The 71,932-nt window shown below is 43.2% G+C and overlaps 1 protein-coding gene across 2 annotated transcripts; it reads left to right on the top strand.

Annotated features, from left to right (window-relative positions):
* The first annotated feature begins 37,416 nt into the window (after positions 1–37,416).
* Positions 37,417–70,747, top strand: Ctr9 (CTR9 homolog, Paf1/RNA polymerase II complex component). 2 transcript variants are annotated; one of them, XM_042691405.1, is made up of 25 exons: positions 37,417–37,633; positions 39,315–39,413; positions 44,094–44,333; positions 45,308–45,425; positions 46,074–46,163; positions 46,943–47,091; positions 49,750–49,857; positions 51,696–51,803; positions 51,898–52,134; positions 52,335–52,424; positions 52,532–52,660; positions 52,771–52,954; positions 54,692–54,780; positions 56,814–56,999; positions 57,081–57,168; positions 57,350–57,498; positions 61,155–61,271; positions 61,419–61,564; positions 62,842–62,913; positions 63,413–63,548; positions 63,667–63,813; positions 64,745–64,902; positions 67,591–67,687; positions 67,922–68,034; positions 69,703–70,747. In XM_042691405.1, exons 1-25 carry the CDS (start codon positions 37,589–37,591, stop codon positions 70,133–70,135), a joined length of 3,528 nt encoding a protein of 1,175 aa, XP_042547339.1. In that variant the 5' UTR covers positions 37,417–37,588; the 3' UTR covers positions 70,136–70,747. The 2 variants fall into 2 exon arrangements, with proteins under 2 accessions (XP_042547339.1, XP_042547340.1); XM_042691406.1 differs by having other exon boundaries at positions 67,922–68,041; positions 69,709–69,780.
* The last annotated feature ends 1,185 nt before the right edge of the window (positions 70,748–71,932 follow it).

The following is a 71,932-nucleotide window of genomic DNA, read 5'->3' as shown; positions in this document are numbered from 1 at the left end:
ACTTTGGAAGCATCCAGTCCAATTATTTACCCAAAAAGAATTGATCCTGCTGGACACTGAAGGCTTACACCTTTATCCTAGCAACTCAGGATGCTGAGATCTGAGAATCAAGATTCACAGTCAACCTCAGACACACAAATCCAAGAGCCTCCAATTGGAGTGGCTTAAGAGGTAGACAGCACTAGCCTTAAGTGAAAAAAGCTAAGCAACAACACAAGGCCCTAACCCCAGTAACACCACCTACCCCCAGAAAAAGAATTGATCCAGAGCACTTACTAGACACCCAGCATCATTCTGCATTCCTACCCAAAGTGGGAACTCTGTCTTGCAGTGCTCCGTTCCCCCTTTTCCCATGGAAGGTATGAGTACATCCATCCACACCATCACAAAAGGCTTTGAGGAGGAGATGGGGGCTGTTTGGACCTCTAAGAACCTGTGCCATACAGCATAGCCCATCCTCTAAGGAATCCATTTTCCTCTTTTAGACTCACAGAGCTTCTTACCCCCAAAACTATGAGCCCCCTGGGCCCCTAGGGAACCCAAGATACTATTTAAATCCATTGCTTCATCCCTCAATGGTGAGGTATGCTTGGACAAGTCATTGAACAGCCAATGTCATCACCTATAGAACTGAGGTACAGCTACATCCTTGCAAGCCCTGCTCTAGGGACACAGGACGCCACAGGTGACAGGCAGCTCCACATGTAGTATGTTGGGAGAGTCTGTGTTTCTCCCACCCTCCTCTCAGAGATGGGACCAAGCAGAAGTGAGCAAACATGGAGTCTCCAGAGAGAGGCCCTGAGATCAATGCTGCTGTGTGTTCTCTCTGTGCTATACGACAAGGATGGTAATAAGAACCCATGACCCAGGCTGGGAAGGTGGCTCAGTGGTAGAGCGCTTGCCTTGCATGCTCAAGGCCCTGGGTTCCATTCCTCAGCACCACATAAGCAAAAAGAAAAAGTCGGAAGTGGCGCTGTGGCTCAAGTGGTAGAGCACTAGCCTTGAGCTGAAGAGCTGAGGGATAGTGCCCAGGCCCAGAGTTCAGGCCCCACGACCAGACCAAAAAAAAAAAAAGAACCCATGACCCAGGAGTCATGAAATATGGCACAAGAAGAGCTTACAACAGTGGTTAGCACATCATAAGAACTATGTATTTTCTCTCTCCACCACTCTAGACAATACGCTTATGGGCATAATGGATCGAGTTATCTTTCCCAGGCAATCTTAGCAGCATGTGAGAAGGTTTCATATACCATCAGGCATACGAAAAGGGATATCTATTGTGAATATAAACAGCCACCCCTGACACACATGGATATACAACCCTCACAAACAAACACAAACACAACTGTTTGCTCTGACAGATTAAAAATCACAAGTCACCATGGGAGGCACTCCCAGCAGTTTGAAAAGGCAGGAGCCAGGGTCATGGTCATTCAGACCTAGAACAAGCCCTAGCTCTATCCTTGGTGGTATGACCTTAGGCAGGTCCCTTCACCTGACTTTCCTCCCATCATGTAAGTATTGGGGTTACAGGTAAGTGAAGCCACCTGCCTCACAGGCATGTATCACCTTCTGTTGGGGGTGGCTGCCTCTCTCCTGCCCCCTGTCTGACAGTCCTGGGTAGCTTCTCCCTGCAGAAGACACAGCCCAGAGCAGCCCCTGCTGCTGGATTTTCATGAACCCAGAAAGCTGCCTGAAGTGTGTTAGGAGATCAGCAGCTGCTGCCGCTGGGAGGGAGGTGGGAGCACCAGGGGTCCCAGCCCTATTGCTGTTTATACAAACTGCAGAGCCTCTCCAGCTTTTACAACTGTTTACTGTGCAGGATGGAGCCCGGCAGCTGGGCCTCTCTTCAGCCTTGGGTTCCCACTGCTTCTCTTTGGAGAAAGCCAGTCTGAATAGCTCAGCCATTGAGAATCACCTCAACATGAGCCCCTGGACAGGAGCAGGGCTGGAGCACCCAAGGCGGCACATGTATCCCCCTTTGAAGACTATCAAAAGTGCAAAGAAGTGAGGAAGCTTGGACAAAAAGAAAAGTTGGAGCAGAGATTGAAAATAGGGGTTATGACAGCGCCCAGGACACAGACAGGGGCAGGGGCAAGGATGAAGACAGGCAATTACCAGTATAGCGTTCACAAGCAGACGGGTACAGAGCAGGCAGAGGGGAGAAACAAGAAACATAGAGAGGAGAAATTCACTCCTGGTTAGGTTGCATAGCCTCAGGACCCCTCTTCTGCCACAGAAGCCCCCCCACACCCACCAAAAGCTAGAGGTTGAGATCTCCAGTGAGAAACCCCAATGAATGCACATTTTCAAACAAGGAGCAAGAAAGGAGAATTTCCTGAAGTTAGGACTGGAAAGTTTCGCTTCTGATTTGTAACTTAAGATAGCAAGAATAAAAAAATATTCAGCTGAAATGCCACCCCATCAAGCCAACTCCCCTGAACGTTAAGAGTTCAGCGCCCCCATCCCAGCACCCTGTACCTTTAAGAAGGCTTCCTTCCCTCTGCTTCCCTCCAGGCTGAAGAAGCAGGTTATTCTAGGCTATTGCAGAGGACTTACCTAAAACTGAGTTATTCCCCTTTCCTCCTCTGGCCAGCCTCTCTTCACTCTGGGGAGCTTTTACCATTTAAGGTCAATGTTACATCTGGCTCTGGAGCTCTGAGCTGAGAAGCCTCTGGCTGCAGAGCCCTGGCCACCCTCCTCCCCTGAGAGGGGCTGGGTCTTGGAGCCAGAATGCCTCCAGGGCCCCCTGCAACTGGGCTCTGGGGGTGTAAAAGGCAGAAGAAGCCCAGCAGTGGGCCTCAGAGCTCAGGGCAGGCTGAGTGGGCCTGAAAGACAACTTATCCATGGCCCCTCCCACAACTTCCCCAAAGTATATGGCAGTGCCCATGGGCCATTTATGCCACTGAATACTATCCTAGCCAGAGGGATGAAGGGGACTCTGCAGATCTGCTCCCAACCTAAAATCTTCAGCAAGCATGGGAGTGTACATGAGAGCCTGGCTACATGCCAGGAGAGACTGGGAATATTTCCTGTCCCAGGGATTGGAGAATGAGCATTGCTCCCACCTTAAACTCTTGGGATTGCCAGAGAGAAGGGCCTGAGAGGTCTGGCTAATCCCAGACGGGCACTAGCCCCAAGGCCCAATCCCTTTTTCTCCACTAATGGTCATGTGGCCATACTATCACAAAGCCTCAGTCTCCTTTTCTCTAAAATGGGAATAGTAGTTTTAATACCTAGCTCACATAGTCACCAGGGGCACAAAATGAGACAATATTCAAGTATTTTGCATAGAGCCAGCATCCTCTGAATGCTAGGTCAACATGAATGGGCTCGCATCCCTACCCAGCCGGGTGGGAAGGGCTGTCTCTCTCCTGGAAGTCCACACTCTGTCCACACTGGCTTTTTACCCTCTTTGAGTGCCTTGCCTAGCCAGAGTCAAGATCGTAGCGTGCCAAGCCTAGACAACCACCTGGGGGTTCCAGGCTTTCTGGGATTTGAGGCAACACAGAGAAACTCTGGGTAGGATTGCCAGAGACCTTCAGGATTCTCCTTCACTTTGACTTTCAGATAAACAACATTATTTCAGTATAAGGATGTTCTGACATTGCATGAGACACAAAGTGTTCGAAGAGATTATGTGTTTTTCATCTGATGTTTATATCTGGTTGAGCATCATATATTTTTATTTACTAAATCTGGAAACCCTAAGCCCAGGCCATCACTTGTTATCCTGAGAACATTGACCAGCCATGGAAAAGAACTGTAGGGATGGCAGCTCCAAAGCCTCATGATCTCCTGTGACAGCTGCAGGAACCTGTACAGTCCCCACCACAGGCTCTCCACTGAGCCTGGCTTACCAGGCCTCCAGCCCCAGGATGTAGTCCTGAACTGTCTGTCATCCCAGGATCATTGTGACAGAGATCTCTGCTAGGTGGGTTTGTATGTGCGTGTGTGTGGTGTGTGTGTGTGTGTGTGTGTGTGTGTTCAATCCCATTAAAACTAGCATAAGAATGAATACAATTAGCAATTGTATTTTGTCGATAAGACCAAGAAAGGCTGCCTTGTGTACTAACATGTTTTCTCTTGGTGTTCACAACTGTCCATCTCTGGGTACAGGTTCCTACTGCCGAGACATGAAATAGGAACCACTATGATTACAGGTAGACCTTTACTGAATTCTTTAACACTGTTTCACCAAAGTTCAATGTAATTAGAATCCCCTAGTGGGAAGCTATTAGACTCCTCTTCCAGAAGTTCTAATGCTATAAATCTAGACCCTTGGAGGGATTCTCCTCATTTCCTACTTTGGGGAATGTTGCTCCAGGGGTTGATTTTATGAAGCCAGCAGCTGGTATTACAGAGACCCCTGGAAACCAGAAGTTGAAGTAAAACAATGCACAGTGTGCCTGCACAGTTGAAGTAAAACCCATACCTAGTGTGCATGTGAGTGTGTACACATGCCTATAGTGTATAAAATATGTATTAAATTCCTAATGTATTCCCAGGGCTACACTACATGCTTTACATAAAAACATGTATGTATCTCTTAAGTGGCTTATGATATAGAATCATTATATTTCTCTGTGTGTCTGTCTCTTTCTTTTTGCTAGTACTGTAGTTTGAACTCAAGGCCTCATGCTTGCTCTCTACCATTTGAACCATGCCTCCAGCCTGGCTTTTAGCTGGTTATTTTGGAAATAAGAGTTTGGGGGACTTTTCTGTGCAGGCTGCCTTTGAACTTTGATCCTCCAGAACTCAGCTTCCTGAGTAGCTAGGATTGCACTTGGGAGTCACCAGTGCCTGACAGATTTATTATATCTTTCCTTCAAAAATGAAACCTGAAGGCTTGGAATGTTGCTTAGTGGTAGAGTGCTTGCCTAGCATGTATGAAGCCCTAGGTCTAATTCCTCAGTACCACATAAACAGAAAAAGCCAGAAGTGGCTCTGTGGCTCAAGTGGTAGAGTGCTAGCCTTGAACAAAAGAAGCTCAGGGACAATGTCCAGGCCCTGAATTCAAGCCCCAGGAATGGAAAAAAAAATAAAAGGAAGGAAGGAAGGAAGGAAGGAAGGAAGGAAGGAGGGAAGGAAGGAAGGGAAAAGAAGAAAGAAAGGAAGGAAGGAAAAGAAAAGAAAAGAAAGCTCAAAGAAATAGAATGACTTGCCTGATGATCCACAGCCAGCAATATTAAAGCTGAGACATGACTCCAGATAGTTTGGTCCTAAACCCTTTCCTCTATCCCAAACAACAGCCTCTTCCATCACTGTTTCTTAGCCTAGGGCTCCTGAATAGCCTTGTGTGTCTCTGAGCCAGCTGTACTTATATGTGTGACTGTTTTCTGGAATAGAGGTTACAGCCTTCACCACACTCACAATAGGGCCACCAAATAATTTTTTTGAAAAATCATTGTATTTCTACAAGCATTTTATAGAACACACACTGGTGGGGGTATAACATGAAATATGCTCTATAGAGGATGATTTAGCCCTATCAAGATTACAAGGCTTGAACCTCTGACCTAATTCTACTTCTAGGAATTCATTTTGCAAACACACTCCTACACTTGGGAAATGACTGATGAACAGGATTATCCATTGCAGCATTATTTATAAAAGCAAAAGGATTAGATATGGCATAAATGTCCACTAATTAAGGATCATAAAAGAAGATGGGGTGCAGCCATAACAAAGGATGAAGAAGCTCTTGGTATACTGATAGAAACGTCTCAAAGATATATCATTACAGGGGAACAATAAAATGAAAGAATAATGTCTACCAAATGCTACAATAGGGGTGAAAGTATACATATATTGACCTATTTGCATATATTGTATTATATGCATATATATACATATGTCACTCTCATAAGTGCATATATGTAGTTATATGACCTTTCTGCAATAACACAAAAATGAGTAACACTGATGTTGGGTGCCATGGAAAAGGAAAATAAGTAGCCTGGTTAAGAGTTAACCACTGCGTACTTTAGGAATTTAAAGTCTTGGATCATAGGAACAAATGAAGTGTTTACACTCAATAATAATGATTACAAAACAAAAGCTTTGCTTTGGACAAGAATTTAATCAAGTCATCTTCTACCCTCCCTCGTCCAAAAGTGTAAAAAGATCCTGATTAAAGGTTACTGGTATACTTAAAAAAAAAAAAAAGAAACCTTTTTATTTTGGAATAATTATAGACACACAGGAAGTTGCAAAAATAGTGCTGAGTCCCATGTACCCGTCACCCGGCTTCCTTCAATGTGACATCTTACATTGCTCTTATACAATATATTTCAAAACCAGGAAATTGGCACTAGAATGTTACTGTCAACGAGACTATAAATCTCCTTCTAAAGGTTATTTTTAAAATACAATCTTCTCAAAGATCATTCATTCATTCAAAAGTGTTGGTGGAGGCCTTGTAGTGAGCTGAAGGTGCAGGCAAAGTGCTGGCTGGTGGGATATGAGGGACACCCCTACCCATCCTTGCCCTCACAGCAGGTTGATGAGTGAGGGTGACCCCATTAGTCAAATGAGAGCAGCTTCACCAAGGCCAAGGGCCAAGCAATGCACAAGGAGTACTGACCACAGCTCTAAAAAAAGAAACTGAGTCCCTGGCTGTCCTGTCATGGAGCTTCACAGCTTGCCTGAAAGCTGACTTTTAATCCTTAAAAGAACATGAGCAATTACTCCAGCTATATTTATCCCATTCCTGGAGCCATACCGGGATTTGGCCTCACTCTCCCCAGATCTCTAGCTCTCCCCTCATCCCATCAGGGACAATCGCGTCCTCAGCATGAAAGCAGTGGCCGGCGAAGCACACTGGCACACAGCTCTGGGAACCTGTCACCACGCCATCTGACCTGGGCCCAGGGAAGAAGTTTAAAAGCCCTAGGAAAACAAAAGCACATCCTGGGACCTGGGAGAGGAAGCTTCTTGCCAAGAATACAGCCAGCACTGGAAATTTGACTTTCCCTGTCCCTTTTATATTTCAGGACGCTGTGACACAGCAGCACTTAGTGGGCCTTGAGTGAGTAACTGGACAAATGAGTGGCCAAATCAGTAGGAACGGCATCCAGGGAACAATGGCAGGTGTCATTTACAGAACACAGTGCCAGGCATCATGTCAACCACTGTCCATATATAGACTAAAGCCATGCTAGCCAAATCCATGTGAGGCAGATGTCCTACCCCCATGTCCAAGATGAGGAAACAGACACAGAGAGCTCAAGGAGCTTGGCATTGCTTCACAGTTTGCAATTATAGGTCTTTCTGACTCCAGAGTCCCTAGAATCAAACTCCATGAGAGCAGGCTGGAAACATAGGCTCTCAGACTTCCTCTCTGTCCAATGGGAAATAGTCTCACTCTCCCCCACCCTTCTACCGCCCCATTCAACTGAGAGTAAAAGACTCCTTAAAAAGGAATGCATGGGGGGGCTAGGAAGGTGGCTCAGTGGTAGAGTGCTTGCCTTGCATGCATGAGCCCCTGGGTTTGATTCCCAGTACCACATAAGCAGAAAAAGCTGGAAGTGGCGCTGTGGCTCAAGTGGTAGAGCGCTAGCCTTGAGCCAAAGAGCTGAAGGTTAGCGCCCAGGCCCAGAGTTCAGGCCCCACAACAGGGGAAGAGGGGAGGGTGGGGAGAAGAATACATTTAAGCCTAGCATGGCAGTACATGCCTGTTATCTCAGTGCTTGGGAGGCTGAAGGAGGAGGATCTTATTTGAAACCAGTCTAGGGTATACAGTAAGACCTTATACTAAAATAAATAAATAAATAACTCCAAAAGGAAGATCTCCTAGTCACAAAGACAACGGGGAGGAGGGTCATGAGCAGACATTGCCAGAAGCTGGAAGAGGATGAAGGAGGGCTGCTTTAGGAAGCAAAGAGGAGAAGGTTGAGCCTTCACAGACAAGGTCTAGAACCGAGAAGGGAGTTCAACAGCACTGAGCCCTCTCAGAGTAGTAGACTCCAAAACCTATATGTGATAAGGACTCCAGGTGTGGACAACTGTTTAGTATATTTCTTTTTTATTGATATATGGGTACACACTTCTGAAATAAGGTCCACACATTCTAGAATGGAGCAAATTAGCAAACAGATTGTGAATAATAAGCCAGGCACCAGTGGCTCACTCCTATGATTCTACATCTCAGGAGACTGAAATCTGAGGATTACAGTTTGAAGCTAGCCCAGGCAGAAAAGTCCATGAGACTCCTATCTCCAGTTAAGCTGAAAAAAAATCAAAAATAGCCAGGCGCCGGTGGCTCACACCTATAATCCTAGCTACTTAGGAGGCTGAGATCTGAGGATTGTGGTTCAAAGCCAGCCCGGGCAGGAAAGTCCGTGAAATGCTTATCTCCAATAAACCACCAGAAAACAGGAAGTGGCGCTGTAGCTCAAGTGGTATAATGCTCTCCTTGAGCTAAAGAGCTGAGGGACAGCGCTCAGGCCCAGAGTTCAAGCCCTATGACCGACAAAAAAAAAATCAAAAATAGATCTGTGACTCAAGTGGTAGAGCTCCAGCTTTAAGCAAAAAAGCTAAGGGACAGGGCCCAGGCCCTGAATGCAAGCCCTGGTACCAACACACACACACACACACACACACACACACACACACTTTGTGAAAGCAGAAGGCAGATTTGGGTAGGGACTTGGTGAAAAAAACAGGACTTTTTGTTTTAAGGCCTTTTCTCTTACCTTGTTCTTTTAAAAAGCCATCTTGTGATTGAACTAATAAATAAATACATAAATACATTCCTGGTATTCTTGTCACTAGAAGTAGGGCCTGGGGTGAGGGACATAAAAAGAAGAGGCCCGAGTCTTGGCATCCTTAACAGAGAAAACATGCCAGAAAATCACCACCTACCTTGTCCATGCTGCCTGAAGCGCATGATTTACTCACTTGTCCCACAGCATGCACTGTATATATACCTTGCACCTGGGCCCCTGCTGGGCAGAGAGGTTCCAGAGTAAGCAAGATTGACTCCTGCCTCCAGGACTTGATGGCTACAGACAAGTCACTAACAGCTAGAACAAGATGTGTGAAAGATGTGTGCACACTCATTGTCAGTGCTTACATCAGATGTTTAAAAATGTTAAATATTTTGCCAACGTAAGAAGTAACTGACTAGAATTTAAACTGAAGCCTGTTCAAGTACAAGGTCAACATTCCACTGGACCCTCCGCCTGGGATTTGGGGATATCAGAGCTAGAGAGAACCATCAGACCAAGCAGAGGTCAAGCAGCCTGACAGCTTAGAGGCACTGCCTATGGAAGATACAGACCTCTGGGAATCTAGTAAAATCTATGCATCCAGTTCCCAGAAAAATACACATATGCCCTATGACTTGGCATGTGCTTTCCTGAAACTTCACTGGTCCATCCAGAAAGTCTATAAGCATTTCTGACTGCCAATTACTTGCCCCTGCTTGATTCCTCCAGGGAAAGACAACTCAACTCAAAGTTGTATGTCACTTTCCCTCCTCTAGTTCTCCCTATGGAGAAGTTCAGAGCCAACCTCCTTCTTGTCCTGGCAACTCGTCTGATATCTGCAGTGATTATGGCATACCCTTGGCTCTAGCCAAAGCTCAATATTGTTTGTCCTATGTTGCACTCTCTCCATTGAACACCAAGATTTGCCAGAACTCTTCTCACAGTGCAATACTCAAAACAACAGCAGAACAGCTGCCATTGTCCAATCATTCAGGGGACTCTGATTTCCTCTAGGTGGGACACTAGATCACTTTGGTTTCTTTGGAGTTTGTAATAGCCATGTTGTTATGGGGCTCACTGAAAAGCTGAGGTCTATTGAGAACCTCAGATCTTTATTGCAGGGGTTGAGTTCTCCTTATTTTGTCTCCTCTCCAAACTCTTCTTGGTAAGTCTCAGTCTGTTCTTCCAACACAGGCTTTCTATACTGGTGCCCTGACACAACAGATTGTTTATCTCAGCAAAGAAAGAGTAAAACCTTTCTCAGATTCTCCCTTCTGGCTCCACATGGTTTTTTCTGTTGGATGAAAAAGAGGAAGAGATGTGAAGCAGAAGAGGATTTTTGAGGTTTGCGAGCTGACATTCCATCCTTAGATGAATGCTAACAAAAGCTTCATTTCACTAATCCCGAAAGGATGCGTGGCCTTGCTGGGTCACTGCCTGCACCACGGGGGCCTTGTCCCCCAGCCCAGAGCTGCTTTTGCTTTTTAAAAGCCTTTGAAGTTGCAAAGAGCACATATCACTGTGAAAGAGCCAATCCTGGAGAAATTTAGGAAGCAGTTGCTCAAGTGAAAGCTAACTGAATTAAAACAGAATCATTTTTTCATAACGATAAAAGAAGAAAAGGAGGAACAGAGGGAGGATGCATTTATCTCTTCTCATCTTCCTGATGTGTAGACACTGCACTGCTCCAGGGCTTAAGCATCAGCGCTGGATGCTTTTCTATCTATACTCACTGCCAAGAGTCGAATCCAAGCTCATGATCTGAAATACCATCTACGCTCTGAAAACTCTTATATGCTGATATCCAGCCTGGGTCTGTCTCTCTTCCATGTCACACATCTAAGTGTCACCTGATACCTCTTCTTGGATGTCTCTTGACATCTGCAATTTTTCACATTCCAACCCCAATACCTGCTCTTCCTTGTCTTCTCTGTACCCATAATTAGCATCAGTTGTTAACTTCCTTCCTTCCTTGGGGAAGCCATGAAAAGTCTTGTTGGTCCTATGTCCAACCTTTGTCCAGAATCTGACCATTTGCTCCTATCTACATCACCACACCCAGTCAAAGACCCACAATTCCCTGTAATGGAATGAACACCTTCCCCTTCCTATGTCCCTGTCCCCACAGTGCTGAAGAATAATTCTTTTCTGTTATGTTAGATCATGTCCCTACTCACAACCCTCCAACACCTTCTATGTACCCAGTACAAAAAACCATCAGAAGCCAGGTGCTGGTGGCTCATGCCTCGAGTCCTAACTATTCAGAAGGCTGAGATCTGAGGATTGTGGTTTGAAGCCAGTCTGACAGGACCACTTTAAAAAAACAGAAGTGAAGGGGGCTGGGAAGGTAGCTCAGTGGTAGAGCACTTGCTTTGCATACCTGAGGCCCTGGGTTCCATTCCTCAGCACCACATAAACAAAAAGAAAAAAGCCAGAAGTGGCGCTGTGGCTCAAGTGGTAGAGCGCTAGCCTTGAGCTGAAGAGCTGAGGGACAGCACCCAGGCCCAGAGTTCAGGCCCCACGACAGGACCCAAAACAAAAAACAAAAAAACAGAAGTGGAGCTGTGGCTTGAATGGTAGAACACTAGCATTTAGCAAAAATGCTTAGGGACAGCACTCAGGCCTTGAGTTCAAGCCCCAGGACCAACAAAAACAAACAAAACAAAAAGCCATTCGCCTCGGCCTGGTGGCACAGGCGGCTCATGCCTATAAGCTACTCAGGAGCTGAGATCTGAAGATTGTGATTCAAATCCAGCCTCCAATTAACTACCAAAAAAGTGGAGCTGTGGACCAAATGGTAAAGTGCTAGCCTTGACTAAAAAAGCCAAGTGAAAGTTGGAGGTCCTGAGTTCAATCAAGCTCCAGTACCAGGACACACACACTCATACACACATATACACATACACACACACCACCACCATCACCACCACCAACAACAACAATAACAACAACAACAACAACCCAAACATGTTGAACATTTTAAAAATTGGAGAAGTCAAATAGCCCCTCAGGTATGGAAGATTCATCAGGTACCTTGCAGTACTTACTCTCCAAAAGGATTTGTGCTGCATTTTCTAGTGAAGAGAATAAAGCTCCTCATCCAAGCTCATGCCAGTGCTATGTGAGAGAACTGGGCCTGAACACTCCAATCCCCATGCTGTTTCTTTAAAAAAAAGCAGGAAGATCTGCTTCAGTTGTGAAACAGAATTGCACACACACACACACACACACACACACACACAAACCAGGCCAGAAATCTATTCCTAAAAGCTTCCAGTAAAGCCAAGTTCATGAAGAGATTTTATCAAACTAAGGAAGGTAAGGATAATGAAAGCCAGGTAGGTCCCTTTGGTAGATTCATCTTGACAGCAGTTTTCCTGGCAAATTTATCTCAGTGAATCCATCCAGTTTGGGGCTTCAGAAAACAATTGTTCTAAATGGAATCTGGCCCTTCTAGAGCCATATTTTCTCTTCTTGGCTCCTTGGGATCCTAGATCCTAAAGCAGCACATATGAGTACAATGTACAATCTCAGTACATTGTACTCTTTCCTTTCCTTTCAGCAATGACAAAACTTGTACAAACAAATCATCATCAGAGTACATCCTCCAAACATGGAGAGATGTCTGTGCTTCGGAATTCACAAATATCCATCCAAATCATTGTTTTTGTAACCTTGGACTTTCACATTTAAAATAAACCATGTACTAGACAAAAGAATCCAATTTGGATCTGAGCCTTTTGTGATATTCCCTCCTTCTGGATGGAAAACAAAAGTCATCTTCCTTAAGCATCTAATCCATTTTGGATTCTCCATAAGCTATACTCTCCTGCCTTTCCTGGGTAGAAGTGATCCCTAGTATGTTTCCCAAAGTGAACATCATCCTGGAACTGAAAACCTTTAAGTGCCCAGCACTTGGACAATGTGTTCCCCAGGAGGTGCAAAACCTGAGCTGGAGTCAGTTGACCTCTTGCAGATACCTGGCTTTTCACAGCCATCTTGGTTCTGCAAGTGAGCTGCCATCCCATGGTCCTGAGATCATCTACTCATACTTTGAATGTGGGATGCTAGGGTGGCTACAAGTGGTGGGAATCAGTCAGGATACAAGACAATTTGCTATTATGCAAAAGACAACTCAGACCCTAAGATATGCAGAAGTGGAGTTCACCAAAGTGCAGAATTTGATGGAACAGCAACTTGTGACTGAACTCCAAACACAGATTAGAATAGCAGAGTCTAAAGGGCTAAAGCCAAAGCGATATCCCAGGAAGGCAAGTGTGGGGTTCAAGGTGAGTGGAGGAGACAGAAGGGAAAGGTTTTACTGCTCTGGGAGTCTGAAGCCCCACACATATACAGAGCATGGACTAAGCTGCAGAGAATGACCATCAGCCAGAGCAGAAACAAAAATCCATAACTTAATACTCATAGCCCAATATTCATTCATTCATTCGTTCATTCATTCAATAAACATGTGCTTTCCTCTACATCCTTCTGTTCTTCCAGTCCAAACTCCCCATGGCAGCCACAGAGGTACCTCTAAAATTCCACTGTGCTTATTTACCACTGACAGAGGAGAAAGGACTGAGAATGGACTCAGCCCCTTCCCATTTCCCTTTTCCCAGCTCTGTTTTCTTCTTAGACACTTCCTCTGCTTCTGCTTTGCCAGGAGCCTTCTGCAAAGGGACCAAGGGCCACACTTTCCATCTCTACCTCTGAAAGTCAAAAGTACCATCTTCAATGTCAAGGCCGCTCTGTACGCCCTCCACTCCATGCCTTTACCCCACCTGCCAATGGCACCTTCCCTGCTAAGTCCATCTCTGGCAATACCCTCTCCCCACACCAGACAGTCAGCTAGAAAACGATGGACATACCCCCAGAAGCCGACTTGACCTCCTTGTTCACAAGGCAAAGCTCAACATCTAAAAGAAGCGAAGAACAACTCAGGGACTCAAAAATCAGTGAGAAAACTCCAAGTACCCAAGTTTTTCCTTTGTAGGCCTGGGATGGTCAAGGTGCTCCACCACCCAGCACTTGACATTTGGAAAGTAAGTCATTTCCTCTGGGGAAAAAATATACTAGCCTAAAAAGTTCACTTAGGAAGATGGATTGGGAGGAGATTTCTTTTCTGAGTTATAGATATATTTAAAGAACAAATTTCCCAATGATCTAAATTTCATATTGAACTTAGTTTCACATTCAGCACAGCCCTTGTATAGACAAAAAAATAAAACTCTACCCTGACCCCCATGTTATCTGTCAAGATAGGATTTGATCCAGATACACACACACACACACACACACACACACACACACACACACACACACACACACACACACACACTTATATTGTACAATAGTGAGGTTATTTCCTCACATGGTTACCTATGATGCATCCTGGATGGACATTCTGGGGTTAGGCATGGTAGTGCACACATGTAGTCTCAGCTACTCAGAAGACAGAGATTGGAAGGTAAGATAGTTTCAGGTCAAATTTGAAACTTTTTGGGCAACAGGTTATTGAACAGGTTATTGAGACCCCATCTCAATCAACAAGCAGGTATGGTGAACTACATATAAAATCTCAGCTACATAGGAAGCAAAAGTAGAAGTAACAAGGTCCCAGGTTAGGCCTGGAGGTAAAAATGTGAGACCCTATCTGAAATATAATGAAAGCAAAACAGTCCTGGGGAGTGATTTAAGTGGTAAAGTGCTCATCTGGCAAGTGTGCGGCCTTGAGGTCAAACCTCAGTACTGCCCCCTCAAAAAAAAAAAAAAGTACATTCTGACTCCACTTCAGCTCGAAGTTAGAAACAAGCTTTCTAAAACATTCCCAGTGAAATTTGAGATTCACTGTCTTAAATAGCAAAAACAAAAAGAAATAAAGACAAATTAGCGCATGTGAAATATAAGTTTTAGACTTCTCCCAAATGCCTATAACTTCCCTTTAAAAATACTCCATGATGATATGTGTAAAAGACTGTTAGTGTGATTTAAACATGGGATCAATGACAAGAACACTAATTCCCCACAACCTAAGATTAATGTGTTCTAGGGAAAAGATAGTGCCCAGCCTGCCTGTGGTAAGCAGAGTGCAGAAGAGCAAAGGTGATCAGGGATGGCAGGCCCCTCCCACTGGTCCCTTTAAAGACACACTGGGGCTGCAACCAGCCGTCTATGTGCCTGGGTAGAAGGCAGAGTAGGAGGGATGCTGAGGGCACCCCAGTTTGGAGGGGATGTCTATACTCCTCTACACATGTGTATGCTTCAGACAATGCTCACCATGCCTCCTCAACTTACTTTAAGGCATTCACAAGTGCCAGTCCTTTTCAGGTCATGGGTTCAATGCTCTCAAACCCCTTTAAGGGCTACACTAGAGGACATAGACAGCTGACCATAGCTGATCTAAAAAAGAGGTTGCAGTGTGGCACAGAATGAAGACAACAGCAGGTCAAAAGCACAGAATGAGGCAGAGTTCCCAACAGAATGCTGGGCTCCAGGCTCCCTATCTGGAATGCTAGTGTTTGCCCATTTGGGCTCCAGGCTCATGCTCACCAATTAGGGAGAGTCCACCCTTACTATATCCATGATGCTGTGGGACATGAGACATCCTGGCCCCACCTGATCCCTATTTATCCCAGCCTGAACTCTCTAGGTGATCTGCCACTCTGTCCCATCGTCTAGTACTTGCCAGGCAAGGAGGGTTTCATCTTGGTCACCAGACACCCTGCTTCTCCTGCTGGGTAACTGTTTATCTACTCTGAGTCCCAACCTGCGAGCTATCTGCAGCTTATCACAAATCATACCTCATCGCTCTCCTTGACTGTGGTAGCAGATTCCATTTTGGCTTTCCTGCTTCCAGCCTCCATTACACTTACCGGAGAATGCTACCTGAACAATCTTCTTAAGGCATAACTTTGATCAGATTGTCAACATAGTCTAAACTTCTTTACGGTCACCTTTATTGTTTACAGAGAAAACTTGAGATCCCTCAAAAAAGACATACAAGTTCTTACATGATCCAGGCACACCTTTCAAGTTTCACCACCCACCGAAACCCTTCATGAATCCTGCGGCCATCCAGTGTTCAAGCCACACCAAATGCCTGCTTATCTCCAGAGCCTGGCACACACCAACTTCCTGCCTGTATTCAAACTGTTCTTCCCATGCCTCCGTCCACCTCTGTACTCATTGAAATCCCATCATTCCTTGCAATCCAAGATAAATACCACCTCCTCCATGAAGCCTTTGAGACACCTCAGTGGGAAGTAACAGCTCTTTTCTCTCTACCTCTTGTACTTGCTTTCCTCAAAATAGCTCTGCACTTCAGTAAGGTTTGTCCCATTTTAAACCCTCTCTTGAATGTAAACTCCTTGAAATCAAGACCATGCATTATTATTCAGCTGCAACTGCCAACCTGATGTGCGTAGTTATTAAATCTTTGCTGGATCTGAGCTGAACTAGAAAATAAAATTAGGAAGTAAAGTTCAGGGTCATTTTTTTAGAAGAGCAGGCCTAGGCATATGTCTTCTGCAAAACCTGCTCAACCTCAAAAATGAGCTGAGGGTGAAGAATTTGGAGTCTCTAGACCTGGCTGCACCCCAAGGGCTCACTTTTAATCCCCAGCTGTCTCCAGCCTTGCACTGGGGTATCTGGGGTATTAAGTTGCAATGAAACAACAGTCAGACAGAATCTTGACACACGACAAAGTGTCCAAACTACAGGTCACCTTGGTGCTAAGTTGCCTACACACTGATGCCACCAGTGCATGATCCAGACACTTGGGTGTCTGTCATTCCCCACCTTCAGAGCAGACCCTTCCTAAATGAGGCTCCCCTTAAGAGCAGGGGACAGGGAGAATCTGCCATGGCCATAGGCTTCAACTAACAGTGTCAAGTCTAAGAAGTCATCAAAGTTTGGCTCTGTCCAACATACCCCAAAATCCTTTGGGCATTTTCCTTTTCCCCTTCATTTGGTGTGGTATAAAAAAGGCTCACTGTCAGCTGATGGCCCCTGCTCCTATTCCTGTTCCCTTGAAAACTAGTTTCTCTCCAAACAGGGAGGTGGTGGAAGCCTCTTTGTGTCTTTGGGAAACAGTTACTGGTGGTGTTGGAATCTGCTGTGAGGCTCAGTTTCTTCAGAGGGACTTGTGTTGGAGGTAGGTGAGGAGGTAGGCAGGGTCAAGATGTGGCCCAGCCTTAGGCCTTAGCTACTCAAGATACCTGGCTCAGGACTGGGCTTCAAGACACTTGGGACCCACTCTATGTGACCACTACTGTCTTCACTGTTTAGGGCAAAAGGAAAAAAAATATTTTCAGGACTTGGCTTCTACACATGGCCTAGGAGGCTTATAGAGTGCCCACACACTCTTGTGTAGCTAAGTTACTGGGTAATCAAATAGAATGCAGTTCACTAAGAAGGTCATGTGGCTGCCACTTAATTCCACTAAAATCCCACCAACAACCAGGGCTTCATGGAAACCTCTGACAAATAGTGATCATATACTATTATGGGTTGAATTGTGTCACCCCAAAACTCATGTGTAGAATTCCTAACCCCCAATTCTTGAGAATGTGGCCTTATTTGGAAATAGGGTTGCTGCAGATTTGCAGATGTAATTAGTTAGATGAAGTCATTAGGGTGGGCCCTAATCCAGTATAAGTATTAGTTAAAAAAGGAAATTTGAACACAGAGATGTACATGCAGCGAGAGTACAATGTGAAGAGACTCAGGCAGAAGACACCATCTACATATGAAGCAGAGGGCCTGAACATAACCTTCCCTTAAAATGAACCAAACTTGAGTCAGGTGCAATGGCACATCTCTGTAGACGCAAACATGCAGGAGGCAGAGATAGGAAGACCAAGGTTCAAGGACAGTCTAAAGCAAAAAGTTAAAGCCCTATCTCAAAAAAAACAGTCCAGGGGTGACACTGTCCAAAAAGAAATGCACTCACTGCCTGACTTATGAAACTGTAACCCTTCTGTACGTAACCTTTATAATAACAATTAAACATATATGTTAACAACAACAACAACAGAAGCCAGGCCCTGGTGACTCATACCTATAATCCTAGTTACTCAGGAGGCTAAGATCTAAGGATCCTGGTTCAAAGCCAACCTTGGCAAAAAAAGTCCATGAGACTTATCTCCAATAAACTACTCAGAAAAAGCCAGAAGTAGCACTATGGCTCACGTAGTAGCCATAGTGCCTTTAGCACAAAGAGGCTCACGGACAATGCCTGGATCCTAAGTTCAAGCCTCAGGACCAGAAAAAATAAAAATAAAATTTAAATTTAAAAGAAAATAGTCCAGGTAGCCTAGAGATATGGCTCAAGTGGAAATGGACCTAGAAAATGGGAGGCCTTGAACTCACCCCAGTAGCACAAAACAAAGACAAACAACAACAAAAACAAACAAACAAACAGAACCTGGAATATCTTGGCTTCAAACTTCTAGCCCTCAGAAGGGGAAGACAACAAATTCCTGTGGTTATATCAGCTCTAATATAGTCCTAATACATGTTAAAAATCCTCAGTACAAATCATGCTTTAACTATCCTTATAGAAATACTTTTATTTGTCCTCAGTTTCCAAACAAGGAATCTAAAGTTCTGAAAGGTGAAGAAACTTGCCCAGGTATTAAGTGGTTGTTCTAGTTTGAATATGAAATGTCTCCCATGAGCTCATGTTATTTGAAGGCTTGATCCCCAGCTGGTGGTGCTATTTTGGGAGGTTCTGGAAACTTTAGGAGGTGGAACTTAGCTGGAGGTAGATCACTAGGGGTGTTCCCTTGAGGGCTGTGTCTTGTCTCAGGCCTTTCTCTACTTTTTCTCTATCTGCTTCCTGTCCACCATGAGTGATCAGCTTGCCCCTCTCCCTCCCCCACCCCACATCCTGACACCATATTCTGCCTCATGACAGGCCCAAAATCAACAGAGCTGCGACTATAACCGAAATCTCTGAAACCATGAAGCAAAATACATCTTTCCTCATTTTAAGTTGTTCTATAAGGTATTTTATAACAGAGACAAAAAAAAAGTCTGACTAATACAGTTCCCAAGCCATTATTTGAATTCTCCTCCTCCATGTCGGCACCTCTGTTCTGGTCCCTTCTCTACACCACCTATTCTGCCTCAAACTTTTGTGCCCTAAACTTGAGTGTGCTATACTTTCCTAATACTTTCTTTGTGTGGACACGCTCAGTATACTTGTCAACACAAACGGGCTTCCTGCTCATGCTACACAGGACAGTGTGACGGTTCCTAGAGAGCCGCACAGGAGCTAGAATGGCCAGCAGGCCAGTAAAGGGTGTCAGTAAGAAAGAATATGGTAAAGTCAGTATACATAGATTGTGCAAGTCAACAGGTAGAATGCAGCCCTGAGGAGGAAGGGAATCTAGGAGAATCTAGGGCAAGCCAGAAACAGATGGGCAATTCTGTTGAATGGAGCCTGGGGTCGAATCGTTAAACAGAAGAGGCAAAAATGTAGAATCAGGGGCCCTGATTCTGAAGCTTCAGTTCAAAGTCAAAATTATAGCAGCACTAGCTAGTAGGTTGGGGGAGGGGTAGAGATGCTGGCCCCAAATCAGAAGGAACTGTGTCAGAAGCTAGTTCCTAGGCAATGACCTTGGTGGGACAAGATAGGGAGGAAAAGAAGTGAAGAGGATCAGTCAAGACTTTTAGCTGCTTTTAGGCAAAATGTGCCCCCCTTCATTTCTCTTCTATTCTGGGCCCCTGAGTTCCTGCCAGATAACACACCAACAGGCCCTTCAAAAGTCCCCAGCCACTTTCCAAGAGTTCCAGTCATTATCAGCTAGCTGCCATTGATTCCTCATGAGTGTGGGGATCTCAGATACCAGCTTACAGGATCACCAGATGAGGCTGAGGCCAGCCTTCAGGAAGCCGCAGACAAAGGACTTCCTTCTTCTCTCAGCTCTGCTCACCCAGCCTTCCAACATACCATGTTTTTCTCAAGTATGTATGCCTACCTTTAGTGAGGCATGATTCTGAGGAAGCTTCTGGATTCAGCCAGAAATACTCCTTAGCCAGTCAGGAACACTGGCAGTGAGGACATGGAGAGTAGGTCACAGATTCCACAGTCATACTGTGGCTTCCCTCATGTCACAGCCACTCTCTAGCCACAAGTCCTGACCTCCAAGCTTGGCAGTCCCATTGACCTGTGAGCTAAGCTGGAGACTAGAGCCAGTTCCGCCTCCTTGGCATCGGAACAAAGCACACAAACTAGCACATCACAGGCTTCCCTGTTTGGGTGCTGATCTATAGACTTCAGGCAAATCATCTCAATTCTCAGGTTCTAGAAATGTGTGTGTGTGTGCGTGCACGCGCATGTGTGCGCACGCATGCACTGTTCCTGAGACTTGAACTCCAGGCTTTCTCCCTTCTCTTTTTGACTCAAGACTGGCATACTACCACTGGAGCTATGGCTCCACTTCTGGCTTTTTGCTGGTTATTTGGAGCTAAGAATCTTTCCAACTTTACTGCCTGGGCTAGCTTCAAACCTCCATCTTCAAATCTTGGCCTCTTGAGTAGCTGGGATTATGGGCTGGAGCCACTAATGCCTGGTTTAAATGTACATCTTAAACTGGAGTTTTCCCCACACAGGGAAACTGAAGTAGAGGCATACTTCAAACAGCTCTTTGGGATAACAACTTAACAATGTCTCAACAGCCACAGAGAAATTCCCACACTTCAACCAGCCATCACATCTTGTTGATTTCATTCTAAGGAAACTTTCCATTGTCACGATAAACTTACTGAGGACATGCAGCTTTGGGGAGGGGTCACATAAAAGAACACTCATATTCCATCTTGTCAGAAACCTCTTCAAAAAAAAAAAAAAAGAAACCTCTTACTTCCCCTGTTCTCCCTCCACTCCAGCTATGCCTGGCTTAAGGCATATTTTATTTTTATTTATTTTTATTTTTATTTTTTTTGGGGGGTGGAGGTCCGGTCATGGGGCCTGAACTCTGGGCCTGGGTGCTGTCCCTCAGCTCTTCAGCTCAAGGCTAGCGCTCTACCACTTGAGCCACAGCGCCACTTCTGGCTTTTTTCTTTTTGCTTATGTGGTGCTGAGGAATTGAACCCAGGGCCTCAGGCATGCAAGGCAAGCGCTCTACCACTGAGCCACCTTCCCAGCCCCCCGGCTTTTTTCTTATGTGGTGCTAAGGAATCGAACCCAGGGCCTCGAGCATGCAAGGCAAGCACTCTACCACTGAGCCACCTTCCCAGCCCTTAATGCATATTTTAAATGCTACCCAGCCCTCACAGCTCCCTCCTTAGCTCTTCACCCCAGCTTTCCATGGGCTCAGCTGCACAGAGCCTCCATTCCATGGAAGGCAAGACAGGTTATTTCACACATTTCTTTCTTCCCTGAGAGACAGGGGAAACAGACAGGGAAGCAACTAGGTCTGTATGGCCTGATATGGAAAAAGATGTCTGAATTTTATTTTTTATTTTTTTGTCAAATGCAGGCAAAAAACCCACCAAGTTGAAGGTCAGTATGTAAACAGAATTCTTGCATATTCACAAGGTCTGGCTAGTCACAGCTGTTACCTATAATGGAGAAAAGAGATTGAGGAGAGCATTTGCTCTTTTCTGTTGTTATTGTTGGTTGTGGGGCTTGAACTCAGGGCCTGGGTGCTGTCTCTGAGCTTTTTCACTTAAGGCTAGACTCTACCACTTTGAGCCACAGCTCCACTTCCAGCATTATGGTGGTTAATTAGAGGTAAGAGTCTCATGGACATTTCTGGCCAGGCTGGCTTTGAACTGCTATCCTCAGATCTCAGCCACCTGAATATCTAGGATTACAGGCATGAGCCACCAGCACCTGGCTGCCTTAAAAAAAAAAAAAAAAAGCAGCTTTAAATAGTTTTACAATGGGATTTCAATTCAACATGTCAGTTTATGAAAACAATTTTAATCAATGTCACCTCTTCCATTATTCTTTCCCATCTCTCCCAACCCTATCTAAAGTTAACAGATTCATTTTTTACATACGAACCTTGAATTTTATATTTTTATTCCACATAACAGTGTTATTTGACAACTAAACTCCCTTGTACTATTGATGCGTGCTAACAGAACAATGATAACAACAACAAAACAACAACCGTAGTTTTAAATAAGATTTTTCTGTTTTCTTGAAACAGAATCTCACGAAGTAGTCCAGGCAGAACTTTTCTTGTAGCCTGGGCTGGAAATAGTTTTTGCAATGCAAATATATTAATTATACAATTTTTTAAAAGATCAAGGATTTCAGTTTGGGAAAGCTAGCCAAGAAATGTCAAGGGCCCACCTTCTCAAAGAAGGAAGCTTAACCTTCAGCTGACCTGCTGGGTGAGGCTAGGTGTTTATTCACCCTCCCTCAACTGGGAGGCATTGTTGGAAGAGTTGCTTGATGCACTTCCACTCAATGTTCCTACATTACTGCTGGTCAGTGACCTGTTATAATGTTTGGTGTGGCCTTTCCAAGCCTCCTTCCTACAGCCAGTACCGTGGTGGTCCAAGCCTGAAGACTGATCCTCGATGGCTCCCTTCTAAGTCAAAGACTCTGGATTCACTGATCACAGGGTCCCCTCTGAACAGGAGAGTGAGAGGACTATGAACTGCTGATGTCCTTCCTTGCCTAACCACAACCAGTGACCTTGTATGAGAACAGGAAGGCCTAGTCCCAGTTCTGTGAGTCAGGTTGTTTTTTTTGGGGGGGGGTGGAAAGGGGGGGTTCCGGTCATGGGGCCTGAACTCTGGGCCTGGGCGCTGTCCCTAAGCTCTTCAACTCAAGGCTAGTGTTCTACCACTTGAGCCACAGCACCACTTCCGGCTTTTTTCTTTTTGCTTATGTGGTGCTGAGGAATCAAACCCAGGGCCTCAGGCATGCAAGGAAAGTGCTCTACCCCTGAGCCACCTTCCCAGCCCTTGGCCTAGTCCCAGTTCTACCTGTCCTAACTTCTTTCCTCCACCAAGCCTCAGGATGGGTACTGGTTACTGGCAAGAGGCTTCAGCTCTGGCCACTTGGGCCTCTCCAGTGTCACTTCTATCTCATGCCATTCACTAGAAGCAAATCAATATTCCAGTCCAAACCAGAAGCGAGAGGAACTGGCTCTACTTTGTGTGTGTGTGTGGGGGGGGGGTCAGTTGTGAGGCTTGAATTTAGGGCCTGGGTGCTGTCCCTGAGCGCTTTTGCTCAAGCCTAGTTCTCTACCCCTTTGAACTACAGCACCACTTCCAGTTTTCTAGTGGTTACTTGGAGATAAGAGTCTCATAGAGGGGCTGGGAAGGTGGCTCAGTGGTAGAGTGCTTGCCTTGCATGTGTGAGGCCCTGGATTCGATTCCTCAGCACCACATAAACAAAAAGAAAAAAGCCAGAAGTGGCGTTGTGGCTCAAGTGGTAGAGTGCTAGCCTTGAGCTGAAGAGCTGAGGGACAGCGCACAGGCCCAGAGTTCAGGCCTCATGACTGGATCCAAAAAAAAATAGAGTCTCATAGACTTTGCTGCCTAGGCTGGCTTTGAGCCTGTATCCTCAGATCTCCTGAGTAGCTAGAATTACAGGCATGAGCCATGAGCACCCAGCTGGTCTCTACTTTTTGAAAAGATAAGTACCAAAGGATCTGTGGGCATATTTTAAAACCCCCTCAGTTATTACCTATCAAGTCTTGTACTAGGTGCTAATGACATAGAAACAAGTCATACACAAATTCCTGCCCTTAAGAAACTCTCAGCTTAAAAAGAAGACATGTTTTCCTGGACTACAATAAACCGGGGATCTCAGAGGAGAGTATTATCTACAGGAGGAGGAGGGGATAGAGAGGGGAGGATCAGAGAGGAGAGGCATTTCCTATGGGTCTTGGAATAGGAGTAGGAGTGTGTTAGGTAAGCTGGAAGGTGCTCAAGACCCATTCCAACCTCCTCTAGTGTACTTTCTGTGCTGTAGAAACTGATAAGATAAAACTACATTTTCCAGATTCCCAGCAGGCAACCTCCTGCACAAGATCTTGGTTCTACCAGTAATCTGGGTTAAAACAAGACCAGGTGAGGGCCAAGCTCCTATCTCTCACACTGTTCCTGCTCACAAGGAGACATCTGCTTTTTCTGCAGCACAGGCGGCAGTGGCCCCAGCATTCAAGCATTTGTTTTGTGCAGAGGAAGTGTGGGTGTACTGGTGTGAGGAGACTGTGGAGGTGTGGCTCCATGATGGCAGTTATACACACTGACACCTGAGAGTATAAAGTTCTCAGCCCTCCCAGAACCCAATTGAGAGAATAAGGGGGAGACTCAGGGCCCACAGACAGTGAATTCCTTCCTCCCATGTCTCCTTTGAAGCTCTTTCTTAGCCTTCAGTGGGAAGGAGCTGACCCTCCACAACCATCTGTAGGTGATCTTGGAAGTGGTGAAATTTTGGAGCATCAGAACCACAATTGAGAGTTCAAACCATTCTGCTTGCCCAATCAATGACTCCAAGTTAAGAAAAAAAAACATAAAATGCCAACAAAAATTCATCTGGCCCTCCGCAATCTCTTATTGTCTCCTCCACTGACCTCATCCACACACCCCTCGGCAAAGCTGTCAGCCACATGGAAGTGTTGCTGGATTCGTTGAAGAAATAAATAGGGGAACATGAGAAAGTTCACAAACTCAGCAGTTGTCAGAGACTCAGCTTTTCTTGACTGGTATTTGTCTGTGATTTCTGGGCCAAGATATATGAGTTAGAATGGGCAGAGAGATGTGGTCTCATGATAGGGTTTTATGGCTCGTGTCCTCCATCTCTGAGGCATCAACATCACATGCTGGCTACATGAGGCACTCCTTCTTATACACGTGCACACTGGACACTCTCAGGAGCCTGCAGCCCCTATTTTCATTTGATAGATATTTGCATTGTAAGAGACAGCAAGCTGGATCAACTTAGCCAGTTAACCAGAGCAGGGCAGGGTGTCCTGGGGAAGGAACTATAAACATGCACTCTTTGGATGGCCCTTGATGAATGCATCTTAAAGCCAGACACCAATTCTAGGTTTCATCCATGGCCTATAAGCTGGAGATCACCATGTAAGCCTCCATGTAAGTCTGGCATGAGGAAGAAATGGATTTCACTTTAGAAAGATGATTTTTTTTTGGTATGTAAGAAAAGCAACAAGGTCTCTTTGTACAGATTCTTTTTTTATTTGAAAATGCTAAAGAGGGATTACAGTTACATAAGTCAGACAAAGAGTACATTTCCTTTTGGATACTGTCACCCCTTCTCTTGCTCTCCCTTTGTGCAGATTCTAAATATGTTCTAGGTCCTAAACTCCTCCAAGGATAGGGCTATAGTTCTGGGTAGTCTCCTTAGCCAAAAAAAAAAAATCCTGCATGGTGGCACCTACAACACATAGCACTTGCAAGTAGTAACTTGAGAGACTGAAAGGTGAATCAACCCAGGCCTCTGTCTCCCAAGGGCCAACTGTCTTGTGAGAAGGTAGACAAGGACAGCAAGTAAAAGTGAGAAGGGAGCTGTGTGCTTGCGGTTCACACCTGTAATCCTAGCTAGTCAGGAGACAGATCTGAGAATCATGGCTTGAAGCCAACCCAGAAAACAAAGTCTGTGAGACTCTTATCTCCAATTAACCGCCAAAAAGCCAGACATAGAGGTGTAGCTCAAATGGCAAAGTACTGACCTTCAGCACAAAAGCTCAGGGACAATGCCCAGACCCTGAGTTCAAGCCCCAGGACTGGCACATACGTGCGTGTGCGCGCGCACACACACACACACACACACAAAGGTGAAAAGGGACCATTGCTTCAAGCTCTAAAGCACTTGAATAGTCTGAACATTAGGGAGACAGAAATGAGGTTGTAAAGGTCAAGAGTTCCACTGAGAATGAAGGAACTGGTCCTATATGCCATTTGTGTTTTACTCTGAACCCTACTAAGGGACCCTGTGCTTGACTTCCAATGAGATGAACTTCTGAATCCAAGGGACTGAAGAACTCAACATCCTCACCAGGATTTCTCCTGGCTCTCTGGGAGACCCTGTGGTCTCCAGGCCCTTCTACCTCCTTCAACTACAGCTTCCTCTCACACTTCCATCCCTGTACCTCCTTCACTTCAGCATGAAATTCAGCCACTCCTATGGATTCAATGACTAAACAAAGAAGTCAGCCATGCCATGTATTTATCCAGTGGAAAACATGGGCCAGGGGTGTTTGGCCCTCGGCCATCCCTTCTGCCTTCTCTATATTTTTGTCTGTGCTCCTCTCTTTTCTCAGGAGCAACTGTAAAAAGTTCCCCCAAGGATTTGTGTGAGCTGCTGTTTAGGCCTGGGGGTAAGGGCATGGCCAGGCCCGTAACAAATTATGACCAGGCATCCTTCCAAGTTATCTGTGAGGATTCCAGCAATACAAAATAAATAAATAATAAAATTTAAAAATCTCTCTGCCCCATTTGGATTGGTTAGCTGAAAACATATCTATCCTAGCTGTAGTCACTAAGCATGGATTTATGACAAGGTATTAAGTGTCTTAGAGAACTATGAGAAGGGATTTAGGTTGAGCTTTCAAGCAAGGCTCCCCAAAGGAGACCTGGCCCACCAAGACAGTCCCAGGGTTGCCTCTGGCCAGGATGCAGCCAATGCTGTTTCTACCAAAAAGCCCTCAACAGGATGGACTTCCTTGTCTCCCAGTCCCTGAGAGGCCAGTGACAGGAGTCTGGTGTTCCCAGAGAAAAGCCAGTCAGTCCTCCACTTCAAGGACAGCAGCAAGAGCAGGAATACAAACATGCATGGTTTCTGCTAGCTTCTGCCCACATCCTCCACAGTGCATTGGGATCCCTTCCAGAGGTCTAGGAAAGGTTGTTTTCAGTTCTCCAGACATCGCAATACTGGACAGCCCACCAGGAAGCAGATGGAATGAAGGCTGACTACCCATTTATTGTGTCTGTACAAACCACACCATGTCCTTTTGAATAGGAGGAGGAAGGAAAGGGGTAGAAGGAAAAGAGCTTGTTTTTATTAGGCAACTACTGTATAATTATTAACTTGTATCTGTCACTTCTTTAACTCCTGTAACACACTTCAGGTAGTATTATCCCCAGGCATGCGCTCTAAGGCGTAAGGTGGCCAGTGGTCAGGTCGGGTCAGATGCTCCTGAGACAATAGAAAGAGGTCCCCATAACAGATCATGCAAGCCAGAGACAGCTTCATCTTCTAGCCAATCCCTGTGTTCTTCATGTCTCCACCCTGATTGATGTTCTTCTACATAGCTCCTCCTGTTTTCACATCCCCACCATCTCAGGATCTGCCTCATCTGTCACTTCTACTGAGCTGTCATTTAAGGGATGTTCTGCTGACCTGCCCATAACTACCCTCTGGAAGCACCCAAGATGCTTCTCAAATAACCCCCTGTTCTAGATACCTTTACTATGTCCTCAAACCTCACTAACAACTCCAGCTCATCAGTGTGCAACTGCTTCATCCATCCATCCCCACCCTCTGGGAACTCACCACAGCAACCTCTCCATTGACCCCCTTCACTAGTCACAGAGTGCTGACCTTCACTGCACAAACAGAGGCTTTGGAGTTAAAAGTGGCTTGTCTCTCAGTGACCTGCCATGCTACACTCTTAACTAATCTCTGAGTCCCAACTCCAGGGCCAGACTTGCAGCTTTTACAGCACTCTGAATTATCTTCCTTAGATGGATGAGGGTCTTTCAAATGACCATTAATGTCTCAAAAACCATCCTCCATGTTCTTTTGTGAGCAAGGTAAGTGAGCTTAGTCTCTTCCCAGGTCTATTGTGAGAATTTACTAGGCTCAGACACATGCTTGGGCCTCAGTAAATCCCACGTGCCTACTCTGCTCCCTTCACATGGTAGGACATTTTGAAATGGCCTCTGATGATTTAGTCTTCAGGTAGCCACACTTATTATAATCCTGTGTGTGTGTGTGTGTGTGTGTGTGTGTGTGTGTGTGTGATATCAGCTGTTTCCTGCTTTATGTAATCCAAAGTTATTAGCTTGAATCTTAACCTCTGCACTAAACAAGATCCATTTACAGATTCATTCCTCCACAGATTTGAATTGAATCACTTATTAGGTAAAGAGGCTACAATTAGCTGGATTTTAAACACTATTCTTTTCTTGTATGTATAAAGCATCAGGAACTTCACATTTCAAACCAAGAGGCCAAAAGAGAAAGAAGGAGAGACAACCACAGCGTCCCAGATTTTGCCCTCTGAGTTCTAGGAGGACCTGGTTCACTTTGAGCTATTTGGATGTAAGAAACAGAAACCCCAACTTGAGTGCCTTACGCAATCAGAACTATTTGTTGGTTGACAGAACCTGAAATCCAGAGCTAGTTTGGGCTCTGGCACAGGCTGTTTAGGGACTCCTAACTTCCAGGGATGATAATTCTGTCTGTAATTCTCTCACCTAAACATCCCTTCAGCTTTTTCTAAACTGGTCTTTGTTTAAATAACAAGACTGTTGGTGGCTTTCTGGTCTGCCTGCTTCCTCGTTCACACCTAGTGGAACAGGGTATGCCTATTCCTAAAATAGAGGCAGGCCAAAGGGGTGGGGATGCTGTTGATAGGCTCAGTTTTAGACCAATGGGAAGCAACTCTTGAACAAAACGAAGCATTGATTTGACCCTAGATTTAAACCACATTGTGTCAATACACAATGTCATAGTGCAAGGGAAGGGACTTGAAATGGCCACTGGAGAGGAAATCACAATTTCTAGTACAAAAAGCCCTGATGCGTGTGAATGTGGCTCCATGACTGTTTTGTAAGTCAGTGTGAATGTGTAATGTATCAGTGGGTGTGTATGTTATGTAGATCATGTGTCTATGTAAGCTTCTGTGTGAGGTGTGTCTACTCTGATGCATTTATGTTGTGTACAACTGTGTGAACTTGTGGTTCTTATTACTGTATGTCTGTTCCCTGGTTTCTATGTGGGGTTCTCTCTAATCTCTGGTGCTGCTACCTTGCTGTCTCCTAGGAGGCGCCGTGCTCACCTCTGACCCAGGGCTGTCATTGCAAAAAACCTTTCCCAAGAATACAGATAAGCTAGAATTTATTTTTTATTTTATTTATTTTTTTGTCGCTCGTGGAGCTTGAACTCTGGGTCTGGGCACTGTCCCTCAGCTCTTCAGCTCATGGCTAGTGCCCTCCACTTGAGCCACAGCGCCACTTCCAGTTTTCTGGTAGTTTATTGTCGATCTCATGGACTTTTCTGCCCAGGCTGGCTTTGAACCGCGATCCTCAGATCTCAGCCTCCTAAGTAGCTACGATTACAGGCATGAGCCACCGACGCCCAGCAGATTGGAAATCTTTTAAAACACAACTTTACTAACAAAAAAGGAGAACAGAGAAGAAATAACTTCAGAGGATGTGAAGTCTGAAGAACGTGAAGTCTGACAATGTGTGTTCTCCAAAGTGCTGTCGGCCCCTGAACCTTCCCAGATACTTGCCTGGCCCTGCCAATGCCACCTAGTTTCCTGGTTCATAAACAGTCTCCAGGAGCTTTTTTCCCCTTGTAACTAAAGTTTAAAAATAAATCCCATATGTACTTAAAACTCCATCCAATGACCACCCTACCTCAGTCATCTCCTATCTCCTTGGAGGGACTTCTAAGGGTCACAGGTAAAGGCTACGCTGGCCCTGTTCTTCTATGTGGCAGGAATCAGCACATCTGAAACATAACTGCTCAGGTTCTCCTTCAGCCCACTTTAGAGTCCAGCAAAGATGACCCTGATCATTTCAAAATCCAATTGCTCACTAACTAAATATCCCAGTCCCGAGTGGCACTCTGCTGCCCTCTGCTGGGACCTTGCCTGCACAGCCTGGGGCTGCCCAGCACCTGGAGTGAAGGGGAGCTCTTAGCCAGCCAACACCTTCAGGAGTCCATTAGGTCTGGCAGCTGGAACACATCTGCCCACCCCTACTCACCATGTTGGAACCTGTGAATAGTCCCCTACTCCCGAGTCTTCTGTCCTCAGTTGCCTTTTTTAAGGGAGAGAGGAGGTTAAAATTAGAGTCTAAAAGTGGGATTAAAAAGGCATACTATTCATGAGTCATGTTTATTGTGTGTCTACTGTTTGTTGATACTGTGTGGGAACTAGAGTTACAAAAGAATTAAAAAAGAGACAGTCCTGCTCTATGGAACTTTCTGCTTTGAATAAACATATAGTGATGAGTCACAGTGAAGGAAATAAATAAGATGCAGGGGTGGAATGTTAACATGGGGTGCTGCCTGGAGAAGAGGCAAGTTGAGAATGACTATGAGTAACACCCAAGGGACAAAGGGGTTTAGGTTGGTGCTTTGAAACAGAGAAGACAGGAGACCCACCAAAGGAGGTGATGGGGGCTGGGAGACAGAAGAGCTGAAGCAGCCCAGCAGACGTGAGCAGGGCTGTTCAGAGGATGGAAAGGCACAGAGGATGGAAAGAGCAACAGAGGCCATGGAGGGAGGGCTGGGGACTGGTGTTTAGAGACAGTGCCATCCTGCCTACCCACTGTGTGCCTGGCTGGCTCCTTTTCCTGCAGCCATCTCTGGTTTCTCCAGGATTCCTCCTGACTCTCTGTTCTGCTCTGTCCACACTCTCTGCCCTGTCCCAGACCCCATTCATTGTTATGGTTCTAAAGAACATCCCTCTGTGGCTACTGCCTACACCAGGACCTTACCTCCCGGCTCCAGATCCACATATGAAATAGTTTTCTAGCTGTTTTGGGCTTCCAACTTTTTTGTTTGTTTTAGTTTAGTACAAAGGAGTTTTAATTCAACATGTTAGTTTGTGAGTATAAATAGCTTGATCAATGTCACCCCTTCTGTTTTTCTTCCCCAGCTCTTCCAACCTGCACTGATTGAACCCCACCCTACCCCTTTACTCCTGATTCTATTTTTCCTCAAATCTTCCCCATCTCAGCAAATGGCATTCCCTGTTGAGACTACAATATAAATAAGCCTCTAGGTGGGTTTTTAAGCCCTTCAACCCTCTCCAAAACATTACCATTTAAAATGTATGCATAAATAAGATAGGCAGATGCAAGTGGTCCACAAAGGTACAAAATGATAAGGCCCCCTGGGACTCAGCAAGGACTCCATTTTATTTTTCACCTTACATTTGAGTTATCAACAAATTTTTTGATTCTTCCTCCAGAATGTGTCTTTTGTTTTCCCCCTTTGGTGGTACTGGGATTTGAACTCCAGGTCCCTCATTTGCTAGACAGGTGCTCCACCACTTGAGCCACATTCTCCCATCCCTCTTTACTCCTGTTATTTTGGTTTTAAGTGGTGTCTTTTAGGTTTTGCCCAAGTCATCCTGGACTACAAACTATGTAGCTGGGACCATAGGTATGAATTTCCATGCCCAGCTTTTTTTTTTTTTTTTTTGCTGAGATGGGAGTCTTGCTAACTTTTTGCTTAGGCTGGCCACAACCCATGATCCTCTCCATTTCTCCCTCTTCAATAACTGGGATTATAGACATGAGCCAATGCACCCAACCCACAGTGTATCTTCTTTTTCCTTGGTAGTATTGGGATTTGAACTCAAGATCCTTATGGTTTCTAGGCAACTATAAGACACAGTACCATTTGAGCCATTTCCCCAGGATAGAATGTGTCTTAACTGTCCTTTCTTTCCTTGCTCTCCATGACAAGCTAACCAGCATAACATAGGCAACTCTGAACTGGCCTCCTCACACAGCTTTTACTCCCCTCTACCCAATCTCTATACAAGGGCCACAGTGTCCTTGTTACACTCTAGGAAACTGGGACCAGCTGGAATCAATGGGGTCCTACAAAATGTGGCCCATCCTTCCAACCCCATTTCCATCCCTCTCGCCCTTGTTCCACATTCACCACACTGGTCTCAGCAGTTCTTGCAGACAGGCCCAGCTGCTTTCCGCCTCCTAGATTTCACACATGTACTTCCTCTACCTGAGCTGTTCCTGCCCATCTCCAGATGTCAGCCTAAGCTCACCCAGCCAGCCAGGCCTCCTCTGCCCTCCTTGCCCTACCCCATCCCAAGTTTATCCCAATGCCAAAACAGTTCAAAATTAGAATCAATAAAGAAGGTGGATGAAAGAAAGTCACGGAACTGGGGGGGGGGGGATTGGGGGGGGGTGAGGGGGGGAGGCTGGGAAGGGATGTGAAGGGTAAACAAAGGAGGAGGCTGCAATGCTTGATAAGAAATGTACTCATTATCTTGCCCATGTAATTGTAACCCCTCTGTACAGTATGTTCACAAAAAATTAAAATTAAAAAAAAGAAAAGAAAGGAATAAAAGTACAAATAAAAAAAAAGTCACAGAATCAAAGAAAATTTAAAAATAGATTCAAATGCACGTAGAGTTCAATGTATTATAAAGGTAGGGTTTCAAATCAACTGGGAAAAGAAAGCTTGGTAAATAAATAGTAGAACTGGAGGACAGTCTCAAGTGCACCTCCTAGCAAGTGTGGGGCCTCTGGTTCCAATCCTAGTAATTTGATTATTACAGGAAATTTAAAAAGTATTTCTATTATTAACAATGAATCAATAATAATATAAATAAATAGTGCTGAAAGTACAGATTAGTGCCTATTGAGATAACAAATCTGAGTTCCTAGTTCATTCCTTATACCTACCTACAGCCATTCTGGATTAATAAATGCAAACAATAAATCAAAAAAATATCTTAGGGCTGGGAAGGTGGCTAAGTGGTAGAGTGCTTGCCTTGCATGCACATAAGCACAAAATGCCAGAAGTGGTGCTGTGCTCAAGTGGTAGAGCACTAGCCTTGAGCAAAAGCAGCTCAGGGCCAGTGCTCAGGCCCAGAGTTCAAGCCCCACAACTGGCAAAAAAAAAAAAAAAAAAAAAAAATCTTAAAATGTGGGTTAATTTGTTAATAATCTAAGAAAGGTACAGGGTTTTGACTATAAAACACTGAAAAGCCTTAAAAGGCCTTCATAAAAGACAGGTACTGGTGGCTCTCACTTGTTCCTTTTTTTTTTTTTGGGGGGGGGGGGTCCGGTTGTGGGGCCTGAACTCTGGGCCTGGACGCTGTCCCTCAGCTCTTCAGCTCAAGGCTAGCGCTCTACCACTTGAGCCACAGTGCCACTTCCAGCTTTTTTTTTGCTTATATGGTGCTGAGGAATCGAACCCAGGGCCTCATGCATGCAAGGCAAGGGCTCTACCACTGAGCCACCTTCCCAACCCAGTGGCTCTCACTTGTAATCCTAGCTATTCAGGAGGCTGAGATCTGAGGATCAAAGTTTGAACTGGGAAAGTCCATGAGATTCTTTTTTATTTATTTTTTTCTTTGTCGGTTGTTGAGCTTGAACTCTGGGCCTGGGTGTTGTCTCTCAGCTCTTCAGCTCAAGGCTAGTACTCTACCACTTGAGCCACAGCGCCACTTCTGGTTTTCTGGTGGTTTATTGGAGATAAGAGTCTCAGAGTTTCCTGCATGGGCTGGCTTTGAACCACGATCCTCAGATCTCAGCCTCCTCAGTAGCTAGGATTACAGGCAGGAGCCACCAGCACACAGCTCCATGACACTCTTAACTCTAATTAACTACCAAAACATTGAAAGTAGCACTGTGGCACAAAGTAGTAAAGTGTTAACGTTAAGCAAAAAAGCTCAGGGACAGTGCCCAAGCCCTGTGTTCAAGCCCCAAGACCAACAAAAAATAAAAATAAAAAAAGCCTTCATAAATTCATATAAATAGCTATCTAAACTTGGATACAAAAAGAAAAAAATGATATAAAAACCTTAACTTCAAAAATAAGGAAAACATACTGAAAGCATATTTATCAAACAGTTCTTTTCCTTAACTTAAATAGAATTGGCATAAATAAGCACACAAAAAAAGAACTCAATAGAAAATTGTACCCAGGACAGAATGTTCCATTAAAAAATATGAAAGATTGTAAATATACAAAAAGATTCTCTACTTCAGACAGGTGTAATTAAAGAAGTGCGAATTAAAATAAAGACTTGTAAATAACATTATCCAGCTGGCAAAAGTGCTTCAGTGCTAGCTGGGATATGAGGGAGGCATAGTTATTATTACCTGCTCTCAATAAGAGACAGGGAGAGCCAGCTCTGGTGGCTCACACCTGTAATCCTAGCTCCTGAGGAGGCTGAGATTTGAGGACAGAAGTTAGAAGCCAGCCTGGGCGGGAAAATCTGTGAAACTCCTATCTCCAATTAACCACCAGAAATCCAGAAATGGCTCAAGTAGAAGACCACTAGCCTTGAGCAAAACAATTAAGGAAGAGTGCCCAGGCCCTGAGTCCAAGCCTCAGTACTGGAACAGTACTGGAACGTGCACACACAAGAAACCAGTGAGAAGAAATTCTACCCACCAGGAATAGAACCCAGGGCCTTTGCTTATGCTAAGCACACATTCAATCACGGAATCATATCCCCAGTCCCACATACAATTTTACTGCAGGTTAAACTATCAAAACTGAAAGGCAAGCCCAGTGCAAGTGGCTGACTAGCTACTTAGGAAGCTGAAATCTCAGGACTGCGGTTCAAAGCCAGCCTGAACAGGAAAGACCATGGGACTCTTAAATGTTAGGAGAACCCCAGCCTTGAGCTTTTGTGTGCAGGCACAGAGCTTAGGTCCTGAGTTCAAGCCCCAGGACCAACATAAACAAACAAGCCTGAAAAGGCACAGATCCTTTCACATAGCAAAGAATTTAATTTTGGTATAGATGGACAGGAATCTTCTTGGCAGAATTTTTATAAAAGCCAATTTCAAAGTGTCCATCATAAGTAAATCCAGCATGTAGGGTGTTGTACCAATTAAATAGAATGTGTGCAAAGTGACATGACAACGTCTGACACAGTGTTTAAACAACTAGAACTTCCCTTGCTCTGGCCCAATCTGTGCTACTGTTACCTTGAGTTCTCTAACTAGTGATTTCCAAACCAGCCCTCAGCTGCAAACTCCATAGAAATGAAAACTATCCACCCTGCCCCACACCTGAGAATCAGATGTTGAAGAAGAGGCCCAGAAATCAGTTTTAATTCCATCTTTGGGAGATGTCTCCAACACTAGAAAGCTTCAGGAGTACTGCTCAAGGGATGGCTCTGTCTCTGAAACTTGAAAATCTCTCCCTTATTCCATCCTAAATTAAAGCGAGTTTAAAATGCTGTTTCTACTGGAAAAGAATTTTTCCTGACAAAACAAAAGGACTTCAAATAAAAAATAATGCTGACATTTTGATCCAATGTCTTTTTTTCCCCTCTGTAAACAGAGTCAGCTGCACCCTCCTCCTACCCCCTCCCCCCTCCCCGCCCCCAGGTGTGTAGCTGTGACCTGCCTTGGAGACCTGCTCAGACAAACATACCAATCAACCAGGTAAGTTCTGCATCCTGTTGAAGCCACTAATTTCACCAGCCACAAATACACAGCCAAGCTGATTTTCCACACAAATTATGGGGATAAATAGATAGGAGCGTTAGGAAAGAATTTCTTAAATTATACTTCTTTAAGCATAAAATCAGCTAAGTGAAGAGAATTCTCACTGGAGTGCATTTTTTTTTCTCTGCTCTAGCAAGTCCCAGAATACAGTGGTATGTTTATTAAAAGGATGGATTAAGACTCAGTAAAAACCAAAATACAAAAACTCAAGGAACTAACCTCTCCTAAAGAATGGCAAAGAAACATTTCAGGAAATGCTCAACATCCCTGGCCATAAAGGAATACAGATCAAAACAACTCTGAGATTCCATCTCACCTCAGTTAGATTGGCCAACATTGTGAATTCGAACAAGAAATGTTCGGGGATGTGGGAAAAAGGAACCCTATTGCACTGTTGGTAGGAATGTAAACCAGTACAACTACCCTGGACAGCAGTCTGGAGGATCCTCACAAAGTTAAACATTGATCTTCCCTATGACCCAGCCATACTACTGCTGGGCATCAACCCAGAAGCCAAGATACCATAAAGATACTTGTACATCCATGTTCATTATTGCATTATTCACAACAGCCAAGTTATGAATTAGCTCAGATGCCTTACGATAGATGAGTGGATCAAAAAAGATGTGTACCTGTACACAATGGAATTTTACACCGCCATTAGAAAAATATTGTGTCATTTGCAGGGAAATGGATGGACTGTAGAACAAACCATGTTAAGTGAGGTAAGGCAAGCTCAGAGAGACAAATGATACATGTGGAATCTAGATCGAAAATATCCCAGGATATGATCAATTATACAGGACTCTAGGCGTTCACATACAATGAGACTAAAGGAGCATATTCTTAGAAGAGGAGCACAAAGGTGCAACACCTATGTGTTTTTGATCATATACAATAATATATATTGAAATGAACTCGAGAAAATGGAAACGAGGTTTTCTCTTTGTTACTGCTTTTCTTTCTGTCTTGTTTGTTCATTTATTTGTCTTTAGGTGGGTAAGGGGAAGCATAGGAATAAACGGACAAAAGGTAAGCAAATACTCCAGTGATGCCCAGAAGATACTATGTTGAAAATAAACTACACAACTTGTAGGTGGAAATGAGGGAAAAACAAGGAGAGAGCAAGGGGAGGGGTGACATTGTCCACAAAGAAATAGGTTCCATTCTGGCTTCAGGTGGCTCATGCCTGTAAGCCGAGCTGCTCCTGAGGCTGAGATCTGAGGATTGATGTTCCAAGCCAGCCTGGGCAGGAAAGTCTGTGAGACTCTAATTTCCAATTAACCACCAGTCTGCAACATGGCTGATGCTGGATTGGTGCTTGAGACCAAAGTTGGACGGAAATGTGGGTAAATACAGGCGCTATTGCAGTGAACCAAACAAGTGCTGAGGGTGGTTTGGGCTCATTAGAGGTAATGAGCATTAAAAAAAAAAAGGGGGGGAGGGGGATTCACTGAACACTTGGAAAATAAAACAAATTTGTTTATAAGATTCTTCCCTGATGTAGTTAAAAAGACACTGATATAATTTAAGCATGCTCTCCTACAATTTAACCAAGTTACCGATTAAAATTTAATCGAATTTTAGAATTTAATCAGAACATTGACTAGGTGTAATTAAATTCTTCCACAATTTGATTAAACTAAAAATACAGTAGATTGTTTTTAATGTGTTTCAAAAGAAGTGTACCAAAAAAAAAAAAAATTCGAGTCTTAACACCGTGATCACGGCATTCGCCGCAATGCGATTTAAAGTGATCGCGAATTTATCACCGGCACAATTCGCACCAAGGACTGGTGCTAAGAGGAAGAACTGGGAGAACATGAGGGAGGGGGTGGATACTGTTGAAAAAGAAATGTACTTATGACCTGAGTGGTGTAACTGTAGCTCCTCTGATCATCACCTTTACAACAAATGTTTTTTTAAAAATGACAGAACCGGATTATCCGCTTCCAGCTCCAGAAGCCAGCAAGGCTGGCCAGGCCACGCCCACTGAGGCCGTGTCGTAGGAGGCCCCGCCCATTGCGGCCACGTCGGAGGCCCCGCCCACTGGGTCGGAGCAGTTACGCCTCCCGAGCTCGGGTTTGGATCCGCGACTGCGCTAGGTTCTTTCTTCCGCACTGTAAAGTCCCAAACGTTCTCCCGCCACCTGCATCCTACGCACTGCGAGGGTTGGAGCAGTCATTCCAAAGAGGGAACCACCAGAGCCACAGGTGGAGCTCGCGTCGGGCGCGCCCTCCCGTGGGCAGTGCTTCCGGGGCAGAGGGGGCGGGGCCCCGGAAGTGGCCGGTCGCCGTCCGCTCGTTCGTTGTTTAATCGGCTGACTGGAAGGAGAAGCCCGAGCTCCGGCGGCGCCGCGGGGCGGCGGTCGCAGCCGGATCCCGAGCGGTGGCTGAGCTCCGGGTGAGCCCGAAGCGGAGACTGTAGACCGCAGAGCAGCGGGGCGAGGCGCCCGCTGGTGCTCCGGTCCCATCATGTCGCGGGGATCCATCGAGATTCCCCTCCGGGACACTGACGAGGTGAGTGTCGGGCGGGAGTGGGGGGGGGCCGTGAACTTGGACGACCCCGAGCCCCTCGGACCGTCCTTCCTCGGGGGCCCCTGATCGGAACTCCCCGGCGATGCTCGGAACCGAGCCGCTGCCTCCTCGGCCCCCGCGCCCTCCGGGGCCGGGAACCCCACGTCCTGCCGCCGCGTGCGGGTCAGCGGGGAAGTTCTTCCAAGTGTCCCCCCCCGCCCTCCCGCCCCGACGCCGCAGGTCTTCCCACTGCCTCTCCCCCCACCCCCCGCACACACACATGCCGCTCGTGTTTGACCACACGCCGCCGGCTCGGAATCCACGGGGCGCCGTGGAGTGAGAGGGGCCGCCTCCTGGATGGCGAAGGTGGACGCTGATGCCCCCGCCGGGGTCCCCGTCCTTTCCCAGGAGATCGCCCCCCCCCCACACCCCGCCTTGGAAATTGTATCATAAAGCTTCGCACGGAGCTGAAGATACCGCTGCGACTAGCACTGTGTGGCATCAAGCCCCCTCTCAGTATAGTACCACAACCTCCTTCTGAGGTGGCCTTGTCTGAATAGCGCCCTCGGCTTTGATGTTAAGTATTCTTGCTTATTTCAGACTCTACTTTGTGCCCATCTGAGACGTCATATTGCGATATGATTCACCGAGTGGTCTTGAGTCTGTTCACAAGGTTCACTATTAGCTTTATCTGATTTCCAGAACATGTTCTCGTTTGTGTGTGAGTGTGTGCGTGTGCGCCCACATTCAGGATTGCCTGTGACACAAATCATGCCCGTGATTGATGTGTACAGTTGGCATTCGAGTTTGCATGGCCTCTAGGATCATGTTTCTCAAAGTGGCAGACCCAGGGCATCTGTTTTCAGGATTCTTAATGACACTTTTATTTGAACTACAGGTTAAGTAGGATTTTGTGATTTGACTTGTAGAGTTTCATGGGACTAGTGATAGGGAGACAACTAGCAGGATTTGTTTGCTTCTCTCTGCTTTTAGTTTACTAATACAGTACACTATTTGGCATGTGTTTCCAAAATACTGATGTGTTGAAAGTGAGCACCTGTGTACTGATACTTAAGAAAAGCAGCAAAGAGCCAGGTGCTGGTGGCACACACCTGTAATGCTAGCTACTTTAGGAGGCTGAGATCTGAGAATCGTGCTTGGAAGTCAGCCGGGGCAGAAAAGTCCCATGAGACTCCTATCTCCAATAAACTACTCAAAAAAGCCCAAAGTGGCACTGTAGCTGAGTGGTAGTAAGATAGCCTTGAACACAAAAGAGGTTCAGGGATAGCTCCCAGACCCTGAGTTCAGGCCCCAGGACCTGCAAAAGAAGAAGAAGAAGGAGAAGAAGAAGAAAGAGCAGCAGCAAAGGATGGAAAAAAAAAAAACAAAACCATGAGTCTTAAAAAGAAATAAGAGCTGGGCACCAGTGACTCACACCTATCATCCTAGCTATTCTGGAGACTGACTGAGTTCTGCGGATGGCCGCTCAAAGCCAGCCTGGGCAAGAAAGTGCCTGAGACTCCTATCTCCAATTAACCACCAGAAAACTGGAAGTGGTACTGTGGCTTAAGTAGTAGAGGACTAGCCTTGAGCTGAAGAGCTAAGGACAGAGCCCAGGCCCACAGTCCTTTGACTGACAGAAAAAAAAAAAAAGAGGTAAAGCCTACCCCATTTTGTGTTTTAGGTTATTGAACTTGACTTCGATCAGTTGCCAGAGGGAGATGAAGTTATCAGTATTCTGAAACAAGAACACACACAACTGCACATATGGATTGCTTTGGCAGTAAGTATTCATGCAAAACATATTTTATATTGTTGGCTGGGAAAAGACATCGTTTCTCATTCAGAAATACATAGTTCATTTGGCTATTGATAAATCAGTTGTACCATCTGTATAAAAATTAATTGTATTGGGAACGGGGATCAGTGGTAGAGCACTTGCCTTGCATGCCTGAGGCCCTGGGTTCGATTCCTCAGCACCACATAAGCAAAAAGGAAAAAAAAAAGCCAGAAGTGGTGCTGTGGCTCAAGTGGTAGAGTGCTAGCCTTGACCTGAAGAGCTGAGGGACAGCGCCCAGGCCCAGAGTTCAGGCCCCATGACCGGACCCAAAAACAAAACAAAACAAAAATTAATTGTATTGCCATTTATAGAAATGTCAGGCCACTTTCCTAAGTGATGTGTAAGTTAGTACATATTATTAAAGTCAAAATTCATTTGAGTTAAATAGCACTCTATATTGAGTCTTTGATGATTATTCAGTGGATTGACTTATGTATACATATGCTACATTAATATGCTACATAAACATTGTATACATTTTTGGGGTAACAACTATCTCAGGGTTAGTTTTTTTGTCATGTTTAGTCTTCTGCGTAAAATGTATATAACTAGAAATCCTCAGATAATCCAATCAGAAAGCCTAAAATTCTATGTCCTCTCTTCTCTATTACACCATTTTTCCTTCCTATGAGAGTAGGTAATGTAAATACCATCATCATAATTCCTAAGCAGTTGTACCATAAGCAACAGATTCCTGAATTGTATGGAAGGCCCAGAAAAGTAAGCCTAGAATTGACCTTATATTGGTGAATATTTGTGCATTTGTGGGTTTCACTGTGACATTTTTATAAGTCGATATATGTCAGTGGTATCCATTTTCCTAACTACTCTCTTATCCTTTTCCCAATTTACCCTCCCCTTTTTCCTTCCTACTCCCAATCTGCTTAACCTTTCCTAGTAGTTCTATTGTTTCCAGGTTGTCTTTTTTTTCCATTCTAGCTTCCATATATGAAAAGACATATGGTACATTAGTCTTTCTGCATCTGACTTATTTCACTTAACATAGTTCCATTTATTTTTCTACAGATAACATGATTTCATTTATTGTGGGTAAATGATACTCTGTTGTGGTTTTTTGTTTTGTGTGTGCATGTGGGGGGTATGCATACACACACCCCACAAACATATATTTTCTTTATCCATTCATTTGTTGGTGGACACCTAGACTGATTCCAAAGTTTGAATATTCTGAATAGGGCTGCCATAAACATGGGTGTGCAGTTTCTCTGTTGTCTGCTGGCTTTTTTTCTTTTACTTTTTTCCCTGGTCCTGCGGCTTGAACTCTGGGCCTAGGAACTGTCCCTGAGTCTCTTTGTGCTCAAGACTAGTGCTCTACCACTTGAGCCACAGCACCACTTCTGGCTTTTTCTTAGTTGTTTATTGGAGATAAGAGTCTCAGAGACTTTTCGGCCTAGGCTGGCTTTGAACCGTAATCATCAGATCTCAGCCTCCTGAGTATCTAGGATTATAAACATGAGCCACCGGCATCCAGCTAGCTTTTTTCCCCCCTTTGGGTATAAACCCAAGAATGGTACAGTCCTACCTTTAGTTTTTTTAGGGGGACTCCCATACTGAGACTTATAAAGGGCTGTTCTAATTTACATCTTATCAACAGTGTTTAAGGCTTCTTTTTTGTCCACCACTTCACCAGTGTTTGTTGTTTTTATTTTCTTATCCAGATAGTAGCCATTCTGACTGGGATAAGATGAAATCTCGGTGTGGATTTGTAGTTTCCTCTTGGCTAAAAATGTTAAAACATTTTTTTTCACTTGGTTGTTAGCCCTTTACACTGCTTCTTTTGAGAAGTATCTATACAGATCATTTCCCCATTTTTTATTAGATTACTTGTTCTTTTATTGTTTACCTTTTTGAACTCCTATAGTTCTAGAAGTTATCCCTCTGTCTGATGAATCCTGACAAAATTTTCTCCCATTCTGTAGGCTGTATGTTCATTCTGTTGACTTTTCTTTGTTGAGCCAGAAAGCAAAGCAAAACATGTTGTTAAAGTTTCATATGTCAATTCATGCTTTTAAAGAGTGTCTTTCCATGTTGACACTATGTTGAAACAAACTTTACAGCTTGGAGGGGGGAGGGGAAGGGATAGTAGGAAAAAAACAGGTGCTAACAATGCTCTATAGGAAATACACTCATTACCTTACTCATTACTGCAACCCCTCTGTACAGTATCTTTACAATAAAAATAAATAAATCTCTTTTTTAAAAAAGAGTGCCTTTCCTTCCTGCCCAGTTTAGTGGTATGCTTCTGAAATCCCTGCACTCATGAGTTTGAGGTCAAACTGGGTACATAGCAAGATACTGTTTCAAAATCAAACAAGCCTGATGCCAGTGACTCATACCTATAATTCTAACTACTCAGGAGGCTGAGATCTGGCAGGTGAAGGTTTTGAAGCCATCCCTCAGCAGAAAAGTCCACCACATTCCATCTCCAATTAACCAGGAAAAAGCAGGGTACTCCAGGCACCAGTGACTCATGCCTGTAATTCTTGATACTCAAGGGGTTGAGATCTGAGGATAATGGTTAAAAGCCAGCCCAGGCAAGAAAGTCTGTGAGACTCTTTATTTCCAATTAACCACCAAAAAGCCAGAAATGGAGTTGCTCAAGTGGTAGAATGCTAGCCTTGAATAAAAAAGCTCAGGGACTGTGTTCAGACCTCAGACCCTGAGTTTAAGCCTCAGGACACACACACACACACACACACACACACACACACACACACACACACACACACACACACACACACACACACACACACACGTTCAGACCTCAGACCCTGAGTTTAAGCCTCAGGACACACACACACACACACACACACACACACACACACACACACACACACACACACACACACACACACACACACACACACACACACACACACACACACACACACACACACACCCTAAGTTCAGACCCTGAGTTTAAGCCTCAGGACACACACACACACACACACACACACACACACACACACACACACACACACACACACACACACACACACACACACACACACACACACACACACACACACACACCCTAAGTTCAGACCCTGAGTTTAAGCCTCAGGACACACACACACACACACACACACACACACACACACACACACACACACACACACACACACACACACACACACACACACACCCTAAGTTCAGACCCTGAGTTTAAGCCTCAGGACACACACACACACACACACACCCTAAGTTTAAGCCCCAGGACACACACACCCTGAGTTTAAGCCCCAGGACACACAAACACACACACACACACACACACACCCTGAGTTTAAGCCCCAGGACACACACACACACACACACCCTGAGTTTAAGCCCCAGGACACACACACACAGACGGCAACAGTTATGACTCAAAATTTATAGCCCAATATCCATGAGCAAGCTAGCCCTCAAGCCTAGTGAGAAGCCCATGAAGCTCGAGATCTTTCCTGAGTTTAAGCCCGAGTACCAGCAAACGACAAGAAAGCAAACAAGAATGGTTGTGCCTCTAGAAGTACAGTATTTGTCTACTCATTCTACTCACTGGAAACCAAGTCATCAACCCTTCTCACACATTTTTTTTTCGGTTAGAAGAGAACTTAGCTGTTTATTTGTTTGTTTGTTTTTTATATAAGCCTTGTTTAATAATACTTATCCAAAAACTAGAATGTTTGAAGGGTAGGATGGCACTCTCAGTAGTATAAATAAGTGAAAGATTGTGGGCTACAGGTTGTTCCAGAGGAAAGAGTATAGTCTAACATGAAATGTCTTAAAATCTAAGTTTATGACTTAGGACAAATGACTCCCACTGAAAATATGGGATGTTAACAATTATTTCATACAGATGAGGGGAAAAAAACATATTTGAAGATTATGGCATGGTTTGTAGCCTATGCTTTTGCTTATAAATGATGGTATTCCTTTTTTATTTATAAATGAAACAGGTACCCAGTGAAGTTATATAAGAAGACCAGAATTACAGAATTGGTAGATTTAGAACCAGAATTCATGTTTGTTTTGTTTTAATTTAGAGTTATTTATATCTTCCATTATTGTTTTCTCAAGTGCTGCATGTTTGAACATTTTAGTTTAGGATCAATTATTGGTGGATAAGTAGATTAGCATATTTGGAGCTGTTGTAACAGCTACCTTGAAGTCTAATTGAACTATTACAAATTGCACACAGTTGACATGTATTCACTTGATGAACCATTACCAATTCAAGATTAATTGATATATCAGTTCCCCTAAAAATTTCCTAACCCCTGTTCCCCTGTACCACAGCCACCCATCTGCTTTTGTTCCTCCTCCAGCCTGATCTGCTTTCCTTGCTAAACATTGGTGTACATTTTCTAGAGTTTTATATGAACAGAGTCAGACCATGTATATTCTTTTTTTAGTATGGCTTCTTTCTCTAAGCCTAATTATGTTAAGATTTACCCATGTTGTGGTGTGTATCAATAGTTCACTCATTTTATTTCAGAGTAGTATGTACAGATGTTCTATAGCTTCTTTACCATTCCCTTATTAATCAATATTTGGAATGTGCATTGGTTTATCTGGTCTTATGCTTTAGTTTTTCTAATTTGAGCCTTTATCTTATAGCTGGAATATTACAAGCAAGGAAAAACAGAGGAGTTTGTGAAGTTGTTGGAAGCAGCACGTATAGATGGCAATTTGGACTATAGAGACCATGAAAAAGACCAGATGACTTGCTTGGATACATTGGCAGCCTATTATGTACAACAGGCCCGGAAAGAAAAGAATAAGGACAATAAGAAAGATCTTATCACTCAAGCAACCTTGTTGTATACAATGGCTGATAAGATTATCATGTATGATCAGGTAAAATAAATCAAATCTCTTAGAACTTATAAAAAGGGAAAAAGCAGGGGTTATACCCTGGGGGAGGGACATACAAAGCAACATAGAAATCATCCTATAAATATATTAGAAACAATTGCATGAAAGAAAAACAAAATTTGAATACTTATCTTGGGGTTCATTCCCCTAACATCAACTTACCTGACCTTTTCTGCTTGACTCAGACAGTATAATTTGTGGAGGGGAAGGGCAAAAAAAAAAATCGTTTAACTAGGGATACAGGTGGACCCATTGCAACAATGAGATGTACAAGTCGTTATGTCAAAAAACGAACTTTACAACTTTGGTGGGGAGAGGGGGGGGAGTATGGGAAGGAATGGGAAGGGGAAACAAAGAGAAGGCAACAATGCTTGATAAGAAATGTACTCATTATCTTGTCCATGTAATTGTTAATTCTTCTGTACGGTATTCGCACAATAAAAAATAAATAAATAAATAAAGGGAAAAAGCACATGAATGAAAAAGCACATGAATGTAAAATTTGTATCATAGATAGCAGATACTTTGAAAGAATTTTTCTTAAAATAATAATTGTCTATATAATCATAGAAGAAAGGTTCCTCATTAAAGTGGAATTGTTTCCATCCTACTTTAAGTGGAATTGTTTCCATCCTACTTTTGACATAATATGGGCAGATTTAGTATATAAAACTTAAACACATGTTGAACCAATAATTCCAACATTTCCACTCAAATTTCAAATATATTTTAAGGTATTTGAGCTTTCTCTCCTTTTTACTGGCACAGAAGATTTGTGTTCCAGGATCATTTCTCATTTTTGCAATTAAGAATTGCTCATTGGCTCCTTACACACATTATGCTTGGTAGATGAATTTGTATTACATTCTCTACCTCCTCCCGATGTGGTTTTAGTTAATAGTTTTCCATGTTTGTTGTGAATTATGGCTAGTCCTTATAATGTCTGTACATTACAGAACCATTTGTTGGGAAGAGCCTGCTTTTGCCTACTTGAAGGTGACAAAATGGATCAAGCTGATGCACAGTTTCATTTTGTACTCAACCAGTCTCCAAATAACATTCCCGCCCTTCTTGGTGAGTGGTCTATGGAAATCATTTTAGGATTCTTTTTTTTTTTTTTTTTTTTTTGGTCGTGAGGCCTGAACTCTGTGCCTGGGCGCTTCCCTCAGCTCTTCAGCTGTAGACTAGCACTCTACCACCTGAGCCTCAGCCCCACTTCTGGCTTTTTCTGCTTATGTGGTGCTGAAGAATCGAACCCAGGGCCTCATGCATGCAAGGCAATTACTCTACCATTGAGCCACCTTCCCAGCCCCTCTACTTTATTTTTAACATATACCCAAAACTATAGCTCCTTAATAGTTGAGCTGGACAGCAAAGTAGAAGAAAGAGTTAAATTTGAAACCACAACAGAGTATTGTTGAAACTGCAGAAATACAGTATGTTTCAGTTAAGAATGATTTATTTTTTGCTTTCAAAGGGTCAGCTTGCACAACTACAAGCTGTTACAATTGTTACTTTATAACATTTAAGAAAAACTAGCATGTTCTGTTTTTTGGAATAAATTTATAAACCCTATAGAAGAGAAGTTTTTTATATGAAATCCTGTTCACTGTTTTCAAGCTTTTACTGAGATATATTTAACTTAGGTAAGTTAGTATAAAGCAGAGGAAATTCTTGTTCTTTAATCAGATAGTGCTTGTTTATTTTTAAAAATCACTACAGGTAAAGCTTGTATTTCATTCAACAAGAAGGATTACAGAGGAGCTCTTGCTTACTATAAGAAAGCACTGCGTACTAACCCAGGGTGTCCAGGTAAGAGATAAACTTTGTTTTAAGTTAAGCTGTGCATGATTCAGCTTAAAATTCAAGAATTTGGCAGTTGTTCATGAAGTCAATTGTGGCAAGACACTGTAAGAATATTGAAGTGATTATTAAAGTGATACAATAGCCAGGCCCCGGTGGCTCACGCCTGTAATCCTAGCTACTCAGGAGGCTGAGGTCTGTGTATAATATATATGAAGTCATTTGTGATGATACTATAGGCAAGCTACTAATTTATATGTATGTGCATATATATATATGTGACATATATATGTATGTGTGTGTATGTATATGACGTATCACCAAAGTTAATTTAGAACAGTTTGCAGCCTGTAAATAAAAAACTGAATTCCACAATTTGGTAACTCACTGGAACTTTGTCTTCTTTTCTTTTTCTTTTTTTTTTTTTGGCCAGTCCTGGGGTTTGAACTCAGGGACTGGGCACTATTCCTGAGCTTCTTTTGCTCAAGACTAGCACTCTACCACTTGAGGCATAGTACCACTTCCAGCTTTTTCTGTTTATATGGTACTGAGGGATCAAATCCAGGACTTAATGCATGCTAGGCAAACACTCTACCACTAAGCCATATTCCCAGCCCAACTTTGTCATATTTGATGAAGATGAAATAAGGCAAGAGTTGTCTGAACTCATGATTGTACACTGTAGAGTTGAGATTATGAAAGAAAACTTTGGGAAAATGCTAATTAAGTCATGTTTTTAACATGTTTTTTATTTAGTATTTTCATATCTGAAACCTTTTCTTTTTTAGCGGAAGTTCGTTTAGGAATGGGCCATTGCTTTGTGAAACTTAACAAACTGGAGAAGGCTCGTCTGGCCTTCAGCAGAGCCCTGGAACTTAATTCTAAATGTGTGGGAGCACTGGTTGGACTGGCTGTTCTCGAACTCAACAATAAGGAGGTATATGGGGGGAAATTACCTAGTTCTGACTGATAATGTCAGATCTGAAACTCATAGGGTCAGATCTGTCTTAGAAGTCAAAGTTTCAGATTATAGAAAGGCAAAATGGTACCTGTCTGCACAATGTATAACACTCCTGTTATTAGAGCAACACCCCAAAAGCAAACATATTTCTGTGGCAAAATGAGTCACTAGTCACTATTAAGACTAGTAGAATAACTTCACAATTCAGGAAAAGTATTTTCTATCAAATGAATTTTCTCTCAGTCTATAGAGTTTTTTTTAATTTCAGAATCTTAGTTAAGGTATAGACCTGTATAAGTTTGGAATGCTTCTACTTATAAGTAACAAAAAACACCCAGTGACTTAAGCTAAGAAGTTTTTATAGTATTGACTAGATGTCTAAAGTATCAGATTTTGCATCTCAGTTTCATCAAACCCAGGGTTTTAAAAATATCTTTCTGTCCACTCTTCATTACCACCTTCATTAATATGTGGCCTTTCTTCATTATATCTGTCATCTAATAGTCACAAGATGGCTGCTATATCTCCAGGTATCTTATTATTTCAACTTAAAGGAGCTCTATTGTTCTTTTTATTGGGATAGGAGGATTAGTACTAGGCTTGAACCCAGGACCTCCTGCTTATTAGGTAAGTGCTCTAATAGTTGACCACAGAACTTAGTCTGAGAAACTCTCTTACACTGAGAAAGAAACTCACCCTTGTGCTTCTTAAATAAAATCATCCAAAACACTGTTACCAGTGTTTCTCAAGATCAGAATATTTTTGTTTTGGCTAGAAAATTGCTTATTGTAGGTGATTATCCTGCCTGTCCTAGGTTATTTACCAGCATCCCTGGCTTCTACCTACTAAATACCAGTAGCATCTCCCTAGGTATAATTACCAAAAAGTGGCATTGTCACCTGTTGAGAACATTCACCTTTAGGCCAATTTCCAGAGAAGGGAAATGGATTATCTTGGCTAGTTTAAGTCAGTCTTAATTCATGTTCTGGATTTTCCTTCCTAAAAATCAAAAGGTCTCACAGGCTACTAAAATTACTCCATTCTGTTAGCAATGTTAGAGGGTGACATGGCTATTGGATAACCTACAAATATCCACCACAGCAAGAAGACATCTGATGCATGGACTAATAAAGTAAATAAAGCTCAAGCAAAAGCTGAACAACAAAAAAAGGGGGAAAATAGCACATCTTTCCCACCCCACACCCTCTACAAACAATATTGAGGATTAAAATAGAGATTTCATTACACAAGCAATATGGATACTTAAAAATCACTGGGTTCCTGGTGATTTATACCCGAAATTTTAGCTAGTCAAGAGGCTGAGGATCAACTCTTGAAGCCGGGCTAAACAAAAAAGTACCAGATTCCATCTCTCCTTAACCAGCAAAAAAGCTGAAATGGAGGCATGGCTTAAATGGCAGAGCACCAGCCATAAACAGAAAAGGCAGACGAAAATAGTATAATGTCCTGAGTTCAAGACATAGTACCAGGGCTGGGAAGGTGGCTCAGTGGTAGAGCACTTGCCTTGCATGCATGAGGCCCTGGGTTCGATTCCCCAGCACCACATAAGCAAAAAGAAAAAAAGCCAGAAGTGGTGCTGTGGCTCAAGTTGTAGAGCGCTAGCCTTGAGCTGAAGAGCTGAGGATCAGCGCCCAGGCCCATAGTTCAGGTCCCACGACCGGACCTAAAAAAAAAAAGACATAGTACCAACAACAGCCACAAAAAAAAAAAAAATCAAGAGCCTTACCAGGCATCAGTGGTTAATCCTAGCTGCTCAGGAGGCTGAGATCTGAGGATAACAGTTCAAAGCCAGTCCAGGCAGGAAAGGCCATTGAGACGGTTATCTCCAGTTAACCACCAGAAAACAAGAAGTGGGGGGCTGGGAAGGTGGCTTAGTGGTAGAGCGCTTGCCTTGCATGCATGAGGCCCTGGGTTCGATTCCCCAGCACCACATAAGCAAAAAGAAAAAAAGCCAGAAGTGGCACTGTGGCTCAAGTGGTAAAGCACTAGCCTTGAGCTGAAGAGCCGAGGGACAGTGCCCATGCCCAGAGTTCGGCCCCACTACTGGACCCAAAAAAAAAAAAAGAAAACCAGAAGTGGCGCTGTGGTTCAAGTGGTAGCGCTAGCCTTGAACTGAAGAGCTCAGGGATATCATCCAGGTCCAGAATTCAAGCCCCATGACCAAAAAGAAAAAGAAAAAGAAAAAAATCAAGAGGCTTCTAGTTCCCATTACAATGAGAAATGATACAAGTTTCCATCTTTCTTAACATAGCATACTGTCAATACAATTCAATAAAGCAGTTGAAAAATAAGTGTTTTAGAATGTTTTCTACAATTTGCCCTAGGAGTCCATATAAATTACTTTTAAGACTATTACATAAAATATATTTATTTCATGCATCCATTATCAAAGTTCAAGAATTCTTTATAATGGGTGCTCTTCTATAATTTTTTACAGAATATTAAATTTTAACAATTTGGTAATTTATTTGAAATTTGTCATATTTGGTCAAGATGAACTAATGCAAAAGTTTGATGTCTGAACTCATGGTTGTACAGTTGAGACTACGAAGAAAATTTTGGAAAAGTGTTAATGAAGTCATATTTTTACTCTATTACAATGTTTTCTTTTAGGCCGATTCTATAAAAAATGGTGTCCAGCTTCTTTCCAGAGCCTATACTATTGATCCTAGCAATCCTATGGTATTGAACCACTTAGCAAATCACTTTTTCTTCAAAAAGGTATAGTCTTTTGTTTTAAGTCCTCTCTTTTTTCCTGAATGATATCAGTACTTTTGTTCCTTAACTTGGAGAGAAATTTGAAAATGTCAGGGTTTTTTTTTTTTCAAAATTAGAGCTTGTTTTAGTTATCTGGGGTACATACATTTATGTTTTGTTCACCTACTTAATATTTATTGACCTTATGTACTGTGTGTGGCACTGTAAATAGTTTCTGCACTCTGAATCATTTCATAGAGAGCACAGGCAGCTAAGCAAACATAAACATGAGCCTAAAAAATCTCCTTTCACTTACAATAGAGAATGAAGGAGTGTTTAAGATGCCTTGGGGTTTTACACAGAGGAAGCATGGTTGGTTGGAAGTAGTCAAGTGACTATCTCCAAGCTTAAAGAAGAGCACAGATCAATGAGACAGTTTGAGCAGTTTGGTGCAATAAGAACATAGCATGTAGTAGGCTGACCATAGGTAGCACATTAGGCCCAAAGGTAGAAACTGTCATCCAATTTGCGTGTACTTAGGTAGGCAGTGAGGAGCCATGGTATTTTTGCATGTTGATCATAATAGATTTTTTTTTGTCTTTTTTGTGTAGTCCTGGGGCTTGAACTCAGATCCTGGGCACTATTCTTAAGATTTTTTTGCTCAAGGCTATTACTTTACCACCTGAGCCACAGCATCACTTCCAGTTTTCTGGTAATTAATTGGAGATAAGAGTCTCACAGACTTTCCTGCCTGGGCTGGCTTTGAGCCATGATCCTCAAGATCTCGGCCTCCTGAGTAGCTAGAATTATAAGCGTGAGGCGCTGGTGGCTCAAGCCTATAATCCTAGCTACTCGGGAGGCTTGAGATTATGAAGATCGAAGTTCTAAGCCAGCCCAAAGCCAGCCCGGGCAAGAAAGGCCATGAGACTCTTCTCCAATTAACCACAAGAAAACCAGAAGTGGCTCTGTGGTTCAAGTGGTAGAATGCTTGCCTCAGGCTGAAGAGCTCAAGGACAGAGCCCAGGCCCTGAGTTCAAGCCCCAAGATTTCACTGACAAAATTTTTATCCAATAAATACGAAAGTTTAATCTGCCATTCTGAAACAGGAACCAAAATGTACTAAGAACTTTACACTAGCCGGGCGCTGGTGGCTCATGCCTGTAATCCTAGCTACTCAGGAGGCTGAGATCTGAGGATCGCGGTTCAAAGCCAGCCCGGGCAGGAGAGACCGTGAGACTCCTATCTCCAATAAACCACCAGAAAACCGGAAGTGGCGCTGTAGCTCAAGTGGTAGAGCGCTCGCCTTGAGCTGAAGAGCTGAGGGACAGCGCCCAGGCCCAGAGTTCAAGCCCCACGACCGACAAAAAATAAAAAAAAATAAAAAAAAAAAAAAGAACTTTACACTAGTTAAATAATGAGTTGAAACAATTTTAACCTAGTTAGGCAAAAGTTGACAGACATCAATCATTAATAAGAGCTATTATGTTATTGTTATGATTACTAATAAGTACTTAATGCTTATGCACTTTAATCATTGTTAAAAGTACATTCCACGAAGTTAATCTTCTCAGTAATTTATGAAATAAATAATCTTGTCCTCATTTGTGGATGAGTAAACTGAGGTGGTGCTAATGACCTACACAGCTACTAACCACAGTGCTTTTCTCTGACAGTTACAATGAATTGTTGATAGGCTTCAACAATTGTTGATAGGTTATAAATAATACAACACTAAAAGGAAACCATTTAGGAAGAAGATGGAAATATACCCTATAGATAAATGAAGTATTAGTGGTTAAGATAAAGCAGCTATCTGTGCTACTCTCCTGACAGCAATCGATTTCCTGATCTTTATTATTCAGGATTATAGTAAAGTCCAGCACCTGGCTCTCCATGCATTCCATAATACAGAAGTGGAGGCTATGCAAGCAGAAAGTTGTTATCAGTTGGCTAGATCATTCCATGTTCAGGTAAGCCAGTTTTATAAGTTCTCTAAATAGCTAGTCTTTATTTGTAGCTTCAGGTCTTCTTAATACTGTTGTCTTGTTTTGTTTCATCTTTTAGGAAGATTATGACCAAGCTTTTCAATACTACTATCAAGCCACACAGTTTGCCTCATCCTCTTTTGTGCTCCCATTTTTTGGTTTGGGACAGATGTATATTTATCGAGGTGACAAAGAAAATGCATCTCAGTGTTTTGAGAAAGTTTTGAAAGCTTATCCTAACAATTATGAAACTATGAAAATTCTTGGCTCTCTCTATGCTGCCTCAGAAGATCAAGAAAAACGTGATATTGCCAAGGTACATTTTTCAGATCTTACCTGTTTCCTATGAGTTACTTGGAGACCTCCAGCCCTGATTTCCTTGTTACTCTGGTGGAAGCAGTTCTAGAAGCTGAGTTTGTTCCACTTTAGAGAACAAATAGTTGGCTTATTAAGCAGGTTATAATGGCCACCATTTTTACCTTGAGATTATTAGTTTAATGTTGTCATTTATCCCAGGGCCATTTGAAGAAGGTCACAGAACAGTATCCTGATGATGTTGAAGCTTGGATTGAATTGGCACAAATCTTAGAACAAACTGATATACAGGTTTGTACTCATGATTTCTTCTGTCATGTGTAGTTTTATATAAGCCTGGTGGTAACATTTCTCCATGATTTACATGCATACCTTTACTATCTACCGTAAATACACAGGGGGCCCTGTCAGCCTATGGAACAGCAACACGAATCCTTCAGGAGAAAGTGCAGGCTGATGTCCCCCCTGAGATTCTGAATAATGTTGGTGCCCTTCATTTTAGACTTGGAAACCTAGGGGAGGCAAAGGTAGGAAAATAGAAATCTTTCTTTATTTCATCCTTGATTAAGTGCATGCATACATTTTTAGGGGATCAACTAAGTCTTTCAACAAGGTAATTTTCTTTTCTTCCTCATAGAAATATTTTTTGGCCTCCCTGGATCGTGCAAAGGCCGAGGCTGAGCATGATGAACACTATTACAATGCCATTTCTGTCACCACCTCATATAACTTAGCCAGGCTGTATGAAGCCATGTGTGAATTCCATGAAGCTGAGAAACTATATAAAAATATCCTAAGAGAACATCCGAATTACGTTGACTGTAAGAATTTTAAACCTTTCATATTAGAAAAGTCCTAAATTGCAAAAATTGCAGCACAAGCTTAGGTGGGGAAAATCTTTCTTACCTGGGCACCTGTGGCTCACACCTATAATCCTAGCTACTCAAGAGGCTGAGATCAGAGGATTGTGGTTCAAAGCTAGCCCAGGCAAAAAAATCCATGAGATTTTTAGTTCTAATTAGTAAAAAGCCAGAAGTAGAGTTGTGGATCAAGTGGTAGAGTACCACTCTTGAGGAAAAATGCTCAGGGACAGTGTCCAGTCCTGAGTTCAAGTACTAGCACCAAAACAAAACAAATTTAATAAAAATAAAATAACTTAAAACATGATACTTTGATTCTAGTCCATATTAAAAGCTGTTAACAGCCAGGCACCATTGGCTTATGCCTGTAGTCATAGCTACTCAAGAGGCTGACATCTGAGGATCATGGTCCAAAACCAGCCCAGGCAGAAAAGTCCCCACAAGACTATTTTCTCCAATTAACCCACTCAAAAACCTGAAGTAGAGCTGTGGCTCAAGGTGGTAGAGTGCTAACCTTGAGTAAAAGAGCACCTAGGCCCTGAATTCAAGCCTTACAAATGACTTTAAAAAAAGCTATTAACTTGGCATCTGTAATGTACATTATGGATTCAAAAGTCATTCAGAGTAAATAAGCTTTATTTATTTTCACTTATAAATAAGATTTTGGTTAATTACCAGACTGAATTTAAATTGATTTGATAGGTAGCAGTGATCCATGCTTTGCTTCTTTCTTTTTTTATTTTACCATTGTTGATTTTTTTTTTCTTTTTTTTTTGTTGATCTGTGGGGCCTGAACTCTGGGCCTGGGCACTGTCCCTCAGCTCTTCAGCTCAAGGCTAGCGCTCTACCACTTGAGCCACAGCACCACTTCTGGCTTTTTCTGCTTATGTGGTGCTGAGGAATTGAACCAGGGCCTTGTTCATGCAAGACAAGCCTTATACCACTGAGCCATCTTCCCAACCCCAACATTATTGATTTCATGAGGACACATTTTCTATAGAAAACAATTTACACTGAAGGTTAAGTAGACGAGCCACTGTTAGAACTAGGGTTTCCTAACTACTGGTCCCTAGTAGTCTGGTCTTTTACTATTTTGTCATATGAATGTAATGCTTTAAGAAAAGTAACTGATAGGTGTATGTTGTATGGAAATTGGAAACAGACCAGCTTAAGCTTTGTGTATGTATGTGCTAATCCAGGGGCTTGAACTCAGGACTGAGCTTTTTTGCTCGACTAGACTAGTTAGTGCTCTATCACTTGAGCCACAGCTCCACTTCTAGCTGTTTTTGGTGGATAATTGGAGATAAGAGTCTCATGGATTTTCCTGTCTGGGCTAGCTTCAAACTTCAATCTTCAGATGGCAGCCTCCTGAGTAGGTAAGATTACAGGTATGAGCCAATGGCATCTGCCTCAAACTTTTTAAATAACATTGCTTGAGTTAAGGACTTCCCAGCTGGGTTTTTAGCATTGAGAATGGAGTGAAAGAGATGAATCTTAGATTTCAAACATCAGACTTGATCATGTGGTGATAAAATTACTCTTAACTTGTTAGATTGATGTAGCTATTTCTTTGTGAGGTTTTTCTATTCCATGTTGATGTATTAACAAAAGGACAGTGGTTCTAAAACATAAACTTAAAATTAAAATCCTTCCATCTAATATTTATTTTAATGTTTATTTTTAAATGTATATTTTCAGGCTATTTGCGCCTAGGAGCCATGGCTAGAGATAAAGGAAACTTTTATGAGGCTTCAGATTGGTTTAAGGAAGCTCTTCAGATTAATCAGGTTGGTAATGTTAAGAGTTAGGTTTGAGAAATAATTTTTTTCACCTTTTACCCTCCAAAATCAGTTTTTCCTTTTTTTTTTTTTTTGTTTGGGTCCGGTCATGGGGCCTGAACTCTGGGCCTGGGCACTGTCCCTCAGCTCTTCAGCTCAAGGCTAGCACTCTACCACTTGAGCCACAGTGCCACTTCCGGCTTTTTTCTTTTTCTGCTTATGTGGTGCTGAGGAATCGAACCCAGGGCCTCATGCATGCAGGGCAAGCACTCTACCATTGAGCCACCTTCCCAGACCCACAGTTTTTCTTTTTTATGACCATCATGTTTCTGGTAGTAACTTTGTTTCCTTTTTTGTTTATTTGTTTGTTTTTGTTTTTACATTTACTTGTTAAAGATACTAAAGGATTATACAGAAAGCCTTTATTTATTTGTTTTTTGTCAGTCAGGGGCTTGACCTCCAGGGCCTGGATGTTCCTGAGCTCTTTTGCTCCAGGTTTACTGCTCTGCCACTTTAAGCCACAATGCCACTTCTGATTTTTGAGTGGCTACTTGGAGATAAGTCTCACAGGGACTTTTCTTACCAGGCTGCTTTCCAGCCAAGATCCTCAGATCTCAGCCTTCTGAGTAGATAGGATTACAGGTGCGAGCCACCAGTACCTGGCCAGTAAGCCTTTGTTTTCATGGATTTATTATATGAGGTTTTGGCCAAGTCTGGTCAAAACAAATTTTTTTTCTAAAAAAGAAATTTCAAAAACAAATATGTTGAATTCCTGCACACAGATCATATAGCTCAGTTGATGAAGAGAAGCTCTTGGTTAGTACCAGTGGGTTTAAATCATATGATCTGCTCTTTCCCTGCCCTTAATTTTGTGAGAATCTGCCTCCAAAAAAGCAAATGATGCCCAAAAGGCTAATTAAAACTTAAGGTAATCCTTCCAAGCAGCAAGGCTATGTAATGTATAAAGTGGAAATTTTAGATTTATAGAAAGGCAGCATGTCTTTAGTGGAAGTGGATGGTGTTATGGGAAAGTTGAATCAAGCATCTGTATTATTTGAGAAAAGAGTACAAAATGGAACTAGAAGTGTGGTTCCAATGTTATAATGCCCGTCTTGAAAGTATGGAACTCTGTGTTCAAGTACCCCAATTCTTCCAAAAAAAAAAATGAAATAAGATCTTTTTTTTTTGCTGTGCAGTATTAATGTAAATAACAGTAACTTGTTACAGCTGTACATAATAGTGTAGGTAAATTTGAGCAATTTTAGAGTACTGAAGTCTATGCATCCTGAGCATTCATGAATTTTCCTCTGTAGAACTATATATCTGAGGATACCACAGACAGGTTGTCTACTGTAGTCGATTTATTGGTCATGTAATCATAGGGCTTTTCTATTTCCTTCCCTCTTATTTTTTCTTCATTTCCCTCACTGTGGTCCACAATAAGCATAGATTTTACAGTAGAGTTCAATACACATCTACCATCATGTAAGTGTGCATACAAACAACTGAAAGTTTTGCAAATCATCATTTGCTCTTGCTGATGGGCAATATACTGGTATTGTTACGTTATTCCATTCATTTTGTTGTGTGGTACAAGGGGTTGTAGTCAAGCCTTTTGTTAGTTAGACAACTACCATTTCAGCCATGCCACCTACCCTTTTTGTTTGGGTCATTTTAAAGATAAAGTCTCAATTTATGCCCAGGTCAGCCTTGACTGGGATCCTCCTATTTATGTTTCCTGTGTCATTAGGATGACAGATGCATACCACCACACCCAGCTATTGGTTGACATGGAACTCTTGAACTTTTTTTGTCCAAATCTCAATTTCTCAAGCTCTGACTCCACTAAGATTACAGACTTGAGCCAGTGTACTCAGCTACTTTATTCCTTTTGTTGAATGTTATATGTAAACTTTCTATACACCTCAGATGGGCCTGAAATCCCAAAAAACTACTATTATAATATACTTGTAAACTCTTCAGTTATAGCTGTTATGTAAAGGTAATTAATCTCTCTCAATATCTTTATGCATATGTTTTAGGATCATCCAGATGCTTGGTCTTTGATTGGTAATCTTCATTTGGCTAAACAAGAATGGGGACCAGGTCAGAAGAAATTTGAGAGGATATTAAAACAGCCATCCACACAGAGTGACACTTACTCCATGCTAGCCCTTGGCAATGTGTGGCTCCAAACTTTGCATCAGCCTACCCGAGACAGAGAAAAGGTAGTCTCCTTTTGTCTTTTGAAATAAAACTGATACTCTGCATCCTGGTTTGAATTCTTTAATAACACTTGTTTCTTATAGGAAAAGCGTCATCAAGACCGTGCTCTGGCCATCTATAAACAAGTTCTCAGAAATGATGCAAAGAATCTGTATGCTGCTAATGGCATAGGTGATTATAAGACTGGGGTATCTACAGTGACTTGTGAAATGAATGCTTTTGGAGGAATGTTTGTTGATCAGTCTTTCCTGCCCAATGTAATCAATGTAGTTGTTTTCAAATTGGACTTTGCGTTGGTTTTCTGGCTGCAGTTAGGAAGTTCTTAAATGTAAGCCTTTTTATATAACTTCAGGAGCTGTTTTGGCCCACAAAGGATATTTCCGTGAAGCACGTGATGTATTTGCCCAAGTAAGAGAAGCAACAGCAGATATCAGTGATGTCTGGTTGAACTTAGCACACATCTATGTGGAGCAAAAGCAGTATATCAGCGCTGTGCAAATGGTAAAGTCTTGCCTCTCAAGATATTTGTATACCATGTTCATTGATGAACAGATATTTTCTTAACCGTGGTGGCCCTGTCTAGACTTGTATGCCATCTCTGTTGATACTTTTTGTCCATAGAGGTTTATAATTACTTAAATAGGCCAGGCTTTGGTGTCCAGGCAGATGTGAGTAACTGCATCCCTGAGTCAAGAGCATCCTCTTGACCCAGGTTTACTGTCTATAAAGTGGAGCTCATTGCAACTTAACCTCATAGAATTTGGGGAGGATACAGCATAAAAAGTACTTGGCCATAGCATTCCTAAAATATGCCAGTATGCCTAGTAAGTACTGCAAAAATAGGAGGGCTTAATATTTATTCAGTTGGTTTAGGAAACAACTGAATTTCAGAAAAGCTAAATGTCCTGGGGTTTGAACTCAGGGCCTGGGCAATGTCCCTGAGCTTTTTTGCTCAAGGCTGATGCTCTACTACTTGAGCCATAGCTCACTTCTTCTTATTTTTATTTTTTGTAATTGGAGATACAAAGCCTCATGACTTTTCTGCCCAAGTTGGCTTTAAATCACTATCTTCATATCTCAGCCCCCTAAGTAACTAGGATTGTATCTAGCAGTCTTTTAAAATAATGTTTAGAGGCTGGGAAGGTGGCTCAGTGGTAGAGTGCTTGCCTTGCATGCCTGAGGCCCTGGGTTCGATTCCTTAGTACCACATAAGCAAAAAGAAAAAAGCCGGAATTGGCGCTGTGGCTCAACTGGTAGAGTGCTAGCCTTGAGCTGAAGAGCTGAGGGACAGCGCCCAGGCCCAGAGTTCAGGCCCCACAACCGGACCCAAAAAAAAAAAAAAAAAAATAATGTTTAATTTTTGAGATAAGGTCTTTTTATTTTGCCCAAGCTAATCTCAAATGTCTACGCTCAAGTGACCCTCACATAACCTTCCAAATAGCTGGGACTACCACTTCTACTACACTTAATTTGTTTTTAAAAAGAAAAACTATGGAGATTAAGATATTTTGTGCCTGCAGAATTTTGTTATGCTTATCATATTTGTTGAGTGCTTGAACTTAAAGTCAGCATCAGCATTTATAACATTAAAAAATAAAAAGGAGCCGGGCACAGGTGGCTCACGCCTATAATCTAGCTATTCAGGAGGCTGAGATCTGAGGATTATGGTTCAAAGCCAACCCGGGCAGGAAAGCCCGTGAGACTCTCCAATAAACCACTCAGAAAACCAGAAGTGGCGCTGTGGCTAAGAGGTAAAGCGCTATCCTTGAGCTGAAGAGCTGAGGGACAGTGCCCAGGCCCAGAGTTCAAGCCCCATGACCAACAAAATAATAAATAAATAAAATAAAAAGATTCTGGGACTGGGAAGGTGGCTCAGTGGTAGAGTGCTTGTTTTGCATGCTCGAGGCCCTGGGTTCGATTCCTCAGCACCACATAAGCAAAAAGAAAAAAGCCGGAAGTGGCGCTGTGGCTCAAGTGGTAGAGCGCTAGCCTTGAGCTGAAGAGCTGAGGGACAGCGCCCAGGCCCAGAGTTCAGGCCCCACGACCGGACCCCAAAAAAATAAATAAATAAAATAAAAAAAAATAAAAAGGTTCTTGAGTTCTTCAGGCTGTATTATGGTCAGAAAGAATAGGCTTCTTGCCGGGCGCTGGTGGCTCATGCCTATAATCCTAGCTACTCAGGAGGCTGAGATCTGAGGATTGCGGTTCAATGCCAGTCTGGGCAGGAAAGGCTGTGAAACTTTTTTTGGGGGGGAGAGGAGGGTTGGTTGTGGCTTGAACTCTGGGCTTGGGCACTGTCCCTGCGCTCTTCAGCTCAAGGCAAGTGCTCTACCGCTTGAGCCACAGCGCCACTTCTGGTTTTCTCAGTGTTTACTGGAGATAAGAGTTTCATGGACTTTCCTGGCCTGGCTGGCTTTGAACAGTGATCCTCAGATCTCAGCCTCCTAAGTAGCTAGGATTACAGGTGTGAACCACTGGAACTGGGCTCGTGAAACTCTTATCTCCAGTGAACCACCAGAAAACTGGAAGTGGTGCAGTGGCTCAAGTGATATAGCGCTCTTGAGCTGAAGAGCTGAGGGACAGTGCTCAGACCCACATTTCAAGCCCCATGACCGACAAAATAAAAAAGAATAGGCATCTTTCAAAAGGTAGCCGAGGGCTGGGAAGGTGGCTCAGTGGTAGAGTGCTTGCCTTGCATGCATAAGGCCCTTCGGGTCATTACCCACATTTAGAATTTTGAGACTTGGAACCTTCACAGTTTGTATTCTTTGAGATAAGCCTTCCTGATCTGCAGAACAATAATACTACCTTTAAATAAATACAAAGTGTTAACTAGGTCCTATAAAATCATCTTGTTAGTTATTCATAACAAGATGTATTGGTCAAAAAGTTCCATATTCAAATTGAAATTAGTACCAGTTAATAGGTTGTTCTTCCCCAGCTAGTTAATAGGTTCTTCTTCCCCAGCCAGCAAGTGGAACTGTTAAGGTTTTTCATTAAGCATTGCCAGTAGGTTCTATAGATCCTAAGATAATAGAGAGTATAATCCAAAAGATATAAAGAGCATGATTTTTTTTCCTCTTTCGGCCGTGTGTGTGTGTGTGTGTGTGTGTGTGTGTGTGTGTGTGTGTGTGTGTGTGTGTGTGTCCTGGGCACTGTCCATGAGCTTCTTTTGCTCAAGGCTAGCACTCTACCACTTGAGCCACAACTCCACTTCCAGCTTTTTCTGTTAATGTGATACTGAGGAATTGAGTGTGTGTGTGAGTGTGTGTGTGTGTGTGTGTGTGTGTGTGTGTGTGTGTGTGGCCTGGGCACTGTCCATGAGCTTCTTTTGCTCAAGGCTAGCACTCTACCACTTGAGCCACAACTCCACTTCCAGCTTTTTCTGTTTATGTGGTACTGAGGAATTGAACCCAGGGTTTCTTGCATGCTAGGCAAGCACTCTATCACTAAGCTACATTCCCAGCCCTAGATCCTTGAATTCTTATTCAGCTTTTTCTTTTCCCTGCACTACCACTTAAGTCACTACTCCAGTCCAAGTATATGACTTCTAATAAATGATCAATGGATCCTAAGTAGTATTGCTAAAGATTGGAAAGAGGATTTCCAGAGATGAGGGTTTGATTGTGATAGAGCACCTGCCTAGGAAGGAAAAGGTTTTCTAATTTGTTCACCCTTTCTTAATCTGTTAATCTAAATTTCAAGTTGAAAAAAACCTCTCTCAAGTGTCTGGTTTTTCGCTGATAAGATTTTTATATTGGTAAAAAGCATTCTGATGAATTTCAAAAATCATTTCCCTATTATTCTCTGAAACCCTTTCTACAAAGGGTTTTGGATATGTTTTTTGGTCAGTCATGGGGCTTGAACTCGTGGCCTGGTGGACACCGTCCCTGAGCTTTTTTGCTCAAAGTTAGTGCTTTATCACTTTGAGCCATAGCTCAACTTCTGCTTTTTAGGTGATTATTTAGAGATACGAGTCTCCCAGATATTCCTGCCTGGACTGGCTTTGAACCACAATCCTTATATCTCCACTTCCTGAGTAGCTAGGATTATAGGTGTAAGCCACCAGTGCCCAGCTCTACAAAGTTTCTAAACTCTGAAAATTTTGCTAAAAAATACCTGTTGCATTTTTAATTAACTTTTTCCTTTTTTTGTAGTATGAGAACTGCCTCAGAAAGTTCTATAAACACCAAAATACTGAAGTGGTATTGTATTTGGCCCGGGCACTCTTCAAGTGTGGCAAGTTACAGGAATGCAAGCAAACTTTGCTGAAGGTAAAAGCAAGAATTGACTATTACTCTCATCCATGCCTGCACTGCATTGCATTTTAAAATTACCTTGTATGCAGGTTCACATAAATACAAATACTTTTACTCAGTTAAAATCATTTTCAAGTCATTGGCTTTGTTCTTTGTTTACAGGCTAGACATGTGGCACCCAGTGATACAGTTCTTATGTTTAACGTGGCTTTGGTCTTGCAAAGATTAGCTACCTCTGTCCTGAAAGATGAAAAGAGTAATCTGAAGGAAGTACTTAATGCTGTGAAAGAACTGGAGCTGGCACACAGGTAAGCGATTGCAGAAACAATTATTGTAACTATTTTGTTTCTCTAAAACTGTTTGTCTTCAAAAATGCAGAAAGTCATTTCCTCAAAAAATTACTATTAGAATCCTTCAAGCACTGTAGAGGCTAAAATAGACAGTTGCCACCAGGTGGCGCCACGCTAGTCAGACTCCTACCAGATTTGGATCATGTAAACTGACTCCTAGAAACTGGCTGTGCAAGCTTGTCCTTGCTTTTTCATTGCTTTGACAATTATATGACCCAATATTTACACAAGTACAATGATTAGACTCTACCTATTTTGGTTTAACTTTTCAAACCAGTGTTTCTGTTTATGTATGGGCTGTTGGTTTTTGTTGGGCTAGGATTGAGAATTTACCACTTAAACATTGTTTAATAGATGATTGAGCTTAGTCCCAAATGTATTTAACCATATAGTATTTAGTTGGTAATTTAGTGTATGTGAAATTAAAACCTGGCATCTCTTTAGGTTTTATCCAACCATATTTACATTTCTTGCCTAGTGTGGGAGATTGTAAGTGCTTTCTGACCTAAGGCAACCCAACCTCCATGCTGACATGTCTAGTACACTTAATGTTTATTGCTTGAGTTAGATATTTGTGAATTTATTATATGATTTTTCTATTATATATTCATTTAATGTATCCTTTATGCATTAAACAAATAATAAATAGCATATAAATTGCTTTTGTGCATGCTTGTCCTGGGGCTTAAACTCAGGACCTGGTCACTGTCCTTGAGGTTTTTTTGCTCAAGGCTTGCTTGGTGGTTAGAGATAACAGGCTCACAGGATTTCCTATCTGGGCTGTCTTGGAACCACAGTCCTCAGATCTCAGCCTCCTGAGTAGCCAGGGTTATAGGCGTGAGCCACCAGCACCCAGCTACTCATGCTATTTTTGTAGAACAGATTAAAAATCTAAAGAGTCTTATTTTAGCAAGTGCTAAAGTAGGTTTACATACTTGTAAACCTAGCTACTAAGGATGCTGAGATCTGAGAATCATAGTTAAAAGCCAGCACAGGTTTTGAAGCCCATGAGACTGATCTCCAGTTAACTACCAAAGAGCTAGAAATAGAGCTTTGGTTCAAAGGATACAGAACTAGCCTTGAGCACAAAAGCCCAGTAACAGTGCCCTTGCCCTGAGTTTAAGCACATAAACTGGTGCGCGCGCGCACACACACACGCACACACACACGGGAAGGGAGGGAAAATATTTCAGTAGAACGTTCTTTCAAATATTTGGTTTCCTCATTCCTTTCAGATACTTCAGTTACTTGAGTAAAGTGGGAGATAAAATGAGATTCGACTTGGCCTTGGCTGCTACAGAAGCCAGGTAAGCCACTGCCTCCAGAAGATGCTGTTAGAAAAATAATACTGAGTGGATTGAAAAATCACAGTGGTGGGTAGAGGTTCCTGGCCACCAGGGCTCAGTTCTTCATATTCCTCTCAGAAACTCCCTTACTTATACCAAGGCCGCCTCCTATCAGGGAATTTGGCAAGATTGACTTAGCACAAGTACTTAAATTGTAAGGAAAACTACCTTTCTGTTTTTCCTAATGTCAGCCTTGTCACCAGAATCAAAGATAGGATTCATGAGTGTTGTCATATTCAGGGATAATGTTGGGGAATATTTTTAGCTGTGTTTTGGGAGAGCATTTATAGTTTAGAAGCGTAACAGTTAAGAGTGTTGATGTACAATCAAGTTAATTTTGCTAATTAAAACATTCCATAGGTAGCAGTTAATCATCTGCTTTAAATTTTTTACTATACATAAGGAAAACAGACATGCCAAGGTTTTGAACAAAGTAGACTAACTGAGGTGATGCTTCTAGGCAGTGCTCTGACTTACTGAGCCAGGCCCAGTACCATGTGGCCCGGGCACGGAAGCAAGATGAAGAAGAGCGGGAGTTGCGGGCCAAGCAAGAGCAAGAAAAGGAGCTGCTGAGGCAGAAACTTCTTAAAGAACAGGTATCCATGATGTCCTTCTCTTACAGCATTTGTATGTATCCGTGTATGTGTAAGTTAAGGAAGAAGTTCTGCTTGGAATTATGGCCATGGGTTATTTTCCCTACTTTTTCCCCCGTAGGAAGAGAAACGTCTGAGAGAAAAAGAAGAGCAAAAGAAACTTTTGGAACAACGGGCCCAGTATGTGGAAAAGACTAAAAATATCCTTATGTTTACTGGTGAAGTGGAAGCAACAAAAGAGAAGAAGAGAGGAGGTGGTGGTGGACGGGTAAGATGGCCGCCTGCTGTCACTGGTAACTGCACTCTATTCTAACACCAGATTGTTAAAGTAGTATCCAGCATGTAAGTCCTGGGCTCTGTGTGTGCTTGTGGTGAGGGCCAGGGAGGGTGCGGGGGAGGAGAATGTGCTGAGGTAGAACCCCAGGGGCACCTCATGAAGTGTATGATGCAGCCATATTGTAATTGATTTAACAGTGGTTCGGTTTGCAGTTATTCTTTTTTAACTTTGCAATGGTGGAAAATAAAAACGTATTCAGAATTTGGAGATTAGATCTCCTTCCAAACTAGGGTTATAACATGATACTCTCCTGTGACACTGGCCAGCCACAGGCTCACAAGGGTGAGCAGAAGTCCTCTGCTGTATGCTAATGGGACTAAGCCACCATCTTCAATATGTGTATTAAATGCATCTTTAACTTGGGGTAAATTGACCATAACCCTATCCTAAGTCAGATACTTGTATTTACGAGAGTATTCTTAGATTAGCTAAGTGCCTTTTATTTTGTAGTGACCTCGTAAGTAGTTAATAATTTTTACAAAGTTTTAACCATTCTTCCCAGGCAAGGTGGCTCATGCCTGTAATCCCACTTACTTGGGAAACAAAGGTCAAGAAGATTGCACTTTGAGGCTAACCTAGGCAAAAAGTTAAGTCAACCCCAGTCAAAAATTCAAGATCCGACCAGAAAAATAACTAAAACAAGAAGGAGAAGGGGAATGGCTCAAAATGGTGGAACACCTGCCTAGCAAGCGCAGGGCTCTGAGTTCAAACCCCAGATATAGTCAAGACCCTCTTCCATGAGTCTAAGACAGGTGACTAATAGAGCATTTCGCTTGTCAAATGAAAGGTAGAACACAGTGCAGTGATCCTGCTGTATTACACTAGCATGGAAATAACTAGCTATTTCTTGCTTGCATTGTAGCGATCTAAGAAAGGAGGTGAATTCGATGAATTTGTTAATGACGACACCGATGATGACCTGCCTGTATCAAAAAAGAAGAAAAGAAGGAAGGGCAGCGGTAGTGAGCAAGAAGGCGAAGAGGAGGAGGGTGGGGAGAGGAAGAAGAAGAAGCGGAGAAGGTAGGTTCTTGAATGTTTTAATAACTTTATAAAAGGACCAAAGTGCCAGGTGCTGGTGGCTCATGCTTGTAATCCTAGCTACTCAGGAGGTTGAGATCTGAGGATCGTGGTTCAGAGCCAGCCCAGGCAGGAAAGTCTGAGACTCTGATATACAATAAACCACTAGAAAACTGGAAGTGGCGCTGTGGCTCAAGCGGTAGAGCGCTTGCCTTGAGCTGAAGAGCTGAGGGACAAGCCCAAACCCAGAGTTCAAGCCCCAAGACGGACCCAAAAAAAAAAAAAAGGACCAAAGTCCTTTTACATCTGGATCTTTATTCTGCATTTAGGGGTAAAGTGAAGCTTTTGTAACCCAGCTCCTGCCTTAATCCAGAAAGAAACTGGTTTCCCAATCCCCTGCGTCCTTTACTTCCATGCATCTCTACATCTTTCCTCCTTGGAGCTATGTTAGTCATCCTTGCCTTTTTTTTTTTTTTGTCGGTCGTGGGGCTTGAACTCTGGGCCTGGGCGCTGTCCCTCAGCTCTTCAGCTCAAGGCGAGCGCTCTACCACTTGAGCTACAGCGCCACTTCCGGTTTTCTGGTGGTTTATTGGAGATAGGAGTTTCATGGTCTCTCCTGCCCAGGATGGCTTTGAACCGCGATCCTCAGATCTCAGCCTCCTGAGTAGCTAGGATTACAGGCGTGAGCCACCAGCGCCCTGCTTTGCCTTTTTTTTTTAATATATTTTTATTATCTTTAAAGTAGTTGTACAAAGAGTTGCCATTCAACAAAACAGTTTTATGAATATAGTACATCTTGATTGTTGTCTTTCTTATGTCTTAAAAATTGCCCTATCAAGCCGGGCGCTGGTGGCTCACGCCTGTAATCCTAGCTACTCAGGAGGCTGAGATCTGAGGATCGTGGTTCAAAGCCAGCCCGGGCAGGAAAGACCGTGAGACTCCTATCTCCAATAAACCACCAGAAAACCGGAAGTGGTGCTGTAGCTCAAGTGGTAGAGCGCTCGCCTTGAGCTGGAGAGCTGAGGGACAGCGCCCAGGCCAGAGTTCAAGCCCCACAACCGACAAAAAAAAAAAAAAATTGCCCTATCTTGGGGCTGGGAAGGTGGCTCAGTGGTAGAGCACTTGCCTTGCATGCATGAGGCCCTGGATTCTATTCCTCAGCATCACATAAGCAGAAAAAGCTGGAAGTGGTGCTGTGTCTCAAGTGGTAGAGTGTTAGCCTTGAACTGAAGAGCTGAGGGACAGCACCCAGGCCCAGAGTTCAGGCTTCACAACTGGAAAAAAAAAATTGCCCTATCTCAAGTCAGGTCCCTATGGCTCACACCTATAATCCTAGCTACTCATGAGGCTGAGATCCAAGGACTATGGTTCAAAGCCAGATTGGGCAGGGAAATCCGTGAGACTCAAATAACCACCAAAAAAAAATCTAGACGTGGAGCTGTGGCTCCAGGGATAGAGTGTGCTAGTATTGAGCAAAACAAGTGTTAGGGACAACTCCCAGGCCCTGAGTTCAAGTCCCAGGACTGTCACCAAAAAAAAAAAAGGGGTCCTATGTTTTAGACAGTATATGTGAGGTATACTCATTGCACTCATTGTGTGCACTCATTGCACATGCAGTTTGCAAAGTTATTGAGTCTGTTTATCCTGAAACAGCAGTGTGCTGCCTGCCTCATGCTCTTGCTGAGTGCCTACAGTGTGACTGTATCAAAGTCTTTCAACGTACCCACTGTCCTCTGTGGTAAGCCAGGCGGCCCTGCCTGTCCTCCACATGGAGGAGCTCAAGTTGTCTGTAACCCCAGGCATGGTGCCTCCATTCAGCATCCAGTGCTTGGGAGAGAAACCAAGCATGTGTAAATGAGCTGTGACAGTAGTAGTAGTAAGGAGGGGGAAAATGTGGAGGTCAGGAGCTTGGGATTTTCCCCACAATCTGTCATTCCAAGCACAAGCACAGTGTTCTAACATGGATGAGCAAGGGAGCCGAGCAGTGACAAGTTAATCAGCAGATGTCACGTGTGCAGCAAGAGTAAGGCAAAGACTGCCAGACACTGGTGGCTCACACCTGTAATCCTAGCTAGTTAGGAGACTGATCTAAGGATTAAGGTTCAAAGCCAGCCAGGGTAGTGAAGTTCACGAGATTCTGATCTCCAGTTAACTAGAAGCAGGAAAAAAAGAAAAAAAGAAAGAAAAAGAAAGCAGGAAATGGAGTTGTGGCTCAAGTGGTAGAGCAGCCTTGTACAAATAGCTCAAGAACAGCACCCAGGCCCTGAGTTCAAGCCCCAGGACTGGCATAAAAGGAAAAAAAAAAAAAGGAAAAAAAGCATAGCCTGTGCTCTAGAGGAGGATACAGTATGGCTGCTGAAGTTGGTGGCCATGCACAAAGGGACTGTTGTGGTGACAAAGTAGTCTTAGACTTCTGTTTTTCAGAGGGGCACTCTGTTTATTAGCAAATGTTAATTGTGCAGAGATGTTTTATTGTAATATCTCATATATTCATATACATATATTTTACTTTGATCAGATTTACTCCCTCTTTTCTCTTTCTTATCCCCTTGCTCTTGACAAATATTTTTGTGTGTGTAATCGGGGGAGCGTTTCTAGGGATTGAACTCAGGGCCTCACACATGGTAGGAGTGTGATTTAACTCTGAGCTATGTTTCAACCTTTGATAAACTGTTGGTATTATTATTTAAGAGCTCCAAAGGGTGAAGAGGGATCTGATGATGATGAAACAGAAAATGGCCCCAAACCAAAGAAGCGCCGTCCACCAAGATCAGAGAAGAAGAAGGCTGTAAGTTTACATGTTATGTGTTCCTGCCATCTGTACACAAGAGACTAGATAATTCTCTCTCTACAGAGTTCTCTCTCTACAGCTGCTTCTAGTTCTCATAGTTCTTATACTTGTTCTTACAATCTGTTGGTGGCTACTTATTGTCATTATCATGAAAACCCAATTTAATATAAGGTGTCCTAATTAATGCAAGAGTCTTGACTAATCTTGCCATGTTCGATATTCTTTCTTTAGCCCAAGCCAGAACGTCTGCCTCCTTCAATGAAGGGAAAAATAAAATCCAAAGCCATAATATCATCAAGTGATGATTCTTCAGATGAAGATAAACTGAAGATTGCTGATGAAGGGTAGGAATTTTTCCCCTAAGGGCTGCTAGTCAGCCTATCTGTAGCTAGGGAAACAGACTTTCTTCCTCTTTCTTGTAGTTAGAAGGGAAACAGACTTTTGAAACTTGGTTAGAGATAACAATAAAAGCTGGGCACTGTTGGCTCTTGCACATAATCCTAGCTACTCGTGAGGCTGAGATAGGAGGATTGTGGTTCAGAACCAGCCCAGGCAAAAGAAGTCTGAGAGATTCTTACCTCCAATTTGCCACTAGAAAACCAGAAGTGGCACTATGGCTCAAAGTGGTAGAGTGCTAGCCTTGAGTAAAAAATCTCAGGGACAATGTCCAGGCCCTGAGTTCAAGCCTCAGGATCGACCAAAAACAATAACAACAACAAAAAATAAATAAAAATAAAAAGTGAAGGTGGAAAGGTCCGGTGGGAGGCCTAGGTTCCTAGGCCTGTGTCTGAGGTCAAGACCAAGGTTACTTGAGCCCTTAGTGTTTGTTGAACTCTGTGTTGTGTATTTGGCCTGCTGGGATGAAAGAAATTGCAGGCCTATAATAATAAGTTCAGAGTGAAGACAGTACATCTCTCAGCCACTCTTCATGTTCTCTCCCAGTGACCTGGGTTACAGGATTTGTGTCCGCTTTCCTCTTCCAGACACACAGCCTTTCCTCAGTTAGTAGGGATATTTTGGCTTGTGAGGAGTAAGACACATCATCTCCCTAGACTGAACTTAGACTGAACCTAGGGGTCATTGTGCCTTTCTTAGAAGGTGCTTGGCAGTGTACATGTGCTGGAGAACAGCAGTCTCTAGTGAAGGGTATGTTCTTGCCCCCAGAGGAAGTCAAGACTCCCTGGCCACCCCCTACCATTCTCAGCATAAGATAGCTTCCCTTTCTCTTCCTCTTCCACATTATGGGAACAAAGACAAAGATACGCAGAACCCTTTTAGCCCATCTTCATTAAATCTTTTTTTTTTTTTTTTTGGGGGGGGGGGTGTCCGGTCGTGCGGCCTGAACTCTGGGCTTCGGCGCTGCTGTCCCTCAGCTCTTCAGTTCAAGGCTAGTGCTCTACCACTTGAGCCACAGAGCCACTTCCGGGTTTTTTCTTTTTGCTTATGTGGTGCTGAGGAATCGAACCCAGGGCCTCAAGCATGCAAGGCAAGCGCTCTACCACTGAGCCATCTTCCCAGCCCCCCATCTTCATTAAATCTTATTATGGTGTAACAGCAAATCTCAGGACAGCAGTAGTGACTTCACACTTCTTCAGAGGTCTGTGGGCCCAGCTGGCCACAGGATAGGGAAGTTTTCAACAGTTAAAGCCTTGGGACTTCCAGTCTTGATAGCCACCTGAAATCCAGGATTTTACCTCTGCTGTTGTCTGTAAGGAGGTGACCCTGCCCTTTTGTGGTAGTGTGTGTCATTGTTTTCTAATGCAGATGCCTGCCCTGGCCCAGCTCCAGTTATCCTGGCCTGTTCATATGCTGGCTTGGTGCTGAATGCCTTAACCTTTTTCCACTTTTAATCCTGGTGTACATAAGATAATCTCCATTCATAGAGGAGCACCCTACAACTCTTGCCCTATGAACGCCTGTTCACACTACCCAGCTCAAGGTCTAGAACTTTAAGGAACCTTCTTTTCTAATAGCACAGGGTCTTAGGTCTAAGCCATGCTTGTCTCTGCCAGGCACCCCAGGAACAGCAACAGCGACTCAGATGAGGAGGAGGAGCAGCCAAAGCGACGCACCTCATCTGAAAGTGACTCAGATGACAACCAGAACAAGTCTGGCAGTGAGGCTGGCAGCCCGCGGAGGCCCCGAAGACAGCGGTCAGATGAAGATTCAGACAGCGACCAGCCATCCCCAAAGCGACGGCCCTCCGGCTCCGAGCAGTCGGACAATGAATCTGTGCAGTCAGCACAGTCAGGGCGAAGCCCATCTGGGGCTTCAGAGAATGATTCTCGCCCGGCCTCTCCGAGCGCCGAGTCAGAGCATGAGTCGGAGCGGGGTTCTGATAATGAGGGTTCTGGCCAAGGCTCTGGAAATGAATCGGAACCAGAGGGATCCAACAATGAGGCCTCAGATCGAGGCTCGGAACGAGGATCAGAGGATAGTGACTAGGTTTTATTCATAAAGGAGTTTCCTCTCTGGAGGAAAAATTTTTTAATATATAAAAGCTGTGATAAAGATGTTCTGAGATGTTTAGTCAAAAAATTGTGAAATTTTTCTTAAGGCAGTTTTTTTTCTATCTGTTTGTATATTGCTAAGCCCCAAGAGACATTTCCTGTGCTAGAGTCCAGTAACTGAATTGCTTGTGCAAATGAGACTATTCCTATTGCGTGAAAACCACAGTAAAAACTGAGATGCTAGGTGTTCCTACAAAGGCTTGGCTGAAAGCTGGCAGTGCCTATCTTTGTGTCTGGTGATGTACTGTTGGTTTTTGCAAAGTTACTTTACCAAGTGAAGCAGGAACTTGGTATTAATAGTCTTTTTTTTTTTTCTTCTCTGAGTTAAGATTGAAGATATTTTTATTTGTTGGAGGAAGAGGTGTCTCCTGTATAAATTGCACCAAAGCACATATGAAAAGAAGGTGTTCTTCAAAGTGTAATGCAACAATGCTGGTACAGCCACAGGTACATACTTTGCTAGGTTGAATAAGATGTAGAAAATGCTTTTTCTGTTAGTAGAATGCAAAAACTTCCCCAAAGCCACTTAATAAAATTCTTTTACCAACTTTTGCGAATAACCTGTCATTTTGCTTAATAATATCAATTTATATATTTGCTCAATATATAAAATGAATATTTGGTAAAACATGCATTAAGCCAAAGGTTTGTTTCCTCAATTTTCTGTAATTCTTCATAGATTTCTGGAAGCCTTTTTTTTCAGACACAAGAAAACTTAAGCATAGATTTCTGGAAGCTTTTTTTTTCAGATATAAGAAAACTAAGTATGAGCTTTTATTTTCAGTAATTTGTCCATTAATAATTTAAGAATAACTTAGGAAGTAGGTGTGGTGGTGCATGTCTGTAGTTCCAGCTACTCAGGAAAAACGAGATCCTCAAAGATAGGAAGATCACACAGTTCAGGAGCCCGGTGGGTCACATCTGTAATCCTAGCCTACTTAGGAGGCTGAGATCTGAGTATCATGGTTCAAAACCAGCCCGGGCAAGAAAGTCTGTGAGACTCTTAACTCTAATAAACTATTCGGAAAAAGCCAAAAGTAGTGCTGTGGCTCAAGTAGTAGAGTGTGAGCCTTTAGTACAAAGAGGCTCAGGGACAGTGCCCAGGCTCTGAGTTCAAGTCTCAGGAGGACCAGAAAAAAGAAACTAGCTACGCCTGGTGGTACTTGCCTGTGGTCCCTCCTTTCTGGGTGGCAGAAGCAGGACATTCACCATTCTAGGTCAGCCGAGGCAAAGTTAACTTTGCTATCTGATAAGCAAAACAAAAAGAATTGGTGCGAAGCTCAGATGGTGGAGCACTTACCTAACAAGCTTATGACCCTGAGTTCAATCTCTAATTCTTCCCCAGGCAGGGGAGGGAGTGTTGGAAAGAAGCCTTTTAAGTAGTTAGTCATTAAACACACTTAAGTTACCCAGTTGAAAATGAAGAGGTAAAATGCCCTCATCCTTTAAAACCTAATGAAGAGAAGCTTGTTCCTGTGGTATGAGAAGTGGGGGAGCCCACATCAGCACAGGGAATCGGGGCATCAAGGAGGATCAGCTCCCATTTGGAGCACCCAGTCAAAAAGAGTTGCTGGAAGACAGGTGCTTGAGGGGACTCAGGCCAAGTCCTGAGGATTCCAGGGAGGGTGTTGGAGGCTGAGGTCGGTGGTGGGCCACTCTGGGCCCTACAGTGACCACGTGAGAGGCCTGTGGACAGCCTGGTAGTGCAGATACCAGTGCAGCTGGTATCTGA

Source organism: Dipodomys spectabilis, unplaced genomic scaffold (assembly GCF_019054845.1).
Source record: "Dipodomys spectabilis isolate Male_0828 unplaced genomic scaffold, ASM1905484v1 ptg000145l, whole genome shotgun sequence".
In the NCBI taxonomy this organism is placed as follows: Eukaryota; Metazoa; Chordata; class Mammalia; order Rodentia; family Heteromyidae; genus Dipodomys; species Dipodomys spectabilis.
Note: the sequence above shows the minus strand (reverse complement) of the source record. Positions and strands in the feature narration are given on the sequence as shown.

What these genes read in the sequence shown, in the direction of transcription:
- Ctr9 (XM_042691405.1), top strand. Translation starts at nt 37,589, where the DNA reads ATGTCGCGGGGATCCATCGAGATTCCCCTCCGGGACACTGACGAG. An exon ending in AAGAAGAAGAAGCGGAGAAG is followed by an intron (nt 64,903 to 67,590) that starts GTAGGTTCTTGA and finishes TTATTATTTAAG; the next exon opens with AGCTCCAAAGGGTGAAGAGG. An exon ending in CTGAAGATTGCTGATGAAGG is followed by an intron (nt 68,035 to 69,702) that starts GTAGGAATTTTT and finishes TGTCTCTGCCAG; the next exon opens with GCACCCCAGGAACAGCAACA.